At 45.2% G+C, this 60948-nt stretch overlaps 1 protein-coding gene across 1 annotated transcript; it reads left to right on the top strand.

The window, feature by feature from the left end:
* Window positions 1-299: 299 nt before the first annotated feature.
* LOC146173773 (uncharacterized) lies at window positions 300-41882 on the top strand. The gene is made up of 10 exons (XM_084585267.1): window positions 300-329; window positions 7354-7454; window positions 9761-9848; window positions 21244-21402; window positions 23828-23909; window positions 23959-24108; window positions 32508-32722; window positions 35899-36182; window positions 38784-38989; window positions 41812-41882. Exons 1-10 carry the CDS (start codon window positions 300-302, stop codon window positions 41880-41882), a joined length of 1386 nt encoding a protein of 461 aa, XP_084441393.1.
* Window positions 41883-60948: the final 19066 nt, after the last annotated feature.

The raw sequence follows: 60948 nt of genomic DNA, 5'->3' as shown, positions 1-60948 counted from the left end.
ACGTCGCATACGCTCCTTCGTCTGTTCGAAGTTGTCAATTGCACAGAACTGAAATAATTGTAAAAAAAAATGTGTGAAAGTGCTAGCTTAATCAGGATCCGAACCTTCTGCCAACAGATCAGTGTACCGAGCGCCTAAAAACGTTGGCATGGATGCATCATCTGCCGACTGAGTGGTAAAAATAGAAAATGCTTCCTTTATAATTGTCTGCGATTGGGATGCTTCTGGCAAGCCCATTACAAAAATCAAAAGGCTTCTGATTTGTTCGTGCGCTATGGTTTGCTTCATCTATTGGCCTTATGGTTCTCCTAAGCTTACCATGTTCAAAGGTAAGTCACTTAATAAACGCGCTAAGTGGTCAAAAGCCTAACACGGTGCATTTTTCGAACTTTTTCCGCATGCGAAACTATGTGGGGGCACATAAGCTATGCCTATTAGGGCATGACGCGACAGCCCTAGATATAGAGTACCACTCTAACCAAGCCCTATCAACATGCCGGTGTGAACAAGGGATAACGTGAATCAATAGTCTTGCAAGCTGACTGATATCACAGTCCGATATGACTGCAGAAGAACGAGTGGGCAGCTCATACCAAACGTAACGGCAGGCGACCCTAACAATTAAAGTCAATGCGCGGCCATCTCAGCAGCCAGCGGTCCCTGCCAGCTCCATGGTCGGGATATTTCTCTCGCAGTGCCGTCGCCGACGTCGGGTTTTCTCTTCAACGAGGCCTCTATCGGCATTTGTTTAAACGAGTTATTAAGATAAGCCGAATTAGCAAATTTCCCGCAGCTGCACGCGAATCGGGACTCCACTACAGCAATACGCTCGACAAAAGTAAGTTTATCATGCAGTGTATCTCCCGTTGCATTTAAAGTTCGTCGTGTTTCCGTATATGTGTTGCAGTATTTTTTCAGTACTTCTCCATATAGTCTGTTCAGCCGAAAGATGACGGCTGCAGATAGTTTTCCCACTGGGTAATCGTCGTTGCGGCTTTCACACTTTCGCTTCTGCTGCCGTCATCATAGATTCGGACGGTCGCTCAAAAAAGGACGTTGACTAACATGTAGGCGGTTGCAACACAATCTGTGCGCTGTTTTGACAAATCTGTTCAGCATAGTGATTTGAGTCATGGTGTGTTGGTAGCAAGGCCATGCTTTCGTAGGGAGATGTAAGCAATTCTCACGAATTTGGTCAGCAGATTGTTATTCATCAATTATACATCTGTGTGCAATACTATTTTATCTTCCACATCAGTATTGCTAGGTCATTATCCATCTTGTAATTACGCTTTAATATTGGTTGGTTGGTTTGTGGGGTTTAACGTCCCAAAGCAACTCATAGCCTGAGTTGCTTTGGGACGTTAAACCCCACAAACCAACCAACCAATATTAAAGCGTAATTACAAGATGGATAATGACCTAGCAATACTGATGTGGAAGATAAAATAAGTAATGACATAATCGAAATAAAAACTAATAATATGCGATTATCGCCATGTAGCGATGTTTTCAATTTTTCTTCGTGATCTAATTCTATAGCGCAGGACAGTATATTTTGAAAATTTTCACACCATACATAAAATACTTTCATTAAATATTTCGTGGTCAAAAAACGCATGAATACTTTATTTCTATAGTGATGTCGTGTTCCGAAAACATCTCGCATCAAGCTCTTGCATAGTTGCACGACTAAAGGCTAAATTCTCAACTTAGTTTTGTTCTTACACACAAAATAGCGTTAATAATTCCTTAAAGTTTTACGCCTGCATATACTCGCCACAAGTAAAAGTCAAAACATTTTAGGTCATATCCAAAGGTCACTGCATAAAATGCATGGACTGAAAACTTCTTACATTAAGAGACATTAAACTGATTACAGGATATGTGAGACGGAACCCCCGCTGTATCAACTCTTTAATCTAGGGGTCGGTAATGAATGACTGCAGCCTTTTACAATACTAACACAAGTCCTGTCAGCCATAGATCAATGATCATGGCAGATTGCATCTGAAAAATTAGCATTCGCGGACATAACAATTTCTAAATTATCCACCACTTCCCTCTCACTGAAGCAATCAAGGATCACTATCCGCTCTGTGGTTCATCAGAGCTACGAATGTTCAAGCTTGATTTGCAGTTCTAGTCACTAATCGCAACATCGCGTACGACAATGCTGCTTCTGTTCGAACTGCATGTCACATTTAAAGAAATTGTGCCGTAGACTTAAACCTTAAAAATTTTAAAATATATGTACTTTATGCCCGCGTGTACCTGTAATCGTTGCGCTTCTGTATCGTTAACATTGTCCCCATCAACTACATTTCTGACTTCGAATGAGTCTCGTCCTCAATTCGAAATCAGATTAAGAAAGAGTTCAGTTTTCGTGGAAGTTTTGGACAGGGACGTGAATGATGAGTCAGAGAAGTTTAACGCAATAGTACAGACCGCCAACAGCAATCTTGTTAGACTCTAGAAACATGACTGTCGAAGTATATTTTCCTTTCATCTCCACTGTTAACGTAGAAATGATGAGTGACCGCATGCACGACAGGACACTTTGATGCATTCGGCATAATCGATTTTCTTCCATTATGAGAGCAAGACCTTCGTTATTATTGGGCATATCGCGAACAGAAAGGAGGTGTAGCTGTAGAAACGTTAATGACGAAGAATTTATGTTCTAAAAGTTCGAAACACACAAAGCTCTCCTCTATGGTCGTGAAAAAGAACAGAGAAACATGGACTGCCAAAATTTATTTAGGCAAGAATTAAAATTTCGCTGGAGGCCTGCCATCATCTGCATTCAGTTAGACAAGACTTTTCCTTTTTCTACTTTAGACTTATGAGTAAAAAAAGAATTACAGTGCATAAAGAAAATGATAATACCGAAATATAAATCAATAAAGAATAAAAATATATTTCTACATCAAAACTCAAGGAAAAGAGTCATTCACATCAATAGCGAGCATAGGCTATGGCAAACGCGGAGCGACCTATATCTATATACTGCGTCCATACGGACGTTCTATGACAATGTGTCTGAAAGCACCGAATATGTGGCACACTTTGCTCGTCAATAGTTTGCAGATTCTCTGCATGCGTTGCGCATTTTTTCAGACCGCTCCTGACCGCAAACAAATGGGTGTCTATCGCTCGTTAAGGTTCAGAAACTTAGCCTCTGCAGGGCTCATTCATCTTCCTTTTTTCCACGTTTGACATCCGTCTCCCACCTTATAGTACCAGTACAAACACACAGGATATGAAAAAAAAAAGGTTTTGGCGTAGGTATCATAAAAAGTAACGTATCCCACCGACTCAGGCAAGTATAAAGATAGGAAGTGGTACGCTGTACAATACAGTTCAGTCGCATCTTTCTTCATATAGTTTAGACCACATACATTTTTTATAAGCGAGAAAAATGATTTTTTTTTAAAGCGCCCTATCTGTGCTTTGCTGTGCTCTCTCTACACTGCAGTGCTCGCAGCCGCACGAGACAAGGAAACACCAAATCAGTGCCCAACTGCAGTGGCTACAGCGGATTTCCTGGAGTGCTCTCAATACTGTGGCGTCACGCTATCATAGAATCATCCAACACGCACCAGCAAATAATAATCAACCAAACATCAAACACACAACATTCACAAAAAGAAGAGCAGTAATGCTGTAGCTATTGAGGGAGTTCCTTTGTGGTTTTCGCTCACCGAATCAGTTATGAACCTTGGATTCAGACCCTCCTCCCCAGTGAGAGCAATGCCTGCACTTTTTTCTTCTTTTTTTCTCTGTTCTGCAAAACTTCTTTTGACGTGAAAACATTTAGATTAATAGAAGCATCATTATATGTGCTGTATTTCATTTATGATGCTGATTGGGGCAGAACCGGTGTTTTTAACCTGTGTTTGTCTGAATGGAAACTGAAGAAGCTTACAAAAAGGAAGCAAACGGCTACCGGGGGACTCGAGTACACGACCGCCACTTTTCAAGTACAGCTGCAGCACTGACTACATATAAGCCCACGATTCTCCCTTGTTATTGCTTCAAGCAACTTCTGTTTGTTTGAGCAAATGCTTGAGTATTAAGGCGAAAGCCTTTAATGGCTCATGCTGTCATGGACAAAATGTATCCCGCTTTTGCGGCTGCTCTGATTGGCCGAGGCGCGATGACGTCATGGAGGTCTCGACCAATCACAGAGCAGCACCACAATATGCACGTTTGCATGCTTTATATGGCAATATGTCAATCAATGATCAGTTACTAATTGGACGATAATTAATGAATGAAGTAATTAAATACTGATTGATGGCTAAAAAAGACATTATTTATTTACACAGTCAATAATTAATTAAATAAATATTTAGTTAGTTAGATAATTTATATATGTTTATAAAATTGAATAATTAAACAAAATTAATTAATATCAGTTGCGTAGCAGAATGCGGCACTCAGGTTTTCACCTTTCACTACTTTATCGCTAAATTTCCTCATAATTTTTTTCACTCAAGCTACCGCAAAAGTAAAAAAAAAATGGCAGCGAAAACATTACAGAGATGGTCAGAGCGTGGAATGTTCGGGGCTTTTAGCCGCTGACCACAGATGTAACAGTGCCAGAACAAACAATTCCCTTGTAGAGCTATTGACAAACAAGGCATAGGGAAATGAACGGCTGCCTAAGAAATCATAATTAAGGACATGAAATGCGTTCCAACACGAATAAAATATAATTGATTATTTTGTTTTCTATCCTGCTTTTGTCTGTGGTTAACTGTATCAGAATAAATCTACCTGCCTCTTTTAAACTTGTAAATAGTTAAAACGCAAACTACATTCCTTCATCGCGGTTTGTTCCACCTACTACATTTTGTAGAAAAATTTTAGCAAGTTCAATTCAGCTGTTCTATAATCTCCCTTCGACTGCATCTATCAGGCGCGCAATCTTCCTTTGAGAGCGTGTGAAGTTTCTCTGAATTTCTTATTTTTGTTTCACTGTTCTTTATTACATAATTACAAGCTGTTTGTTCATTATAGATTTTGTTCGGTTTAGTGCATTGCGTGCGTTCCTGATTTTAATATCCTTTTCCAAAAGCGAATTTCAAAACACCCCCCCCCCCCCTTAGCTTCCGATGTATATTCTCGTATTCAAAGACTTTCCTTTCTTGGGCAGATTAACAAATTAATTTGAGGGCCGTTGCCTTGTGGCACTGATTCTGTCTGGCACAGCTGTTCAAAAAGTACAACTGTTCATCACTGCAAAATTCTCATTGTGAAGGAGGGGACAGCTGTAGGCGAATTTTTCATTTTTGCGACAGCAGGTTTTCTACCATAAAAAACAACGAGAACATGTTTATTATTGGAAAAATTACCTTGCTTGTGAGCCGATATCAACCTGTGTAGTTTGTGGCCAAATAAAAAGCGTTTCGATTTCCAATAGCCCGAGCGGGAGTCCTGGCAGATCAAGATAAAAATTCCTGTTTGCTCACAAGTACATGGCTCTACTTTGGACCATCTGATCAAGGATCTAAACGACACTGTCATTAAGAGCAGAATTGCGCTTCTGAGCGAAACCAAACGCTTTATATACTCCAAACACTCCATGATGTTCATTCATTCCCTGGCCACGAATCGAGACCTCACCCTATGGTAAAAATGTTTGTGCCGAATAGTAGTGAGCCCTGTATTTTTGAACAAGGCTGCCTGCGCTTCAACGTTGGAAAAGTAAGCGAATCCTAATGCTAACCGCAGTATGTATCGTTCGTTTAGCTTACACATTACGCATAATTTCCTCATATAGTGTGTAATACAGGCATATCACATTCAGTGAGGTGAAGATATGAAATAATCATTTCTCAATGTGGCAAAAGAGGTGGCGAGCAGTAATTTTAGATGAGCTCAGTTCCTTGTAGATATTATTACGGTGGCCCTACCAAATTATGCTAGTTTTTAAGCGTATCTTTGTTGTATCAATGGACAAAAAGGCCAAACAGTTTCAAAAACATTAACTCGGATTACTTTGCAACTAGATCCGCAGCTAAAATACATTTCAAATTTTGCCGAGTCAGAGCCGATATGCTAAGAAATTTCGGTGCAATCTTTTCTGTAGACAAAAATCGCGCCCCCATTCAGAAGAAATGCATCGGTATTTGTTAAAGTCTACGAGAGAGTGCGACGAATTAGAAAAAAAGAAATATGAATAGAAGCAGCGTTTTCACGACAATTCCAATTTAAAAAGAAACTCCACCGAAAAGCGAGATTAGCGCTCGCAATTCAAATGTCACTAAGTTAAGAAACCATGTACATAGCCATTCACGCATTTGTTTTCAACAATTAGACCCCTAAAAGAAGGACTTATACAGAGCCTCATATTTTCTTTGCCTGTAGCAAAAGGTTAACATAATGTTTACAGTGTTGCGTTTATAAAAGCTATGGTAGATGCCTCTGTATGTTAAGTGTTGATCGGCTGTGCAGCGAGGCTGATATTATGGGCATTCTAGAGATTAATAGTTGCATTATTAATTAGGTTAGTCCTTCAACTCTTTAATTTTTTATATTAAGGGGAGTATTATATGTAAACCCTTCCTCTTGTGTTGAGTCTCTTCCTGAAGATCATCTGTACTGCCTTGATCATTTATACTGTAACCAATGCTAAAGCAACGCACGCTGATTTCCGGCTTATGGTTGACCCTAGCTAGTAGGTGTTAGGAAACAATGTATAAGCCTTTTGACACCTTGGCCATTAAGCTAGCAGCCATTTCGTGTTCAATAAAGAGTCAGGACGCAGGTCGGGTATTTAGCCAAGTTCTTGTTAGAAAGCTGAGATAAAATAGTGAATATGCTTTCTGTTCTAAGCACGACCCTCTCAAATTTAAATGCGTCAGCGAAAGCATAGTAGGTTCCTATGGTGCTTTGTCTTCTGAAACGTTTAAAAGCGCAATAAACAGCAGTACAGAGAAGGAACACAACTTTTTGTACTATCACGCTCACTCAGAGGCGCTGCCAGAAGTACTTTCAAATCAGGTGTAAATTATTGCAATGTTCTGCAGACAGTTCCCCCCCCCCCCAAAAAAAAAAGAAGAAAAAACGGACCATGGTAAACTTTTTTATTCAATAGATTCCGCTCCGAACTACAATATTTCCCTCTGACAAGGACTGGTGCCAGCGTACGGTCCTAATCACAATGACGAGTATAACCATTTAATTAGTTTAATCACTATTTCAATAACCTAGAGCATTCAGTGAGAAAATAGAATTATATTATGTTGCTAATGTCTGTCACTCAACGCAATAGTGGTTGTTACTGTAGCCATGAGAGAGAAAGTTCTAATAAATTATTACTGAATTCACTTCTTGCTTACGCAGATTGTTCCGTACGTTCACTACGAGGAATTTCCGAATGGAACCATAATTACAGGACCACTAGGCGCCGTGGTGGATGGCCTGGTGCGACAGTTTGGCATGAAGTACGGTATCTTTTTTTATGATGCACTTGTCTTTTGCAATCGGACAGCCTGTAAAGTGAAGCGCGTTTAAAACAAGGTGTCTCAAAATTTGGCTTAGCAGATTTCTTAAGGTCAGGCGACAATAGATGGGAGAAATCTGCACCTCTGCATGCATCATGCAGCGTTAGCAGCACAGAGTGAAATAATAATTGTCACTACCTGGAACGTGCACTGCTGATATAAATAATAACTTCTTACCTGCTGCCAATAAATTGATTGAATACACTGGAAACGGAGTTGTGGTCGCATTTCTAAATTGTGAATCATTTCTATTCTTGTAGACCATTAGTGTTCTTAAATTCGTGATCTAACGTTCTGAATTCTGTACGTTTGGCATACAATAGCGCGGCTAGCATAAATGAATTCATTAAAAAAATATGGTGTCGGCACTTCGAAATTGGCACAATTATTTTATTGTTTATTTCAGGAAGTGAGTAAAAAAGTAAATTGATCCCCGTTCCTATTCAGGTGGCTACTGTAGGTCACAATGTAATTCTAGCATCTTATGGGAATCCACTTTCCCCCTTGAAACTGTGCGGCTCACCACCACCCTATCAAGCGTCAGAGCATCTCTAGCTGGACGAGGGCGAAAACGCCACCCTAAGGGATAAGTGGAAACAGCGGCGGGAGCACCATCTAACGTGTAAAGGCAATGCCGCCATAAAAGAAGGCCTTTTTGGGTCCTGCCGGGAACGTAACCAGCTATGCGTGTCACGCAGCTGCCAGGGAAAATGACATGTCCACAAAAGTTCTTTGCCAACGGGAAAAGCCGTTACATACGAACGCCCGTCTTTTGTTTCCACGCTGAATATCGTGGGCTATGCTGCCTCCCGCGGCACAGGCCTAGCGATGGATATACCAGAACAATGCGGCGAACACGGGAAATACCTGCCACCATTCTCGACCAGTGGAAACGTTATACCAAAACTCCGTACCCCCCTTTCGAAGCTGTTATTTCGGGTGCTCGTGTTACTTAACCATTAGGTTAGAAAAACCTTGTTGAAGTTTTAGGCGTGGTCGTCCAATCCGCATATAATATTTGCAAGTGTAATAAATTACACCGACTCTACACTAGCATAGTTTGTGTCGTTTCCCTGTATTCCTTCAGGGGCTCGCGGGCTCTCAAGAATGGAGTCGGTGGGGAAGCTGACAGCCTATCCCGTCATATTGTCAAAATAATAAGCATCTCTTGGCTACGTCTTTTTCATAAAATCAAGAAGATAATCTGTGTGCGCTAAGCGTCGCTGGATTGCTAAACATAGAGCGTTGTAGACAAAGCAAGGCTGCTTTCTCTACATGATTGAAGGGTATTGAACGCATTGTGCTGTTATAAAAAAAAAAGAACAAATTACCTACTTCTTATCTTGTATTCTAGGCTTGTATCCACATCAGACCACGTTATCTATTTATAGTCTTGTGCCTTGGAGGTTGCTCCTACCTTTATAATTCAGTGTCGCAAAAAAAAGGTTAATTTCCGCTATCAGTTTAACGCACTCGCGCTGGGAGCTCGTTTCCAGTTGTAGATTATTTTCTTTTCATATGAGCGGCATATCTCAACGTTTTAAGAGGGTTCTCCAGAGAAACCGCTAAGGCGCTAAGGCTAAGCACCCCCATCGCATTCCCCGCCGCCAAACCTTGTGTTCAGGGTATGCACAACTGCATAACCGCTGAACCTTTGTGTTTTCATCTCCAGGCTCGTCTAAAATTATGGGTCAAAACTCTCAAGAGCAAAATCTTAAACTGTGCAGCGAAAACCGCGGGTTTCATTTTGCTTTTATCAATGAGCACAATCGTTCGTGTATGTGCGCGAAGGCACTCAGCTTCCATCAGAGGTTTACACCGCGCATCCCGTGGGGGCGTCCAATAAAATTCGTAGCAGATAAACAGTTGTAGGGCTCGTGGCGCGCCGCGCATTCGAAGGCCGCGCCACTTCCCAATGCTCCCTGCGCGCGTGCCTGTTTCCCTCTCCCCGCTCGCGCGGGGATAACCGGTCCCGCGCGAGGGGGCTATAAAAGAAGGCACGCGCCGCCGTCTCGCTCTCTCTTGGTCTCTGGCTCCTTGGTCCCTGGCTCTTCGTTCCGGCGCGCTCAACGACCCGCAGCCACCCGGACGACGACACCGACTTCGACGATCCCCGATCCCTGTGAGATTAAAGATGTTTATCATACGGCCCACTGTGTGTTTGTCGTGCGCATCCCTCGGGCAGAGGAATCGCCCACACAGTATACGGTTGCGAACATGATTCTGACTCAATGTGCACCGTGCAGGTCAGCTTCCCTGGCCACTGTCATTAACCCATGGCTGCAGCCTGACGTCACCTGTGTTACGTCCCTATCGCGACCATCTGCGGCTTTCGTTTGCGTAGATGTCCGTCCCACATCACGATATCGCAGGCATTTTCATATACAACCCAAAATGTGAACGCGTTGTCGCATTCTCTCTGGCACCTGTGCCATGCTACAGGCACAAACAACTTCTCGGTGTGCTCTACGTTGTTTCTGTGGGAGGTAGAGAACAATAATTGTTGTCTGGGCATACGGCCTAGATCCTGAGCTTTCCACGACTGAACACATTTCGGCAGCAAAATGGCAGTCAACTCAAGCTGATAGCTGCACTGCGCGTTTAGTTTTTGAGCTTAACAATCACCTTTACAGTATTTTATCTGTCTTAATGAATGGATTCATGAAGCAAAAACAGAAAATGTTTAACTTGCGCACAGGCTTCTCGAAAAGATACTGAGCACGGACCTGGATGGGGTTTCCGGCCTCACAATACATGATGAAATTTTTAAATTTTCCTTCTGCTTGATTACAACGCATTACGTTTACGACCAGATGATGGGATTCTTGCTTGAGTGGTTTATGTAGCCTAGTATTCTGGATGCACTCGGCAGTTTCGGTACAGTTTACTTAACAAAATCCGCGTTTGGTAGCGACGAATGCTATGTTTTCTTTTTCACCTTTTTTAATTTAAAATTCGCCGATTTCGATAAAAAAGGTCTGACTGTGCTTAGAATGTGGTGCCACTGATGAAAGACGGTGAAACGTTTTTATGTGGACTATTGTCGGAACACAAAACGTGAACACAATGCAACTTTTAAACTCGCGCGTGTTTGCTCAGGACTCAACTGATTTTAACAGGTGCAGTGCTAACTCTTTTCTTCCTCTTTTCTATTTCGATAAAGGTCGCAAATGCTGTTCCCACCAGAACGCATATGGGGCTCTAAATCGAATGGAACCTTCTCTGGATTTCTCGGCATGGTGCAAAGAGGGGTAAGCCAACTCATTTGTTTATGCGTTTACACCGTTTTGGACGAACTTAATATTTACAGTGCACTTCACCTGTGGAATAATGAGCAATGGTGTTGCAGTCTGTGCATCCACACTGTAAGAGAAAACAGAGCAAAAACAGGGCTAGCAAACAAAAAGGCACTCAAAGTGCTTATTAAGAAATGGGCTCTTTTATTGTGTGCTCGCATCAAAAGAACAGGGAAAAGTCACAAAAGCTTTGGGACAAAATAATGCAAAGTCATGAGCAAACGTGCGCTTTGAGAAAACAGCGCACCAGCATCTCCTAACGTAAAACGCAAATAACGTGATGCAAGACCGCTTGCAGGTCTAAGTGGCCGCCGTTGCAATTGCTCACACCTAACAAGATATCGCTTGTGTACCGAGAGTCCAGTGCCCCTCTTGCAGTCAGCTTTGGTTTCTTTCGAAAAATGCGTCGGATTTTCTCTCAATGCAGGGCTGACGAAAATCAGATTTTCTTTGTTTCAAAAAATTTATATGGCGTCATCTGGTTCATGATATTGAGCTTCTCACTATAAGTAACCACGAAACAACGAACAATATAAGTGATATGCCAGGTTTAATTAACGCATTCCCTGGAATCGTGCGATCCGTTTCACAGCAACTACACAGACGACAGTATTGCACAGCAACGTACCTTCTTAAATATGCAAACACTTGAACAGCGCAGGCGCATTTTTTTACTTCTATATCTCTGCAACCTCTGTCACAACACTTGCACGTTTCGAATTCAACATATTCGCCCTCATTATAAATCTCTGATCGCACTGACCATCCATTAAATGTTTACGTACCGCATAGCAGGACTGACTTGTTCCAATTCCTACTTCTGTTTTTAACTATTAAACTAAAACCAGCTGTCGATTGACATTTGCGTGCACTAACAATTATGATCCATTTTTAGGTCTATTTATTCTGTATAAGCCTGCTGCTTTTGCATACTGTCGTCATGGTGAGCGTGCACTCTTTTACAATACTGCTGTCCGGGACTTTAACAGTATTGTGAATAAAAAAACATGATTAGTGAGCTTCAAAAATTATTCGGGTATTGAATGCATTTTTTCAGCACAATGTGTCCATCGCAGCAGAGAGTTTGTAAAAGTAAACAATTGTTTTTATTGAACCGATGAAATTTTTAGAATAATCTAAATATTCCCTGAAACACCCTGTATACTGGTCAGGCAGGAGTTGTGTGGTTCGTCAGGTTTAATTGCCCTAGAAATCGCCGTCATCGTCCTAGGCAGGATATCTCCTTTTGCAGACAACACATCTTCTTTACCTCTTTCTGAATTCTTGAATTGATCCCTGCGTAGGACAATGATGATTTTTGTTTGTTAGCCGCAAATTGTATCTGCATGCTGTAGAATGGAGACTGGTTTTAGCAAGACAGAGAGAGAGGGAAGAGACGGCTTGTATCTTCAACACCTTGGAAAAAAAAAACCGCATTCATATATTTACAAGTTAACAGAGAATATCACAACGATCTGATGAGTACAATATTCATTGTTTTAGATGTCCCAATGTGGATCTGTGCCCTGCTTAAGATCAAGCATATTCTTTCAATGCAGAAATGTGATAATTGATCAGAAATATAACTGTTTTTGAACATTTTAGTGTCAAAATACTTTTTTGTTTACTTGTGTACACCCTTACTACCACGGCCGTGGCCCAGTGTAACCGAGCACGCCTCTGCTGCGTGAGATGGTAGGCTCGAAAGCCCCCGCCGATAACTTACCGGTGAAAATGGGTACATGAGTCCGGTTGCAGAGAGTCTGGATTTCATCAGGGGTGTCCGTTGAAAGAAATGCTGTGCCCCTGTAGTGCCAAAACTAAGTTTTATATACGGCCTTCGTCGCCTGCAAAGACGCTTCATCATAGTCCATGTATTGGACTTTAGAAGCACGCCTAGCATCAACAACACTGCAGAGTAGTTCGTAAAAAGGATCGGTGAACAGTTTGCGCAAGGTATATAACGCAAGGTATAACACTTATTTTAACTTTGTTGCCATGCATCGCCGTATTTTATTTCTTTTTCTGCAGCCTCAGCCGTGATAGACGGGTACTAAACTAGTTCCCGACTTTTTGAGTAACCTGCGTCGATAAAAAGTCTTTTTTTTTTCTCATATAATATTGCGGGAAATAAATTTTATTCATTTTTTTAATGCGACAGAGCCGCTTCGATACAATTTATTGAATGTATAGCCTATTTTTAAGTGGAATTATCATTTTGTATTTAAATTTTAAATAACTGGCCGAGAAACACGTCTATATTTTTAGAGTGCAAGCATTCAGAATAACAGCGTTGTTAGCTAAGTAACAACTTTATTTTTTAGGGGGCCTAAAATTCATGAATATTGTGAGCCTTCCGTGGATGTTCTTTAATTTGTACATGCCATGATCTTCCTCTTTCATTTGTACATACCATCATCATCGTCCCGCGGCGCCGGCTCCGGCACGCGCCTGGGTTTTGTCATCGGATTAAAACGCTAGACAAGGCATCGCTGGCCTTGCCGTCACGACCTTGCCGTCTCAACATAGCCTTCTTTCACAAGTGGTGGAGGTCGAGTTCGATCCCCTTGCTGCCTCTCACTGGAGCTACGTTCCGGTCGTCGTTTGGCAACTACCACCATAATCATATCCACCGAGAGCAATCCCGACCCGGCCGGACCCTCTACCTGAGCTGCACCGACGCCTCCGACTCTGCCCACACGTCAACGCGACCCACCGCTGTTCGCTGGTCGTCGTGACGAAGACGTGGACGACTGGCTTGACACATATGAACGCTGCAGTGCCTATAACCGGTGGGACGATGCTTTAAAATTTCTCAACGTTTCGTTCTATCGAATTGAGGTCGCCAGAAACTGGTTCATTAATCGCGAACCCCACACTACTAACTGGACCACTTTCAAACAGCAATTCCGACAATACTTCGCCGACCCGGCAGTTCGGTCTGAGATCGCGAGAAACAAGCTCGCTTCCCGCATTCAAGGTCCCGACGAATCATATGCGTCTTACATAGAGGCTGTTCTTGCACTTTGTCGGCGCATTAGTCCCACCATGACGGAACCTGAACGTGTGCACCACGTCTTAAAAGGGATCAATGCTATGGCATATCACACCTTAGTTGCCCAGAATCCTTCAAGTGTCGAATCAATTATTACGACCTGTCAACGCCTCGACCAGCTGCAGTCCTCTCGACTACAGCCCGGCTTCGCAACTGCTCCGACCTCTGCTGACTTTGATCTGCGGGCAATGATTCGAGCAATCATCCGAGAGGAGCTTCAAGCCCTCAATCCTTTCTGCCGACATGGGTGCGATCATTCTTCCGCACCTCCTAATGACGCCGTTCTCCGCAACATGATTAAAGAAGAGTTAGCTACCATCAGCCGCCCTATGACATCCGAACCTTCTGCAATCCGCCCAGCGCCGACCTACGCGCACGTCGCTGCATCCCCCCCTTCTTTGGATCCCCCACCCCGACCGGCACCAACATACAATCACATCAATGCAATGGCGATGGCTCAACCGACACAACCCAATTACGCACCTTGGCGTCCCCCCCGACCAGTCTGCTATTACTGTGGAATTAGAGGACATATATCCCGCTTCTGTCGTCGCCGCCTTCAGAATGACCGCCGTGGTTACGACACCTTCGAATGCGACATGCCTTCAACCTCATATTATCAACGCCGGTCTATTCCAAGCCCACCTCGACGATCCTCCCCACCTCCAGTATCTTCCTCTGAGCCTCGTGGGAACCATGTATCCCGACGCCGGTCCACATCCCCATACCGCCGCTCAGTTTCCCCTCTCCGCCCCGCAACCGGTCTCCCTGTCCGCCATCCGGAAAACTAAGTGTTGCAGTTTCCGGAGGTCAAACTGCACGCTGCGAACTTACTAAAAGTCCTCCTGATCGCCCGTATAACGTTATTGGTGTTATCGCTGAAGGTATACCGGTTGAAGCTTTGATTGATACAGGGGCTGCAATTTCTGTCATTCACGCTGATTTGTGCTACCGTTTGCGAAAAGTGACAACCCCATATGATGGGCCTCAACTCCGTGGAGCCAATAACGTCCCTTTGCGCCCTTCAGCGAAGTGCACCGTACGAGTTGTTATCGACGGCATCCGCCATCATTTGCAGTTTGCTGTGCTCTCACCTTGTGCGCATCTCATGATTTTCGGATGGGATTTTTTGTCAACCGCTTCAGCGTTAATTTCTTGTGGTGACCGAGTTATCCATATGACAGACAGCGATTTTTCATCTGACTTTTCTGAACGACATCATCCCCTCGTTGCCGCCGCCGATACTGTTTTGCCTCCTCAGTGCGAAAAACTACTTACTGTTGTTTCTGAACACATCACTGACGGGGACGTCCTCATAGCACCATCATATAGTCATCTTGCACGCGGCATCGCCTTCCCGTCAAGTCTTGTCCGGTTCCACAACGGCTCAGCGACAGTAGTGGCCACTAACACTTCCCGTGAATCCCTCGTGCTCCCAAAAGGAACTTCTCTGAATTGTATGGTGGATGTTCAACCTTTTTCCCTGATGGTGCTCACCGCCCCTCCGCCTCAGCAACGTGTTTCGTCAGACGTCTCTCTTTCTGTTCTCGCAAAGACTATTAATCCTAAACTCACGCCGAACCAACGCCAAGAACTGCTGACATTGCTTCGACACCACCAAGCCATTTTTGATGCCACTTCCACACCACTGGGACGGACTATTGTTGCGCACCATCGCATCATTACTGAAGGTAACTCTATCGTTCGACGACGGCCTTATCGGGTTTCGCTCTCTGAACGAAAAGTAATTGAAGAAAATGTAAATGACATGCTTCATCGCAATATAATTCGTCCTTCAACAAGCCCATGGTCCTGCCCAGTAGTGCTAGTTAAAAAAAAGGACGGCTCGGTACGCTTTTGTGTTGATTACCGCGCACTCAACAAAATTAACCGCAAAGATGTATATCCGATGCCGCGAATTGATGACGCCCTTGACTCCCTCCAAGGCTCCGAATAATTCTCGACCTTGGACCTTCGCTCAGGGTATTGGCAAATACCTATGCACGAGGACGACAAAGAAAAAACCGCTTTCGCAACACCCGATGGCCTTTACGAATTTAATGTTATGCCTTTCGGACTTTGTAACGCACCAGCCACATTTGAAAGAATGATCGACACTGTACTTCGTGGCCTCAAATGGAGAACCTGTTTGTGTTACTTGGACGACATTGTCATCTTTTCGGCAACCTTTAACGACCATCTCACGCGCCTGAATGAAGTCCTCACCTGTCTCGCTTCGGCAGGCCTTCAGCTCAACACCAAGAAGTGCCACTTTGCACAGAAGGAAATTAGAATATTGGGACATCTGGTCAGCCATGACGGCATTCGCCCAGATCCTGAAAAAATAATCGCGGTCTTGAACTTTGCTCGTCCACAACGGATTACAGATTTGCGCAGTTTCCTCGGCCTCGCGTCCTACTTCCGGCGTTTTATAAGGCATTTTGCAACTATAGCTGCACCACTTCATGAGCTACTTAAAGCACGCAGCCCTTTCGTGTGGACTGAGCAGTGCGAAACTGCTTTTAATGACCTCAAGCACGCCCTCACATCAGATCCTGTTCTTGCCCACTTTAGTGACAGCGCTCCAACTATCCTGCACACCGATGCCAGTGGGCACGGTCTTGGCGCTGTACTTCTGCAGCGTGATGCAACATCGCGTGAGAAAGTGATTGCCTTTGCCAGTCGGACTCTCACTCCAGCTGAGAAAAACTACACCATTACCGAGCAGGAGTGTCTTGCTGTCGTCTGGGCTGTCCAAAAATTTCGCCCTTACCTATACGGTCGGCACTTCACAGTTGTGACCGACCACCATGCTCTTTGCTGGTTGTCTTCACTCAAAAACCTGACAGGCCGACTTGGTCGCTGGATTCTACGCCTGCAAGAATACCATTTCGACATCACTTATAAATCTGGTCGCCAACACCAAGACGCCAACGCTCTCTCTCGCTGTCCCCTTTCGGAATCCGCTTGCTGCTTTTCTTCACAATTCATTTCCACCTCTGACCAGAGCCAACCATCTCTTTGCCCGACGTATATCACAACCGTTTGTTTTGACGACTCTGAGAACAAGCACGCTTTCCGCTCACAGCAATTAGCCGATGCCTACTGCCGTCCTATCATCGACCGCCTTATCGGCGCTTCGGACCCGCCCAATGCTAGGCTTCGCCGACAGCTGAGCCATTTCAAGCTCGAAGATGGCATCCTACTCCGCTACGTGTATTGCCCTGATGGAACTCGCTGGATCCCAGTCGCGCCGCGTGTGCTTCGCCCACGTATACTGGCGGCTCTCCACGATGACGCTACTGCAGGTCACCTTGGTTTTGACAAAACCTACGACCGCGTGAGAAAACGGTTCTTTTGGCCTGGCTTATCTTCCACCGTTGCCAAATACGTCGCATCCTGCCCTCTGTGCCAACGTCGCAAACGGCTGACTTCTTCGCCCGCTGGCCTTCTACAACCTCTTCCTTGTCCCACCACGCCATTCGACATAGTCGGCATCGACTTATATGGTCCCCTACCTCTCTCCTATGGGGGTAATCATTGGATTATAACAGCTGTCGACCACCTCACACGTTACGCTGAGACAGCACCTGTACCGACTGGTTCCGCTGAAGAAGTAGCAAATTTCTTTTTGCGATCAATTGTATTACGACATGGCGCTCCTCGGGTGCTCCTAAGTGACCGCGGTACAGCCTTCTTATCGAAAATCGTTGCCGAAGTTCTTCACGCCTCATCCACCCTTCATAAGACAACCTCAAGCTACCATTCCCAGACTAACGGTCTGACTGAGCGATTTCATCGCACCTTGTCGGACATGATATCAATGTACATCACACCAGATCATCGAAATTGGGACACTATTCTACCATTCGTCACATTCGCCTATAATACAGCAGTACAGCGAACTACCGGTTACTCTCCATTTTTCCTTGTTTATGGCCGTCCTCCCACTACAATTTTCGACGCTTCCTTCTTCTCTACGCCCGACTACTCCACATCAGTACCTACCCAGTTCTTATCTCGTGTGGCCAGATGCCGTCATCTTGCCCGACTCAACACGGCAGCGTGCCAGAAAGTCCGCAAGACTCGCTATGATTCTACACATCGAGTGGTCTCTTTTCGTCCTGGTGACGAAGTACTGCTTTACACACCATTGCGCACCTCTGGCCTTAGTGACAAATTCCACCACCGCTACGTAGGTCCCTATGAGATCATAAGCCAAACTTCCCCAGTGAACTACAAAGTGACGCCTGTTGATCCCTCAGCTGATCGACGCCACCGTGGAACTGAAATTGTTCATGTGTCTCGCCTGAAACCGTTTGTGCGCCGCGATGCATCACTTACTTAGGAGCGGCCAGGCTGGCCGCTTCCGACCCCCCGGGCAGATTGTGTGAGCCTTCCGTGGATGTTCTTTAATTTGTACATGCCATGATCTTCCTCTTTCATTTGTACATACCATCATCATCGTCCCGCGGCGCCGGCTCCGGCACGCGCCTGGGTTTTGTCATCGGATTAAAACGCTAGACAAGGCATCGCTGGCCTTGCCGTCACGACCTTGCCGTCTCAACATAGCCTTCTTTCACAATATACTCATATAAGTTGAAAGTGAGAAAGCACGCATTTTTATTGTTCAATGCAACTCAATTCTGAACGTGAATCCTTCGTATGTCGAAAGATAATAGCTAAAAAATAAAACAACTGAGGAAGAACCCTCCAATCGCGTAGTTTCTCGCTATGTAGTAAGAAAAACTCAGCCATTGGTGCAGTCTTTGCAACTAAGTGCGAGCACAAGAAAATGTTGAATGGAACTTTTTGTTGCGTATATGAAGATTGCACCTATCCCATTACTATGAATATTAGAGTGAGTTGCATTATTTCACTATTGCAAGGTTGTTTAAAAGTAGTTCTTAAACGAAATGGGGGAAACTAGGCAACGGCCCAGTTAAACAGGTTGCTTGAGCCGGCGCATGGTAGGCCGAAGTTGCCTCGTCCTAATCCGTCCTAGGCATTCTTTAGTCTGCCTTCCGCGCAGCCTTCTTATCAACAAGTTTGTCAGAGACGGAAGTTTCAAAGCTTGAAGGTCGGTCCTTTATGCATCGTCGCCAGCGCCGCTATTGCTGCTACCAGGCATTGTGCGCTCCTAATGAGTTTCTTGCTCATAACAAAATCTAGACCGTCTTGCTTAGGCCATCCTAGAGGCTCCCGAGTGCGGTAAATATCCATCGCAAGCAAATAGCACTTCGATATCACTCTGGATCACAAATCTAAAAGTATACGCAAATCTGTTTTTAGGGTTGGGTATATTGTTTCCCCTGCCAATCACTCCGGAATTCTCGGTAACGAGTCATTTGTGGCAGGGTTTATTGTTTCCTAGTTGGAGCCAATTACCTAGGCCAACTTTACTAAGACAAAAAGCTGAAATCGGCATTTTGAGGTCTAAGAGCGAATCCTAGGAGGACGCGTAACTGTCACCTTAAGTATATGCAATTCTGCCTTTAGCACAACTTTTTCATTCCGCATTTTTTTCGTAATGGTGAGACTAGCCCAGCTTTGCAAAGTGTCAAGCGCCTTCAGTTGCTTTGTTTGTGTGTGTGTGTTGGGGAGGGGGAAGAAAGGCGAACTATCTGTCCACCTTCACGGTGGAAAACTGCACCTCTAAAGAACAGCCTACATTTGAAAGCACAGATGTCGGTCCGTTCTGTGTCATACACTAGCCTCCAACATTGCTAGCGAATAAATGATAAGTGGGAATCCGAATCAGTTGTGTGACAATTTTGAGACGAACTTACGTTCATGTTATTACGGCAGGTCATTATCTGATGTGGGTTAAGACCCCGACCTGGAGACACAATTTCGTCTTAACGAGCCGTACAAACTATCGCGTAATAAATGCCTCGTCGCTATCGTGTCCGCGATAACACCTTTCAGAAGCCGTACTCAGCGTCGTTCCGGATGTTCAAAAGCAGTATCAAAGAAAAGCCGTCTCTCTCTCAAGTTTCTAAATTATTTTTTTTTGTATTCTTGCTACGTCCGTGTATCTGCGTTTTTCCAAACGGGTGCTTGGGTGGCCCTCGACCTACTTCTTGAAATCCTTACTTTTGACGCCCATCTTCATTTCTCTTCCTAGACGCTTGAATTGCTAAGATTTAATGGACATCAACAATGTGATGCCTCAAAGTGCGCTCTATATAATGGCTCAAGACGTGAAGTTAATACTATTTTTTATTGAAGGGACAATGTTGAATGGACCTGAACGACACAGATATTTCAGCGGAAGCCTTCTATCAAGCTATACTTGAAAAAGCGTACAGCTTAATTTTCTGGAGGGCAAGAACTACTACTGCGGGTGTGCCTCGCTTCATGTCTGGGACGATGCCCTCGGCACAATTTGAATATTTATATATTCAAGTATTGCCCTCATAAGGGCGGTAATTTATTTTGCGCACTTTTTTCAGTGTATTATTTAAAAATTATTCATGGGTATTCTTTTATCAGAAGGAACCCCACACAAAATCCTCATTAGTATTACATAACAGTTGTCGTGGTTACCACCCAAAACAATCGATATTAAAAAATGCTGGGTGTGACATCAGATGAATGTGTCTTGATCAAGAGTGACAGCCCATAATGGGGCGTTTTTAGGGTAAGCAGCGGCTGCAATAATGATGCGTTCGTCTGTTTTCTTATACCTTCCTGGCGCCTAAATCATGGTGCTTAACAGCCATTCTAACTTTTTTTACCTCCGTAGTCAGGCATGTCCTGTGCTGCTCCCTCCTGGCATTCCCCGACGACGCCCGACCCCATTCCACACTTCCAGGTTATGATGATTGTATTAACACGATTGCGGGCATTTCGTATCACTCAGAGTGCGGACTCTCAACACGACAGTCCACTTCAGTCTTTCCTGTTCTCTTCCTTTCTTCCCTGCGTCCACCGTGCTCTCTCCGACTTCTCTCTCTCTTCGAGAGTGATCTGAGGAGGCCGGGTCCATTGCTGCTTTGCGTAGTTCCAAGCTTCCGAGATTCAAATAGTTCCTAGAAATCGGCAATCGTTGCTGGTACCCGTTCCAGCTCCAGCTCGGATGACACGGGCAGTGCGCCTTGCGGGGGCCCATATATCTTTCCTCATTGCCGTCCTCCTGGCGCCAGTTCTCCGGTCGCCACCCTAGCTTCACTGCCCTGAGTTGGGGAATGTGTTTAGTCTGTCAAAGCCTGGCGGGATGCACAGCATACACAAAAGCCGAACGTTCGTTCTGCCGGTGCACGGGGCAACACACAGCGTGCACTACACCCGTGATGCGCCGAAATTATTACTAAGTCTGCAAAAAAGGAAACGTTTGCTTTTATGAAGTGTAACGACTGTTGATGGCTCTTTCAAGGGAATCGACATCATGCTGGGGCCAATGGCGCCAACCACAGTTCGAGCCGAAGCCGCAGACTTCTCCGCGCCGTATGATGTGAACTACGTGAGCCTCATGTCTTGGAAGCCTGTCAAATACGTCGACCCTTTCAATTTCGTCTTATCCTTCGACCTTAACGTAAGTTGAATTTGTTTTATGCTTTTTAATTTTCTATTTAAATGTTTTGCTTTTTTCACGCGCTGATGGAATAAGCAAACATGAGGTAGACGGTGTGATCTTGTCTACTTTAAAACTAAGAAGCAGAGACGTCATCGAGTGCGATTCCTTCTCAAGTATTTCTAGAAATATAGTGTCGTGTTTAACATGTAAATATTGACGGCAATAAGCAAACACGATTCAGCAATATGGACATATGATAGTAATAGATCACTCTAGAAAGTCTCATTGTACCATTTATTGTGGCTGCCGGACTCAGTATCTCTAATACATTGCACAGTCTGCTAAAACCACTGATTGAAACATGGGCGATCAGCACTTGACGCATATATTATTTTTATAAATGCAGCCCGATTTTAGGCCGGATTTAAAAACAAAATGGTGTCAATGGGCAATGTTAATCGCTTACTTTGAGTTCGCAACAGGATGTACTCTCGAAACAAGTTTTCCTGACATGACCTCAGCTGTAGTAGGGAGGTTGGCGAAAAATGTACATCTCGTGATGTATTGTATGCCGCAACGAAATTATCGAAATGTTGTCCGCTTGGCGGCGTTCCTGGTACTAAGCCGCTCTGTGTATCACCCTATGGACATGCTCATGGCTAGCACGTTATAGAAACGCCCTTCTCGACGTCATGAGTAAACCGCTTATGGTTTGTAGAAGCAGCTAAGAAAAGCGTGATGTTCTCTGCGGCTGACTGAGGTCGCCTTTTACTTGTGAATTAGTCTTTAAGAGGCTGCTTGGTAAATAAATAAGGAGGTAGAAGGCCAACGCCGAATCCTCACAGACGAAAACATGCTTGTTTCTAGCGGGCTGAAGACAGGGCTGTGGGGTAGCCCCGATCGCAAACACGAGCCTATGCTGGTCTCCCCGGTGATAGGGAATCTTTTAAACTTTGGAATGAAGGTATTTTTTCATTACTGTGACGCCCGTCCCCTCTCCTTTTCACTGGTCTGCTGGTCACACAGAGTGAGAATTTACTGTGAGAAATCCTCCCATGTAGGAGCTGAGCGGATACTTTATATCGAGCTGGCCTCCCGTTCAAGTAGTTCGTGGTAAAACGAAAAGAGAAATAGAAATAAATCCTGCAGGTGGGTTTGCTATGCAGTAGTGTCCGAATAATCGTTTTGACTATTTGCCCTAGGAGGCAAAACAAAGGTTGGTTCAGAAAACTAAGTGTAGATCCGGTGGATTCCCGCTGGAGATCTTAGTAGCTACAATATTCATTTACCTTTGGAATGTTATATTTGTTATAGAAATAGGGCGTATTTTACTGTCCAGTTCAATCCGAGAGTGGCCTCTATAACCGCAATATCCTATTGGTGAGGTGATTGACGTAGCGACTTGCGGAAGGTGGCACAAACCCTCCATCAAGAATAACGCGTCGTTATAATTTTTTACCATTGTAATTAACATCCGAGGCATTATATGCAACAAGAGGGCACAAATTACTAGTCGGACTTCTAGAGTTGGGCTAATAAATGGCAGTCGTTCTTTTTAGCTTGTGTCTTCCTTACTCGCAGACAAGTAAATATAAGTATTTATATAAAATCATAGTTTGGTACGAGTTACCGTATGCCTAATTAAAAAAAAAAGATCCTGTCCTAGGCTGGAACGACGACAAAATTTTTATTTAAACGGCAGAAAGCGGAGTAAAGCTAGGAAACTTTACCATATCTTTTCTCTGCAAACTCTACAACTGTAATGCTCATGTAATGCCCCATAACAAGGGCCTTTGAGGTACAATAAATAAATAAATAAATAAATAAATAAATAAATAAATAAATAAATAAATAAATAAATAAATAAATAAATAAATAAATAAATAAATAAATAAATAAATAAATAAACTGTGCTTGCAATAGCTCCTGCTGCTGCTGAAAGATGACGCTACGCATTTGTGCAGCGGTGCTGCGGTGGTCGGCGCAACGCAACTCTTTTTTTCCGCTATGTGCTGGCTGAGCGCAAAGAAGAGGAGCAATTCAAACCCTACATATCTGCCTAGGGCCGGACACATAATATAAGGCCTTCGTGTGTAAGCATTCTGAAACAAGCTTGACCTGAACCAAAAGCGGTACTTAGGCAATGATACATATTAAGGGTCCCATTTTATTCATGCGACTGCATTATGTTCGCGACGCGTTCATTTTAATATCTGCAAACTCTTCGCAGGACAGAGAAAAAAAACAAAATGAGATTGCAGTTTAGAAAAAATGTGATAATTAAGCGTAATGAATGAATAATTTAGAACATTTTATTGTTTTTGATATACTACAATTTTATCTTCTTCGAAGACCAGTGTTATTGCCACACTTTCTAGATAGTTTCCACTATATGAAATAGTATACTTGAACTCAAGGCTCTATTTACTGCGAGCCCCTGCAGACAAAAGAACAAAAGGGTTTGCTCGAGACTGTCCTCTATGAAACAGTACGCGCAATAAGTTGTGAGGAAGAGCTCACAACAGGTAAGATAATCTTGACAATATTCGTTTGAATTTACTTCTATTGTTTCAGAGCAGGTGTGGCTGGGCATTTTTGTTTCCTGGCTGCTTCTCGCTTTTGTTACGTCAAAGTTGGACTCTATATCTGGCCACGTGTTGCAACACAAAAGGCAATCCTTTGCTGAGTTCATCTGGATTTATTACAAGCTTCTGTTTCCTAACGGTAGGTACTGCATTCGGGCATAACCTTCCCTCACAGTCACACATCGCTCGGGCAGTGTATCTGTAACACTAGCACCTCAATCACAGCCTCTTCCAATAAGACGGAACAAAATGTTCCGTGCACTGTGCACAATAAGCGTATTAAGTTTGTCGATATTTTCAGCATCATTCAAAAAACCCTTCTTAGTAGTTAGAATTGGTTTGCGACAATATATGTCATAAATTAAACACATTCCTACATCGCTAGTGTGATATACACCGTTAAAATGAAGTTGGTGTTTCCTAAATCTCCTGAATTTCAAATTTGGATAATTCACAATTTCTGATTTTGTTTCTCATCTTATTCTGCTTTTGTTTTGTTTCTCGGCAGAAAAACAATAACGTTAGACATTGCAACGAAGGTCGTAGACTACCATTGTCATTATATGCGACATTAGTTAACAATTCTGTCTCAGCATTGTGAAGGTCAGTGCGGTATTGTCACGTAGTGGTGACGAGGTCGACGACACAAATGAAGGGGTCGATGATTGCCCTAAAGAAACCTTTATTTGGCCTCACTTGCGCCACAAAAGAACTAAGCAACTCGGCGGCGGGGATAGCAACAATCACGCTCGTCGGTCGTCGAACAAAGAATGCCCGTCACACTCGGCAACGTTCAATTTAAAGGCTGCACAGAACAATCTAGATAACGTCACAAACAGCTACCAGCACGGCCTGGAACATTGTGGAAAGACACCCGAGTGTCGGGAACCTTCGAGACAGATCTCAGTGCATCTTGCGCTACAAGAAAACTGATAAAGGTGTGACTCACGACATCGAGCATTAAAAAACAAAGATTACGGAACTGATACGCGGTCCAGAATCAGAGTGATAAGCCTGTATGCCAGCGGTTGTCAAAAAAAAGAACAAATACTGTTTTGAAGGTTTCGCGGCATTACTCCCCCCTTAAAAAAACATCGCCTCGATGTTCCAAAACAAAGAAACGTAAACATAAACACTGCAAAGTTTAAACACCACAGATTCTTTAACGCGCGTAATATGGCTTCAGTTGTACATGTAAAATTTCTGGGCGTGCGCGTCGCTGTTGTGATGCTGACGTTCCGTCGGGAATAACTTCATAGTCCAGTGGTCCGACGCGGCAAAGGATTTTGTATGGCCCAAAGTATCGACGCAACAACTTTTCACTTAATCGGCGACGGCGAATTGGTGTCCAAACCCACACTTGGTCTCCTGGATTGTACTCTGAGTGGCGTCGTCGTAAATTGTATCGTCGGCTGTCGGTGCGCTGTTGGTCTTTAATACGCAGCCGTGCGAGTCGTCGGGCTTCCTCTGCACGCTGCAGGCAGGCGGCGACGTCAAGGTTGTCTTCGCTGGTTACGTGCGGCAGCATTGCGTCGAGCGTCGTCGTGGGCTCCCTGCCGTACACAAGCTTAAACGGGGTCGCTCTGGTCGTCTCCAGGACTGCCGTGTTATACGCGAAGATCACGGACGGCAAGATGGCGTCCCAGGTCTTGCGTTCAGCGTCGACGTACATAGTGATCATGTCCGCGATCGTTTTGTTCAGGCGCTCCGTAAGGTCATTGGTCTGGGGATGGTACGCAGTTGTTCGTCGATAGCTTGTGTGACTGTATTCCAGGATGGCTTGCGCCAACTCTGCCGTAAACGCCGTTCCCCTGTCCGTGATGAGTACTTCTGGGGCGCCGTGTCGCAGGAGAATTTGTTCGACAAAAAATTTGGCGACTTCTGCCGCGGTACCATTTGGTAGTGCTCTTGCTTCGGCGTAACGGGTAAGGTAGTCAGTGGCCACGATGATCCACTTGTTACCCATAGACGAAGATGGAAAGGGGCCAAGGAGATCCATCCCAATTTGTTGAAAGGGCAGGATTGGGGCGGAATCGGGTTTAGCAGTCCTGCTGGTCTGATCGGTGGCGTCTTGCGTCGTTGGCACTCACGACACGTCTTCGCGTAGTGGGCAACTTCGGCAGGCAGTCGCGGTCTGTAATACTTCTCCTGGATTCGACGCAACGTGCGCGTAAATCCGAGGTGGCCTGCTGTGGGCTCATCGTGCAACGCCTGCAGAATTTCTTGCCGAAGGGTTCTAGGCACTACGAGTAGCTGCGCGGTCTTGTTGGGTGCGAAGTTCTTCTTCACGAGGAGGCCATTGCTTAACGTGAAGGATGATAAATGTCGCCTGAAGACACCAGGAGAGGAAGCGGTCTTTCCTTCCAAATAATCGGCTAGCGCTTTCAGCTCAGGATCTGATCGCTGTTGTTCTGCGAAACTGCTGTCGCTTACTGGTCCCAAAAAAGCGTCGTCGTCATCGTCCTTCGGGGGAGCATCGACGGGAGCGCGGGATAAGCAGTCTGCGTCGGAATGCTTCCGGCCCGACTTATAGACTACAGTCATGTCAAATTCTTGAAGTCGTAGGCTCCATCTGGCAAGGCGGCCGGAAGGATCTTTCAAATTAGCCAGCCAGCAGAGCGCGTGATGGTCGCTTACCACCTTGAATGGTCGTCCGTATAGGTATGGACGAAACTTAGAAGTGGTCCAGACGATTGCAAGGATCTCCTTCTCGGTCGTCGAGTAATTGACTTCGGCTTTTGTGAGGGGCCTGCTAGCGTAGGCGATTACTTTCTCCTGTCCGGCACTCTTCTGGACGAGAACGGCTCCTAGGTCCACACTGCTCGCGTCGGTGTGAATTTCGGTCTCGGCGTTTTCATCAAAGTGGCCAAGTACAGGAGGGCATTGCAGGCGGCGCTTAAGTTCGTCGAAGGCTTCTCCTTGGGGTGCTTCCCATTTAAAAGGTACGTCAGCCTTTGTAAGCTGCGTCAACGGTTCGGCGATCCGCGAAAAGTTTCTGACAAATCGTCGATAAAAAGCGCACAGCCCAAGGAATCGGAGCACAGCTTTCTTGTTGGCAGGCGGTGGGAATTGCGCGATTGCAGCTGTTTTCTCGGGGTCTGGGCGAATACCGTCCTTGCTAACTATGTGACCTAGGAACCGGAGTTCTTCGCAGGCGAAGTGACACTTCTCTGCTTTTAGCGTTAGTCCCGATGACTTGATGGCTTCCAGCACTGTCTGTAGTCGTTTTAGGTGGTCTTCAAAGTTTGACGAGAAGACAACAACGTCGTCCAAATATACCAAACAAATTTGCCACTTCAAGCCTGCCAGGACTGTGTCCATTACTCGTTGAAACGTGGCTGGTGCGGAGCAGAGGCCAAATGGCGTCACCTTGAACTCGTAAAGGCCGTCCGGTGTGATGAATGCGGTCTTCTCGCGATCTCTTTCGTCGACCTCAATTTGCCAATATCTGCTCTTCAGGTCCATCGATGAGAAGTACCTTGCATTGCAGAGCCGGTCGAGAGTGTAGTCGATGCGGGGTAGCGGGTAGACATCCTTCTTCGTTATGCTATTCAAGCGGCAGTAATCAATGCAGAAGCGAAGTGTGCTGTCTTTCTTCTTGACCAAAACGACTGGTGCCGCCCAGGGGCTGTTCGATGGCAGGAATACGTCATCACCCAGCATTTCCTCAACTTGATCTCGAATGGCCTGCCATTCCCGCGGCGATACGCGATAAGGGCTTTGGCGCAGAGGTCGGTCGTGTTCGTCCGTTATAATGCGGTGCTTGGCCAGTGTTGTTTATTGTACCTTCGATGATGACGAGAAGCACTCCCTGTAGTTTCGAAGAAGACAGCGAATCTGGTTTTTCCTGCTGTGGGTCAATACTGGGTTGATGTCAAATGTAGGCTGACGGAATTGGTCCGTTGCGGTGCGTCTTCGAGTGGTTGGTCATGGAGGGCGAATACGTCTTTAAGGCCCGCTAATTCGTCGAGAAAAGCGATGGTCGTGCCCTTGTTGAGATGCCGGTATTCTTCAGTGAAGTTTGTTACCAGCACCTGAGCTTGTCCTCTCCGGAATTTCGCAATGCCCCTTGCGATGCCGATACCTCGTTCCAAGAGCAATTGGATATTTCCTTCGACGATGCCTTCACCGGTTTCGATGTCCGTGCTACCTACGCTGACGGCGACGCTTGATCGGGGCGGCGCGGTCAATTCTCCGTCGAGGACGTTTAAAGCGACGTGTTGCGTCGAAGTCGTCGTAGCAGGTATGGCTTTGCCTGCAGAGAGCTTGATGAGCTTGGATCGGAGGTCGATGATAGCCCTATTTTCATTTAGGAAGTCCATGCCTAAAATCACGTCGCGGGAGCACTGCAGCAAGACCACAAAGCTGGTGGGGTAAGTACGCCCATTTACGGTTATTCTCGCAGTTCAGTGTCCCGATGGAGTAATCAGGTTGCCACCTGCGGTGCGAATCAGCGGGCCATCCCAAGCGGTGGTACCTTTTCTGAGCTGAGAGGCTAACGGTCCACTAACCACTGAATAGTCAGCTCCAGTGTCTACAAGGGCAGTGACTCTGCGACCGTCGATATCAACTTCAAGGTCACTTGTTCGCGTTCTCGCATTGCACGTGGGCCTTAGTGTCCGATATCGACTCCGTCATTTCTTCAGGTCATGGCCGGGGCATACCGTTGTTACTTCGCTGGGCGGCGGTATCTGCTTGCACTCTGGTCGTGTTGTAGTCGATGTCGTCGTGTGGTGCGGCGATGAAATGGTTGCGTCGTCGTTAGTGGTCGTCGGCGGCGGAGGACCTTCGTCTTTTCGCCGTTGAGCAACCTCACCTCCGAAGGGTGCTGCCTTTAGTTTCCCCTACGGGGGCTAGGAGACCGTCCTTGCATGTAACCGCGGCCCGGCGACGCAAATCGGGCATTGTACGGCGATGGGGAGCGGATAGACGCCTCGGCGACGTGTGCTCTCCGCTGCGCAGGAAGTCGTTGATTTCCTGTTGTCGCTCGCCAGGACGGGGACGTGGGGCGTCGACAGCGAAACCACGGAGGCCGATCCGCCTGTACGGGCAGTGACGGAGGATGTGTCCTGCCTCACCACAATGGAAGCAGAGCGGTCGGTTGTTTGCTGTCCTCCAGGCGTCGCACTTTCTGGGGCTTGGGGGTCGTTGGTAGGCTTGGCGGGCGGGGACCAAGGGGCGGCTTTCAGAAGCAGGATGGTAGCGACGAGGGCTTGGAAGGTCGCGTCGGGGGGCAGGACGACATAATGCAACTGCATAGTCCATCGCTGCTGATTCATGCACTGGAGCCGTCGGAGTCGTCGATTTAGGAACGCCCAGCGCCTGCTGAACTTCTTCACGGACGACGTCCGCGAGCGTCGCCACCGGGGTTGTTGCGATGATGGCAGCATTCGGCGGAGCTCCTCTAGCACGATCTCCCGGATGAGGTCCCGAAGGTTCTCTCCGCTTTCATATGCGCTGGGTTAGGGGATTGAGCAGTACGACTGAAGTGGTCGCTCGTAGTGGCGCACCCGGTTGTCCAACGTCTTCTCGATGGTCGATGCTTCACTTTCAAATTTTTCCACAGTTTTCGGCGGGTTCCGGACAAGCCCCGCAAAAAGCGACTCTTTAACTCCTCGCATTAGGAATTTCACTCTCTCACCTTCAGTCATGTTCGGGTTGGCGCGGCGAAGCAGGCGTTTCGTCTCCTCTACGTAGACCAGGACGGGCTCGTTTGGTTGTTGAATTCTTGATTGGAGTAGGCCCTGAGCTCTTTCTTTTCGGACAGAACTTGTAAAGGCCATCAAGAACTGTGCTTTGAATATCTCCCAATCCTTGAAAGAAGTCTCGTGATTTTCAAACCAAATTCGGGCATGTCCTTGAAGAACAAATTAGACCTGCCTGAGTTTCGCAGCGTCGTTCCAGCCGTTGAATTCTGCCACACGGTCGAAAAGGTCCATCCAGTCTCCAGCATCTTCATGCGGTCGCCCATGGAAGCAGGGGGGCTCACGGGGTTGGACAAAAACAACCGGTGCTGTAGTAGGCTGGGCCATTGTCAGCGTCGATGCCTTCCGAGATCGAATGGGGTCAGGCAGCAGACCGTGTTCGGGTTGTAGGCCTTGAAGTCGGCGGCTGGCTCGGTGACCTGTAGGCTGGTCTTCCAGGGCGACAGGAACACGGCTTGGGTCTTCGCTTGAAGGATGAAAGGCAGCACCTCCACCAGATGTCACGTAGTGGTGACGAGATCGACGACACAAATGAAGGGGTCGATGATTGCCCTAAAGAAACCTTTATTTGGCCTCACTTGCGCCCGCAAAAGAACTAAGCAACTCGGCGGCGGCGATAGCAACAATCACGCTCGTCGGTCGTCGAACAAAGAATGCCTGTCACACTCGGCAACGTTCAATTTAAAGGCTGCACAGAACAATCTAGATAACGTCGCAAACAGCTACCAGCACGGCCTGGAACATTGTGGAAAGACACCCGAGTGGCCGGAACCTTCGAGACAGATCTCGGTGCATCTTGCGCTACAACAAAACTGATAAAGGTGTGACTCGAGGCATCGAACATTAAAAAACAGATTAAGGAACTGATACGCGGTCCAGAATCAGAGTGATAAGCCTGTATGCCGGCGGCTGTTAAAAAACAACAAATACTGTTTTGAAGGTTTCGCGGCAATATTACGACTACCACCATAGCAAGGACAGCATAAAACTCTACGTCAATGCAATATACAGAGCCTCGTGCGCCAAAAAAATAGTTCAAAAAAAGCTGAACGTGTGCGCGTGATGCACTTCAGCTATTACGACTACCACCATAGCAAGGACAGTAAAAAACTCTACGTCAATGCAATATACAGAGCCTCGTGCGCCAAAAAAATAGCTTAAAAAAAGCTGAACGTGTGCGCGTGATGCACTTGAGCTAGGTATATTTTAAAGCAGCTTCTGCACACTTATCAAAGACAGATTACGAAGAAAAATAATGGCATTTCCAAATTCGATTTCATTTTTCTAGTTAGAAGAGAACATGTAATGTTCAAACAAATAGCTGCCCCATTTATCTAGGTGCATTCGTTCAAAGGGAACATTTTGTAACGTTTATGCGGGTGACCGGTAGCACTTAATTTCATTTCGCTATCTTGTTTCTATCAGGACTGCTTTTACATGCTGTCTTGATCCCACTTCCCAAAATATCTGTTCTTCTAGGCTTTTAAAGATGTATACTTTGGTAATCATAACCATTAACAGATTGGGCCAGGAACTACATTTACTACTACATATTGCACTCATATTTATCTAGTATGTTGCACACGAAGTATTAGCGCCGCCTATTCAATGCTTTTATATTTATTCATATGACTGGAGATGTGTAACGCAAGACAGCCAGGGTATATTGGCACACGTTCGCAAAGCCACGTCAAACAAATATGCCACAAAGATTCTTATAAGCGAACGTGAAATGCACAGCTCATGCAAGATACACCCACGCGGACATAAGATGACTAAATGAGCAAGCGTCTATCTAACTGAAATGTACTGCTACGCTTCTTAGCTATTGTTGCGTGCGTGAAAATGTATGCTAGAAACATGAAATCATTACTATACTATTGAATATGATGAAATTATGCAAAGAATACGTATCCCAGAATATTTGCCTCCAAGATTTCCACAGACACTTTTGTAATAACACATGCAAGGCATTCTCTGTCGGAACCTCCTTGCTAGAGTGACCTTGCGCTTGCGTTGGGCGTTTCTTTTTTATTACAGCCGAAAGTTAAATAGAAGCAGACACTAAGCTCAGTGGCCGCACTACGCCTTCTCATATGAAAGCTGCGTCAACGTGGTTGGAATTCTGAGTCGATCATGACTCCCTGACGTACGCAGTTGTATTGCTCAAGCAGAAATCTCGAAAGCGAATTGTGGGAAATTGAGTTCTGCAGGACGGATTCTACGGTAGAAATATTCTACCGCTTAGAATTATGTAATATTTATACGACCTCTAAGTGTTCTGTACAAACATGGCCGTTAACGGCAGTCACTTAAAGGTGATTACCCCCGCTGTACTGGCTCAATGGTTAGGGTGCTATCCAATCTCGGCAGTGGAGGCCGGATTTCGATGGAGGTGAAACGCATGTCACCCGTGTATGTTGTGATGGCGGTGCCCGGTAAAAAGCACATGAGGGAAGAAATTTCTACAAGCTACCACTACAGCTTCCGGCCTAGCATAAATCGTTGTGGGACGGTAAACACCAAGAACTTATCCGAAATGAACTAGTTAACATATTTATTATTTGGCATTAATTACGTTTTAGCACCTACACGAAAAATATGTCGAGTGGTAGCAGCTTTCACCTCAATTAGTATCTCACTGGCCACAAATCTAATGAACAGAGCTCTATGTTGTACATATTTCCTTGGCTAAATTCAATAAATCTCCATTGCTAATTTAAGGCGGGATGTATGTTGCTTTTTTAGTTTTAAAAATGTGCAAGAGAAATATGGCAATGGGCTCTCTAGTCGTATTTGTTGTTCTTGAAACAAGACAAATATTCCTTTGCAGTTTACCCGAACAACAAGGCATCGTGGTTTCGGCTTCTCCTCGCTGTTTGGCTACTTGCTATGGTAGTAGTCATGGGACTCTTGAACTGCACCCTGACTTCTACGATGCTGGTCAGGAAGACAACCGACTATGTGGACAGCTTCGAAGATCTCCTGCGTTTTCCGAAAGTCAAGATTGCTACAGAAAAGTCGACGTATTTTTCTAGAATTCTCAAGGTATGTATGGGCATGACTTAAGACTGAGAGCGGGAATAAATTGTGCAAAATGCTGTGAAGAGAAAATGAGAAGAGAAATGAGAAAGAAAGAGAGAGAGAGCAACCAATCCTGCCTCATATGTCACTTGGACGTAGGGACCGTATCATCGCTCACGTCTGGACTTCATAAAATGAGCCAACCTTTTTATTTATTTATTTATTTATTTATTTATTTATTTATTTATTTATTTATTTATTTATTTATTTATTTACAGCATACTTCAGGCCTACAGTAGGCCCAAGCATTTAATCATTTATTCATCCTTCATTTCATACCTTACTGATGCCCTGAGGCAATAAATATCGATTAAAAATTTATGGCATTGCAGCTTTTGCCAGACCGCTATCTATTGTCACGTGAGTCTTTTTGTTAGGGTCGTAATTATATTGAGGCTAGAGCAGTCGTGCGTACTGTGAAGGACTGGGCCTATGTCGAATTCTGGTGTTGCAGTGAAACTTTTGCACGGTGGTCATAAGGATGGGACACATGGCCAGGGATCTTTGCAAGGATGATTACGTAAAGGGTTGGGTCCAGGACCTGAATGTTTTAGCTGCGTGAGAGATTATAAAGCCAATTTGATACTTTATATAGGATTCTTTTGATTCTGCGATGACTTCTGCTGCGATAACCGGAGGGCTGAAATATACAGTGAGTATGGATGCTATGTCTGCATCAGTGTTGGTGGTAAAAGAGATGCATACTCTTGCGAGTAGTGCTAAGTCCATTACTTTTATGCTTTTGCTTTCGATGAGTGTGTAGCAGAAATCATTCTAAGAACACACACACATACTCGCCCACACACGCACATGTTTTTTCCACGACGGGAGTGGAAGGGAGCCGAGAGAAACGACGGGTACCTGCGACCTCGGCCCCCTTAAGGCGTACACAGTAGAAGTGTGGCACTTAAAAAAAAATGTGTTACTTTTTTTTGACAAAACACTATATGGTGGGCATCAGGCAATACAATCGTTGTAAAAGCAAATTAAAAAAGTTTTTGAACACGTTTAGAGAAGAGTTCTTTTATACATCACGATACTATTTACAACATAACTAAATGAAAAACAAAGGTTATGTATATTCACTGAAAGAAAAATGAGCAGCAATACTTTTGAACATCATTGAGACAGAGGTTTTGAATATGTCCATTTACTGTATTTGCAACCCACGTGCTTTTGTTCGAGCCTTCTTTTGTCTAGGGTTGTACAAAGTTTCATGTTTCCGGGAATGGGGACTATTTTCACACTATATTATACGACTTTTGACAGCGCTGCAGAACTATAATGTCGCCTGTTACATAGGCGACGGCCGATGCTCTGCAGGCGGTGACGTCGGTTGGTAGCCAAAGTGCCGATGATGTCGTTTGGTAGCCAAAGTCTGGATTTCATAAATATTGATAGGTGGCTCCTAATAATTATCTGAATTTTTATGAAGTGCTAGGCCGAAACGTGTCTCAATAAATAGAGATGCCATTAGATTTAGTGGTTTCATATATGCTCGATGAGCGCGAATGTTTGTCTTGCAAATCTCCCTTTAAAGGAGGGGGAAAATGCTCACTTTGTATGAAACAAAGCCGATTCTTCACAGGATTACTTGGCGGCTTGCTTTCTTTTAAATGTAACGTGTGCTGATATAAGAAGGCACGTTATATCTATAACTCTGGCTAGGCCCCATGAGGATTCCATCATTTCGTTTGTGACTAAAATTTCTAAGACGAAATCCAAGGATTGAGCATGGATCACTATATATATATTTTTTTGTGACCGCCGCCCCAAGTCGGCTTCAGCTGATATTTTGAATTTCGCCCTATAGAGTCCTGAATGGTAAAACCGTTGTATACCCTTCTATGAAACCGCAGTAACAAAACGATTACGACGGATAGTAGAATATGGTAGTGTAAAGCGTAGTTACTTGTTGCAGAGATGGCTGAAGTAGGCTTTAATAATTATTGAACAGTGATCGTGGAGCCCCCGTTGTTACAGTAATATGAATTGAGCAAATAAACATGCTCACGGGGGTACTGCGACCGCTCTGCAAAGCAAGGAGTGGGACACTAAGAGCAAAATTATTTCTTTAATTTGATAGTCTGCTTTTGAGGACGAATTGCTCTATTACAATTTGCTTGTCTTGTTGTACAACTTGGCAAGAATATGAAAATGAAAACCGCCTAGCTCAAAAATTTACCAACGTACCGGTGATAGGCTTGTGACTATTTTAGTGCTTATGTTCTAAATATTTTCAGTCAATGTGGAAGTTATACTTCATCCTCGCCGCGACAAAGCTGGATTACTTACGCTCGAATATAGCTAAAAACGCAGTGTTTCTAATGGCAAAAATATAGTTAGGTTAATATGCCTTTTCTTATGCTTATATTACTGACTGTATAAAAGCACACAGACTGACTGAAACTAATTCAAAATTAAAACGCTGGTACCTTCCTCCGAAACTGAAATCCGGCTTCACGCGACTAAAAAAGAGGAGTATGAAATAAACAAGGCAACTTATGACAAACTTGCATTATAAATTGTACGATAATAGCACCGCGTCGAGGTGACAGTAGCATCCAGTACAATTTATAGTAGTATTTGAAGAAAAAAGTCTCGAAAAGAGGTACAATGCGTGACCCATTCGTATCAATTAAAATCATAAAAGGTTCACAAGCAATGAAGATTTTGAGGAAATGATTCGGTATCATTTGGATGGGATGTGATACAAGAGCAATTATTAAGACATATTCTAACAACAACGCTCATAAAGTATTGGTTGTGCTGGCGATTATACGTTTATAGTGCCATATATTCCAGCACTTTAACACCTTTTCACTACACTTTTCTTTAAGAATAAACAGATAATTATGCAGTGACGTATTGCTTTCGTATTAAAATACATCTGGTGATGAAGAACAGATACGCTGAATCTGTTCAGCAGCTGCTATAGTTTCTACGCTCCGCGTATGACAAAGGATGTCAGAATGAATAATCCCGTATTTTAATCTGTTTGTTGAAACAACATAATGATCTCGGCGTTTATTAATTTGGTCGAAAGTAACTGGTTATATTGATTACCTTTTACCGGGGAGAAATTTGAAGTTTCCTGTTAGATCTTTGAAACCGTAGTTCTTCTCTTGTGATTATTACAGGATCCTGTGGGGGAGACATTTACAAAGCTAAGCAGCCGTCACGAGGAGGTGTTCAGCATCTACCGGGCCGGCCCAGTATTAGAATCAGTCATGGACCAAGTGCTCAAAAAAAGGAGGGTAATGATTGGGACTGACGTCATGATGAAGTCGCATATAGCTGACTACTTTGTCAAGACTGGAACCTGTCGGCATCATGTCATCAGGGGTGTCGGAGGTATCATGCACATAGTGATGCTCCTTCGAAAGGACTTGCCCAAGGGCTTTAAAAGGAAGCTTGACAGATTGTAAGTAGTTTTTTTTTTAATTACTAAATGGTAGTTGATAACACTGGCAAACATATACAACATTTTTATTGAGGAATAGTCGTGATGTCGTCGAAAATATTATTTTCATTATGCTCATTTCTTCTCAGTTAAAGTAGAATAAATTTACTCAAATACGAATTCATTATTTCAAAGTATTCATGTCATGTCAAAGAATCACTTACAAAGCTACTTTTAACTTATTTAGAGGTTAAAGTACTATTTTATTCTTTGATAAATAAACGAATCTTGAATTTTCGCCATTCGTTCCTTACGTGCTGGACTGTGGTGATATTTCTTGCTTCAGCTAAAACTCGGACATTGGGACTCCGCAGAAGTGTACCGATGCTTTGGGCTATCTTTATGCAATGCTGCGGTGGAGATCGCACGCTTCTGCCGGGAGGATTATGTGAGTTGCACACGAGTGTACAAAAGAAAAATGCTGTGATTTGGTAGTGATGCTCACAGAAAACTAAGCGATAACGAAAATGTGTTTTGGAGGCTCTTCGGGCGAGAATATAAGAAAAAGAAACAATATCTACTAAGAAAAACCGTCATACTGCTGTTTGAAAGAAGCAACGCTGAATACTAGCCGTAAGGGTCAGTACAAAATTACGATTATTCCAGCAAGCACCTTGCGTCGGTTGAGACGTTTCTAGTTCTTCGCTTGCAAAAAACTTGTTGCGGAAAGGGGGCATAAAAAACGGCTTTTTATTTCTGCTCTACACTATTTACTGAACAAAATAAGTGTGCATGCTTGTCGATGTTATATTTCAAAAACACTTTGTTTTCTAATGAAACTCCAAAATACGAAAATTTTCACGTAAACCAGTGATAATTAACTTGAAGAATGTTATGAATCCTTGATTATTTATCTGTCCAGAAGATATATTTTGTGTTGTCATAAATATATTTTGCCAGTTTCCTGTTTTTTTATGCCACATTTTCAAAATTCTTGTTCACAAAGGAAAGAATGGTCCTTTTCGAGGAATCAATCGATTTGTTTTGCAATTGGAGTCTGAGCAATGAATTTAGCTCAAAATTTCATGTCTCTTGACATTTTCCCCAGCTTGTCTTGATTGTTTGCGCAAGTAAAGGAATGAGAAATTAGGTTTGATATTTATATTTTGCGTCTAATATGCCTTCAAGGTGCATGTCTCTATGATGTGAGGAGAGGAGGAATAAAAACAGCGCAAACAAATACAAAACAAAACGGAAAACTAAATGTATAGAACAGATTTAACGAAATCAGTATAAAATAACATCAAAGACAAACTGACAACAATGCACGCGAAAAAAAAACTTTTCTCGGCAGTCTAACGCCCTAAGGCTGGCATACCTAATTATGGAAAATGCCAATTGGGCTGAAAACTGTCTTATGCCTCTTCAACTGCTTTAAAGTTATCAGTATCAGTTTGCAATTGCAGGTGGGAAATTGCTAATTGTAGGTGGAAAGAATGTGAAACACCTACAAATTTCACTATACGATATTGTTTATTCTGCGCTGCTGTGCTTAAGGTGAAATTAAATGTACCTCGGCTGTGAAAACCAACGGGAACCCAAAATTAGCGTTCTGAGAAAATATTTTCTGAAGAAAGAGAGACGAAGCTTTTTACTTTGGATAACAAATCAAGTACGAGTGCTTCAACGTACGTTGCTCTCGTTGTTCTCTGGTTGTTCAATAAAATCAGATCGGTTCAACGATTATAATTGTTTTTAAGGTGAAAAATTAGTTAAGGCGGCAATTACTTAAGATCTTAATGTGAATAGTCATTTCTTTCGAATCGACTTTACCTTCTTAGTTGTTCGCACGTGCGTACACATCATTCATTATATTTGGCATACTGCGGAGGTTGATATCTTATAGTTTTTTCTAGAGAGAAGTCGAATATTGCTCGATGTTAACCACGAAACGTGGCGGGGGCCATTATCAAGTCGATACACCAGGTCTCATAGTTTTCTATGGATACAGAGCGAGGAAATGTGAAGTAGCAATGGTTGCTGTGTAAAATTTCGGTGCCAACTGTACTCGTAGAATACCTGTAAGAAATATTTCTAAATATTTCTAGAGCAATTGGAACAAACATAACATCATACGTTTATACATACTTCCGGTATATGCCAGGTGCATCTTGCAAATGCTGATTATATTTTTCTGTGGAAAACCGCCATAAATAACCCACAATTCTTCTAGAATCTCAAGCCTGTTTTAAAGCCTTATATAATACCTTTTACAGCTGTATTTTATAATCTCTTCTGTTCTTCAGTGCCAAGCATGGATGCCGCCCATGTAACCTTTCCTATTGGTTAATTTGTTTCATTCTTGGTGGCTTTCAATATTCATGATAATTATTTGACTGCTAATGACGCTCTAGCTTTAGTTTAGAAATTTCCATTCGTTGTCAATGCTGCCAAGTCCTGCAAAAGGTAATGAATTGAGCCCTGCGTTTACTTTGTGTGCGTTCAGCTGCTAAAGTAAGCAAATACGGTGTCTTATCGGACGCAAAGTACAACGCTTGTCACGTTTGGTAGCATGCTCGTGAAAAATATATTTGTACTCCATTTAATCTCCTTGTTCCGCAGCATCACCCACATCAACGAGTGCCACGTGTACCACAAAGAAATGGAATGGCGGCTCCGAAATTACACGATGTGCAAGAACGACAGGGACGACGGCATCAAACCCTTGGCCATGGTCGACTTGCAAGGAGGATTCGTCGTGCTCCTGGTTGGAGTGGCCGCCAGCCTTGTGGTGTTTCTCGTCGAATGGACATATGCAATGCGAACAAGTACAAGTGTTCTGCCGGAAGGTCGATTTGCGAGAAGGCTTCGTTGTGCTCATCGTCTGCGTAGCCGTCAGCCTTATGCTGCTCCACATTCAACGAATATTTACCATTAGCACAAGCACAAGGGATCAGCCGCAACAGCGCAAACAAGTGAAGGAGCCCTACCACATTAGTCGCAAAATGAGTAGGCACTTCGTTAACCGGAAATCTAAATTGTGAAGGTTCAGTTTGCACTAAATTACACCTATATAGAGTATTTATGGGCAATAATTTGACCTGTTTACAAGATTTAACCTGACCGATGTCCGCCAGAAATGACTGAACACTTCTTAACCGGACAATTTGTATTTCTATAGAGTAGTGAAAAAATGGGTAGACAATGTTTACTTCACCTCGCAAATGCAGGTGTTGGATGGTACTCTGAAACATCAGTGCCAGGAAAGTTAGTGTTATTGATGTGGAATGAAGAATAGGAAGGTACGCATGCGTCGAGGAGGAGAAAACAACAATAGAAACTCAGTATTAGGTTTCTTCTTAGTAGTAGGCAATTAGTCTTTGTCATGATGGTTCGCTATTTGAGATCGCACTCAGAATATTCATTCTGACCACGAGAGATTTTGGCCTTAAACATACTGTTTTTCATTTTCTGTACCCACCAACGAGTAGATGAAAAAGAAGCGCGTGCTAGCCTTCTACAGAAATTACTGATTTATGACAGTTGTCTAGCTATACTAAGATTACGTAACTATACGGTAATTTTCTAGCCACAAAAACTCCAGTCATGTAAATCATTAGCGCCATAACAAATGCACATGATGAACATAAGCCTTCTTACGTACAGTACGTGTTGTTGGTGCATTTTTCAAAACGGCTCGGTGCGCATTACGAAAAAGAAATACCGAATTCCATTTGGCGTCATAAGAGCAATAATGGCTCGCGGTCCCACCTTAATAGCAGTGGTGCATTCCAGCACAAAAAAAAAAACAAAAAAAAAACAAATTACAAATATCGAATTTTCTTCAAATGAGTAAGTTAATAGTGAGGTGGCAAACTTGCAAATGCTGCGATTATTCTAATAGAACACATGTCTGTTGAAAGTTTGCAGTAGCAATCATAATACTAAATATGTATAAACAGCCTCCGCTCTTTTGGAATGCACCAGGAATATATTAGGGAAAACCTAATGGCTCTATTTAAGGCAATGCCTCTACTGCAAGGCGTTTCCTGACCGCTGACAGTTCGCCTAATAAACCTATTCTACGTAGGGAAAAAGACATCTGTCATTTGGAAACTGGCGCCAAATTAAAAAAAAAATGATCGGGCCTCTGCCATTTGAACAAAGCCAAATCGCGCGCACAGCAGTGCCAAAACTCCCCAAGGAGGATGCAAAAGATGAAATGAGAGCACCTGGCCTGCGCTAGCACTTGCATACCTAGGTAGCACAGAATGTGGGGCCCCAGTAGGTTCGATGTAGGCAATTGGGGCTGGGGCAACTATCATAGAACCTTCATCGGTCCCCTATGGGGCAAAACAAGGCAAGCCCCATTTGGGCTTTCCCCTGTTCCTTCTGCATGGGTCCCATAGCGGCATTGCTCGGGCTAATGCAGAGCACATTCCTGCATCCAGACGACAAGGGTCCCTTGTCGGATATTTGAGGCCAATCCAACCTAAATGTGGGCCTTTTATGGGAAAGCCCTCATAGATCCGAAATAAGGTCGCCCCCATTAAATCTTTGTGGGACAAACATCGGCCGTAGTGGGGCAAGAAAACGGACATACCCGTATGCTGCCCCAATCGGCCCCTTGTAGGTTACTTGAGGGCAGATGAAATATATAAAAAAGCTCAATTTGGGCACGTCCTCGTGAAGCCCAAATGAGGGAGCCTTAGTTAAACCGCTTTAGGTCCCACATAGGCTGTAATGGGGCTGGAAGGCGGGCGTGCCCGCATGGTACCAAAATCTGTCCCTTGTGGGGAATTTGAAGGCTGTGCAACAGTAAGAGGGCTTTAGGTTCAAAACCATCACCCAGCCCAATTGGGGCTGCCCTCACAAAACCGCTGTAGGTCCCACATCGGCCGTAATGGGGATAGAAGGCGTGTATGCAATTGCGTAATCATTGTTTCCAACCTTTATTTGCATTAGTTGTTGTCCTAAATTACTATTATAGATGATTTGTATAACAGTTGTTGCCATGTTTAGTCGGTTAGAAATTTACATGGCTTTTGTTCTCGCGCTCATGCAAATTGTGCTAAAAATACTAAAACAAACTGATTGCTAACGGTTTCCCCTTATGTGGTTGCTGTCGACAGCCTGCAACTGTCGGCACAATACTACTGTTCAAATCACACATCTCCATAGCCTGAACAAGATGTGCATAAAGTCATTTAGGCTAGATGAATGTTATGAATTATTGTAAAATTTAATATTGTGGCTGATTAGAAAGTGCAGACATTTATAAAATAATTACTTTATTATGTGCATAAATATTGATTGGCAAAAATTGGACTAGGGCTTTGCATCAATTTCCTGCGTGGGACCTCTATGGGAATAATGTGGGCAAGCCCAAGTGCGGCTTGCGCTGTAGAACCCGCATCGGTCCTATGTCATTATCTTAGGGGCTATCCGAAATAAAAAAAAATGTTCATCCAGAGCGGCTGCCCAAATCTGTCTAAAGTAGGACCATCGGGGGGAGTTGGCGGGATGTACCCTTTTGGCAATGCCGGAAAAATGTGGGCAGCCCCGCTAGGGTTGCCTGCATCGGTCCCTAGTGGGGCCCATCGGGGCTTTGCGACAGCCCCCATCAGGCCTACTTCGGCCCCTCTTGCAGAACCCACATTGAGCCCACCGGGGCTGTCCTGCATTGCCCACATCGGACCCGCCGGGGTCAACCCTTCATAGCCCACTTTGTGCTACCTAGGTAAGAACAATCCCAAGTAATTAGGAAACACCAAAGTCTGAAAGCTTCCAGCCCAACAGACAGGATTTAACTGGTAGAGATATCAAATATAATCTATAAGCTTAAATTGGCCGACAATAAGTAACTATAACATAGATAAAATTGAACATGCTGTAAAGAACGGGGCTGCCTTAAATCGGTGAAAGGGAAATTGGGCATTACAAAAACAGAATGTACGTGCTAAGGGACAAGGCGGGCAGTATCATCACGAATATGGACAAGGTAGTCAAACAAGCCTAGGAGACTTTTATTCATCTGTACAGTAGCCGAACTAGTCAGGATAAAATTGACATTGGTAGTACTGAAGAGCTGCCAGACGTTCCAACAGTAACGAAGGACGAGGTTAAGAAAGATTTAGAAACTATGAAAAAGGGAATAAGACCGGGGTGAAACTTATAAAACAGACCAAAACGAAACGCAGCCCTGCTACCTCCCAACAAAGGACATTATATGCCATTCTTTCGTGCTATTTGACATCAATATTAGGTTTTACATAATAATTACAGGAGAATCAAATGAACGCGATAAACATATCTGGTCACATCGTTCCCTACAAGGTGGTTTTGCCAAGAACACCATTTATTTTGGTTTGTACCTCACGGTAAGAACTTGTGTGGACATCAGCGAAAGAATTGAAAATAAGCAATGAAACGCCTATAGTGCTTTAACAATTCCAGTAATTCAGGAACAGTAAAAGCTGGCACATATCGCGCATTAAAAAGTTTGAATAAATGAATGAATTTTGCAATAAATTTTCTATAGTATTTAAAAGGAAATATGCCGTGATGTTGTTTGTCCGTAACAAGGTTTTAATAAAGTATTAGTGCAAAAGCTTCGATCAACTTTGAAGAAAACTGGCGACAAATGTTAAGCAGCTGACAAGTTAGTGCACAAAGGAACATTACCGGAGCAGCGAGTTTTCTGCAGGAGGAGAAAGTGGGGCAGGAAGGGGAGAGTAAGAAGATACTGGTGCAGTGAGGGGGGTTAGTATAGGATTGCGACAGTTCCATTGAATTATATAGAGGTCCTCCAAGTTGACATCTACTATTACTGCGCTGTGACAAGTCACCACGTTTATTGGGTGGAGGGGGAAGAGAATTCGTGATGGGTTGCAGGGAAGTCTGAAAGGTGGAGATCAAATTAATGATGTATTCAAATTGAACATTGGCGTGAGTATTCAGATGACTGAATTTGGCATCAATTTGGGTGATAGCCTCCTCATGCTGTTGGAGGTAGCAGTCAAGGTCAAAGTGGTGTTTAAGACAGTGTACAACGCCATTCTCTGTGTGAGAATCTGGAACCCATTGTAGTGAGAAGGTGATATATGCGAGCCTCAACTGCATCCAGGCGTCGATCGATGCCGTTGAGGTGTTGTATGAGGGGCAAATGGCCACTTCCAAACTAGCCACATAGAACTCGAGGGTATGAAAGCGTTGTTCGATAAAGGACGTGGGAGTGGATGCGGGAGAAACGAGTGATTGTTTAGATAATTGGAGAGAGGGACGATGCTTGGAAATCGGATGCGTCGGAGATTGACGAGATGGAGAGCACATGGCTGTGTGCTCAAGCTGGGAAGGTGCCTGTGCTACTGCTGCGTACGAGCCTGGAGGGGAATAGAACGCGGTCTCTGCAAGAGGAGGGTAGCCATAGTTCACAGGGGGCTGCGGAGGAGCCGGCGGAGTGGCCTGGTGAAGATTGACAAGCTGTTAGTAGGCATTCCTGGCACACTACGTATGTTTGTGCTTACAGTAGGGGCAAATAGGGGCGAAATTATCATGCTAATTTATCCGCCAGTGCCAATTCAGGGGTTGCGTTCTCTCGTAAGTAGAGGGCGGCTGGGAGATAGGTGAAGTGCAATTGGGGCAGTTAACAGTGGCACTCGAGCACCCATATGCGCGGTAACCAATCTCGAGACAGCGCGTGCACGCTCTTACGAGGGGTTTGTGATGGCGGCATCGAAATGCTACTCGATGAAAATAAGCAATGCGGGAGATAGACTGTTTCGGTGGGCCGTTATGATATCGGCTATGTAGGTCTCTAGATCCTTCAGAAGATCGGCGGTGGAAAGCTGGCGTTCGGCACCATGAATGACACTGAGGCAGGAAAGAGGAGGTTTAACAGGGTAGGGACGGACTTTCGCGAACTTACCAGGGAGGTTGAGGTAGGTGATATGCAATAGAAGGTTGGCGGTGAGGCCTGAGTGGGTTCTCAGAACTGCCATGTTCAGCTTTGGCTTGGTCTCGATGGTGAGGTCCTTGCTGGGTGTTCCAAGAAATTGGAAGTTTCGATTACAGTTTTAGGCATTTATTAGGGCCAGGTGGTTGGGGAAAGGGTGCCAGGCAGGAGCTGGAGACTAACAGATATTACGTCCAGGCGAGTTCTGGAAGGTTTCGTGGCCTTGCGAGTGGCACCAACCGTTTGCCAGCCGTCATTCGGAGATGGGGTGAATTCCATTGTTGAGTGGAGTCCAGCAGTCATGAGATCGAGTGAATCAGGAGAAGCGCCTGTCACCGCCTTATAGAGAGGAGTCCAATCTTGGGAGACGATGCAGCTAATGGGCCGTAGGGCGGCAGCGGAGGCACTAGAGACGCGGTCTCGGGGGGGGGGGGGGGGCATCTAAGATGTATGGGCGAGGGTCGACGGCGATGCGTCGGGTGCATCAGCCCCCTGCGGCTGTTGCAGGGTACGGTCAGGCATGCCGGCAGTCTATGTTCCTATAGGCTTAGCTCGGCGGGGCGCCGCTTGTCCTTTTAGACATCCGGGCAAGAATATCGAAGGCCAGACCTTGGTAATGATGACATCGCCAGGTTCCTTGTAACGTTAGGGATCGCTTGGAGTGAGTCTTGAAGCAGACGGAGTGTGTCAGGAAGTGTTAGCAGCTAAAACAACGGAGCCCATGAAAAACCGTGGCTTGTGGATAGAACGTGTGAATAGGTAATCTCACAGCGTCAGCGTATTACACCACTCAACAAAAAGTTTGAATACACACTTAGACGATATGAGTGAAAAGAAAGGCGTGCGTGTGCTGTGCGATGCCAGTGCACGCTAAAGCACCCCATGTAGTCGAAATTTCATGAGTCCTCTATTACGGCCTCTCATCGACTTAGTCGCTTTGAGATGTTAAACCCCACAAACCGCACCAACACTTGGACGATTTCAGCCAACTGCGGAAGCCTGCGCTTTGAGGCCTACTTTTTGTATGTAAGAGGCAGTAGTGTCCACCTTTGTTTTCGCGTTGATGTGGGTGAGCAAGAGAAAAAAAGTTTGCAATGAATGCGTTTTGATGACGACTTCGGAAGTTTCACGGCACCATGTTCACGCTTCTGTTCCGCCTATTCATGCAGTCTTAGGAATTAATGTCCGAGGTATCCGAAATTGTTACTTGCCGGCAGCAGTTTCAGCCATGTTTAGCCGTTGGTGCACCTCGCAGAGTGTAGTACATGCCGGGGCACCGAACGATACCGCTATAGGGCCGCCGCAGCTCGATGACCGGTATAGACTCTCGGGAGTGTCGCCATCTGTCAACATTCAAGGGAAGTGTATGGAGCGGAGAACAAGATGTGATCACGCCGCCGGGCGCAGTGTCAGCATGAAATATATTCTTACACCGTGGGTTTCACAAAGTAACACAGAGCATATGACGTAAATCGCTCCTATCAGAGATTTCTTCACTCGGAGGGAATCACCTTTGAACCAGACATGATCGCGGCAGCTCTTTATCAGTTTTTTTTTCATCGATATTTACTGCCTCAGGGCATCAATCAGTTTCTTCGCTTAGAACGTGGCTTTGCTGGTCTGCGTGGCTTCGGTACCAAGTGCGCGCAGTTATGGCGGTTGCAGCCCGGCTTCAAGGTGCGCATTCGCCGAGCGAGCTAGGGAAGGCGTGCCCGCTGGCTCTGTTAGAATGTCAACCCACCTATCAGGCTTACGTTTTTGGGCCTTGTAGCGTGCACTCTAATTTATCAATGAAATGTTTTGGCTATATGACTTGGAGGATGATCTACATTCTAGAAATGTAAGACTTCTAATGAAAAGTACAAAGTAAGCAATGCATTCCGTTAAATACAGAACTAACTGAAACAGTCTTCCTCAACTAATAGCGCCGACATGGCCCCATATATCCCAAGAGTTAATATAAATTTAAATACTCTTACGCATTTTTAACCAATAAATTGGGCCTTTAAAAAAACACTCGTTATGCGAAAGTATTATTGACATCAATGTCTATTAGCACATGGACGTGACTATCTTGTATTTTGGATTTCCTCTTCACCGATTGTATGCTTGCCCGTACCTTAGAACATTCTAAAATTTTGCAACGTTATGCTTCTTTATTTTGAATAAATAATGTTAGTGATTAACTCTGACAGATCTGAGAGTTCATTTTCAGGACCAGCGCAAAACAGAGGACCGGCATTCTACCCTGCTTCTTAAGTACAAGGCTTTAATGTTCGAGAGTTTTGTTAATCTGATGTTTGATTTGCTGAATTCAGTTCGTCGGCATCCTGCCTAACTTCCTAATCATCTAAATTTACTGCTACTGAAAAAAAAAATAATTATAAAAGTTTCGTTGAAAGGTTCCAGAGGATTCCATGGATAAATGAGCATATTTGTTCAGCCACAAAAGCTTGAGTTCCGGCATTTACCTCCTTACAGACACTTTTTTTGTAGGCCTAGTTGCTAGCGTCTTTTATTCCTTCTATGAATCTGCACCGCACCCGCCTTTCAATCTTCGTAGTCGGATGTATTTAGCCTGATAAAGGAAAGAAACATTTTTGATAACCGGACTTCCAATTGTATTTGCATTTTTCAAAGCCAATAAACATTCGATTACATTTTTTGTGAATGCACGATCTAAAAATCACTTTCTGCGGAAAATATACATATCGCCCGCTGCTAGTGCATTGTGCAAAAACGCATTTCGAAATTCTGACAGGACTTCTTGGTATCAATTATGCAGAGGTCTTTTTTATATTGCGAGTGCTTTTCTAGGTTGCTGCTCATAAAAGCAGCGCGGCTACCATATACTCCTTGACATCACAGAACAATAGGAACTTTGGTATCACGGCAAAAATGTTGCTTTAGGATTACATCTACACTGTGTTATTGTTCGAGTCGTCAGCAACAACCTTTCACAGATGCTGTTCACATGCGAGCCGCATGCTAGAGCACAAGCAGATGTCAACAAACGTTTTTGATGTCACTTGAGTGCATGGAATTTTAGTCTGCAAGACAGGCTGATTAATAAGAACATTAGTCTTATTTGCTTCTTCAAATTGAGTGCATTAGCTTACAGTGCGGCAACATGTCCGCATTGTTTTTGCGCGGGTCATTCATCATAGCGGTATCTACTGGGAGGACCGTGGCCACAGGCAGTCAGCTGTATCGTATATCCCGAAGCAGCGCTTGCACGCTGCTTCACACTCGACCTTGTCGTGGCGGATCACGTCTTAGTAGACACGGCGCATAGAAAGTGGCTGCCTTGACTGCAACAAACGCGAACGTTGCGTACGTCGCAGTAGTTATAAAATGCGTCAACAGTAGGGGCATGCAGATAAAAAAGCAAGCTAAATTCATATTTCAACTTCACCCCGATCTATGTTTCAAGCAATTTTTGCTTCGTAATCATCCTTTTCCTTTCATAAGAAAATATCCCATACTCAAACGCTTGCAGCCTCTAATGTGCCTCTTCTTATCGGCACACAGCTCCTGAATCTCTGAGATGTTCGACACAGCCCCATACATTGTTAGCGGCGAAACAAGCTGATACATAAACTGCGGTACCGCGTAGACGCGCTCACTGCAAGGCCCGCTGCATAATCTACGAAGCTTTCATTTTCCATTCGATCGACACAGCTCAAAGGCGGCAGACCAGATGAGCTCCGAGAGAACCTGGTAACTAATTCGGAGCATTCCGTACCCGCTACATGCTGTCAACTCTACACAGCGTCAACTACATCGCGCTTTGCACGCCATTCACTGCACGGCGGATCAACTCAAAATCATATCGGTGATCATGCATCTTTCGTACGGTGCACCCAGTTTTCACCGATCCACTCAACAGCAGCCCCGGCGCTCCCTATATACTCGTCGACGCGCTAAACGCGCTGGTGACAATGCGCAGAGGGATGTCATTGGCCGAAATGGCATCACTGTGTCCCTCCCGTATAATGACCCCGGGCAGGTTCTCCTATCGCTTCTCTAATTATCAGTTTATTTGGGGCAGCTACTGCTCCCATCGGAGGGGGTCATTTATCTTGTCCATCAATAATCAAGCGGGTATGCCTGTTAGCACTGTGGTCCTCAGACTAATCTCTCTCACATCTTGTGGGAAAGAGTATGGACACTACGATCTGCAGCCATGTTCAACGTATCTGGAAGCAAAATGTACCTTTGGGACACGACTGGCTTACATGCTGATCTATCGGCAGAGGCCGTCTTGCTCTAGCTCCACCATAATATTGTTACGACGGGGGTTTGACGTCGGAGCGCTGAACAACAGGACGATAGGACAGGGAGCTCAGCTAGTCAATGGCAGCGTGTCCGGCACGAGAGTCTTTCCGAACTTCTTTCTCCTTCTTTTGTGCTGTCATAGTGCTGTCATATATATAGTGGCTGCACAGCAACCATAGTTCTGCATAAAGAAAGGTGTTAGGCAAGGAGACACAATCTCCCCAGTACTATTCACAGCTTGCTTAGAGGAAGTATTCAGAGACTTGGAGTGGGAGCAGTTAGAGATAAGGGTAGATGGAAAATACCTCAGTAAAATGCGATTTGCTGATGACATTGCCTTGCTAAGCAAGTCGGGGGATGAACTGCAAATAATGATTGATGACCTAGACAGGAAACGTAGAAAGGTAGGCTTGAGCATCAATATGCAGAAGACTGAGGTAATGTTCAAAAGCCTCGGGAAGGAACAGCAGCAGTTTACATTAGGTGGCGAAGTACTCGAAGTAGTAGGCGAATATGTCTACTTAGGACAGGTAGTGACCGCAGACCCGGACCATGAAAAGGAAATAACAAGAAGAATAAGATTGGGATGGAGCGCATCTGCCAAGCAATCGCAGATTATGACCAACAGCTTACCGGTATCGCTCAAGAGGAAAGTCTACAAAAGTTGCATCTCACCTGTACTCACCAATGGGGCGGAAACGTGGAGGCTAGCCAAGAGAGTTCTACTTAAATTGAAGACAACGCAGAGGGCTATTGAACGAAAAATGGTAGGGGTAACATTAAGAGATAGGAAGCGTGCAGAGTGGACGAGAGAAATAACTCAAGTTACAGACATTCTAGTGGAAATTAAGAAGAAGAAATGGGCATGGGCAGGACATGTAGTGCGAAGAGAGGATAACCGATGGTTGCTCAGGGTAACAAACTGGATTCCAAGGGAAGGAAAGCGTAGCAGGTGGCGGCAGAAAGTTAGGTGGGTGGATGAGGTAAAGAAGTTCGCTGGGGTCAAGTGGATGCAGCTAGCACAGAATCGGGTTATTCGGAGAAATATGGGATAGGCCTTCGCCCTGCAGTGGGTATAGTCAGACTCATGATGATGATGATGATGATGATGATGATGATGATGATGATGTGATGTTAGCTACGTCTTCTTCAGGACTGTTACATTTTTCACCTGGGCAGACGACGCCCCCTGGGCGAGGTAGTTATTCGTTCCTACGAGAGTGACGTACACGGCTTCATCCGGGCGACATGGGCAATTTCGGTTGTGACTGAGTGACGCCCACTGGCTGTCATATTTGATATTCGGTAGTTCACTTCTCTGACAAGCACGAGCACAACGTAATGGTCAGCGTTATACGCCAGCATTTTCTGTGCTAAATCACGCTTTCGGAGAAGTCGCCAAAGCCACACTAAGCGTCCAGGGGCGTTAGACACATGGTTATGCAGGCTGTCATACCGAGCTTTTGAACGCTCCCGCGAAGCGAGAATTGGCAAACGAGCGAGACTGCAAGCTTCTCGCTCCGTCTCGCAAGCTCCGAGAGATTTATTCGCTCCGGCTGCCAGAAACATTTATGACTGGTCGCTTCCTATATACATCAACCTAGCTTCGCCTGCGTTGTCACAAGGTAACACATCTAGATATTCTCCGCTCTGTTACAATCGTGTGCTGGACCTTACCATTGGTATACCCTTTCTTGTGCCCCTGGAGGTTCACATCTTAAAGGAGCTGCGGGAAGCCGATTCTGTCAGCCAAATGAATCATTGGGCGGCAAAAGCTCTCCGAGCTTTGCCTGATACACAGCATCGGCCTAAACCAATCTATGACCCGGTCCCTTCATCCATAGTACTTCAAGTCACTACACCGAGAGCCTCTCCTTTAAAGTCGACAGTGTAGTTCATTGCTGAGGAGTTTGCCATCGTTTCGGTCACCTCCCACGCCCCCACTCAAGCTATGTATAGATCCTCGTGCTAAATTGAAAATGAAATAAAATGAAAATGAAATGATTCGGGCCCGTGCTATAGATTTCAAGAATGAAGTGTCCGGCGACGGCCGGACTGAATAAAATGTTAGTCTGAAGGTGGTGCAGTTGTCAGTCATCCGCTTTCGTATTGTGGTCTGTGTGGCTGTGCCAGAATATTTTAATGAAGTGAGAATCGATGCGCCAGCCAACTGTCTGAAAGGAAAGATGCGGCCACGAAGCAATGGAGCTCTAGATTTATGGAGACATTTAGCACGAGGATCTATACATAGCTTGAGTGGGGGCGTGGGAGGTGACCGAAACGATGGCAAACTCCTCAGCAATGAACTACACTGTCGACTTTAAAGGAGAGGCTCTCGGTGTAGTGACTTGAAGTACTATGGATGAAGGGACCGGGTCATAGATTGGTTTAGGCCGATGCTGTGTATCAGGCAAAGCTCGGAGAGCTTTTGCCGCCCAATGATTCATTTGGCTGACAGAATCGGCTTCCCGCAGCTCCTTTAAGATGTGAACCTCCAGGGGCACAAGAAAGGGTATACCAATGGTAAGGTCCAGCACACGATTGTAACAGAGCGGAGAATATCTAGATGTGTTACCTTGTGACAACGCAGGCGAAGATAGGTTGATGTATATAGGAAGCGACCAGTCATAAATGTTTCTGGCAGCCGGAGCGAATAAATCTCTCGGAGCTTGCGAGACGGAGCGAGAAGCTTGCAGTCTTGCTCGTTTGCCAATTCTCGCTTCGCGGGAGCGTTCAAAAGCTCGGTATGACAGCCTGCATAACCATGTGTCTAACGCCCCTGGACGCTTAGTGTGGCTTTGGCGACTTCTCCGAAAGCGTGATTTAGCACAGAAAATGCTGGCGCATAACGCTGACCATTACGTTGTGCTCGAGCTTGTCAGAGAAGTGAACTACCGAATATCAAGTATGACAGCCAGTGGGCGTCACTCAGTCACAACCGAAATTGCCCATGTCGCCCGGATGAAGCCGTGTACGTCACTCTCGTAGGAACGAATAACTACCTCGCCCAGGGGGCGTCGTCTGCCCAGGTGAAAAATGTAACAGTCCTGAAGAAGACGTAGCTAACATCACATCATCATCATCATCATCATCATCATCATCATCATCATCATCATCATCATCATCATCATCATCATCATCATCATCATCATCATCATCAGTCTGACTATACCCACTGCAGGGCGAAGGCCTCTCCCATATTTCTCCGAATAACCCGATTCTGTGCTAGCTGCATCCACTTGACCCCAGCGAACTTCTTTACCTCATCCACCCACCTAACTTTCTGCCGCCACCTGATACGCTTTCCTTCCCTTGGAATCCAGTTTGTTACCCTGAGCGACCATCGGTTATCCTCTCTTCGCACTACATGTCCTGCCCATGCCCATTTCTTCTTCTTAATTTCCACTAGAATGTCTGTAACTTGAGTTATTTCTCTCGTCCACTCTGCACGCTTCCTATCTCTTAATGTTACCCCTACCATTTTTCGTTCCATAGCCCTCTGCGTTGTCTTCAACTTAAATAGAACTCTCTTGGTTAACCTCCACGTTTCCGCCCCATAGGTGAGTACAGGTGAGATGCAACTTTTGTAGACTTTCCTCTTGAGCGATACCGGTAAGCTGTTGGTCATAATCTGCGAGTGCTTGGCAAATGCGCTCCATCCCAATCTTATTCTTCTTGTTATTTCCTTTTCATGGTCCGGGTCTGCGGTCACTACCTGTCCTAAGTAGACATATTCGCCTAGTACTTCGAGTACTTCGCCACCTAATGTAAACTGCTGCTGTTCCTTCCCGAGGCTTTTGAACATTACCTCAGTCTTCTGCATATTGATGCTGAAGCCTACCTTTCTACGTTTCCTGTCTAGGTCATAAATCATTATTTGCAGTTCATCCCCCGACTTGCTTAGCAAGGCAATGTCATCAGCAAATCGCATTTTACTGAGGTATTTTCCATCTACCCTTATCTCTAACTGCTCCCACTCCAAGTCTCTGAATACTTCCTCTAAGCAAGCTGTGAATAGTACTGGGGAGATTGTGTCTCCTTGCCTAACACCTTTCTTTATGCAGAACTATGGTTGCTGTGCAGCCACTATATATATGACAGCACTATGACAGCACAAAAGAAGGAGAAAGAAGTTCGGAAAGACTCTCGTGCCGGACACGCTGCCATTGACTAGCTGAGCTCCCTGTCCTATCGTCCTGTTGTTCAGCGCTCCGACGTCAAACCCCCGTCGTAACAATATTATGGTGGAGCTAGAGCAAGACGGCCTCTGCCGATAGATCAGCATGTAAGCCAGTCGTGTCCCAAAGGTACATTTTGCTTCCAGATACGTTGAACATGGCTGCAGATCGTAGTGTCCATACTCTTTCCCACAAGATGTGAGAGAGATTAGTCTGAGGACCACAGTGCTAACAGGCATACCCGCTTGATTATTGATGGACAAGATAAATGACCCCCTCCGATGGGAGCAGTAGCTGCCCCAAATAAACTGATAATTAGAGAAGCGATAGGAGAACCTGCCCGGGGTCATTATACGGGAGGGACACAGTGATGCCATTTCGGCCAATGACATCCCTCTGCGCATTGTCACCAGCTCGTTTAGCGCGTCGACGAGTATATAGGGAGCGCCGGGGCTGCTGTTGAGTGGATCGGTGAAAACTGGGTGCACCGTACGAAAGATGCATGATCACCGATATGATTTTGAGTTGATCCGCCGTGCAGTGAATGGCGTGCAAAGCGCGATGTAGTTGACGCTGTGTAGAGTTGACAGCATGTAGCGGGTACGGAATGCTCCGAATTAGTTACCAGGTTCTCTCGGAGCTCATCTGGTCTGCCGCCTTTGAGCTGTGTCGATCGAATGGAAAATGAAAGCTTCGTAGATTATGCAGCGGGCCTTGCAGTGAGCGCGTCTACGCGGTACCGCAGTTTATGTATCAGCTTGTTTCGCCGCTAACAATGTATGGGGCTGTGTCGAACATCTCAGAGATTCAGGAGCTGTGTGCCGATAAGAAGAGGCACATTAGAGGCTGCAAGCGTTTGAGTATGGAATATTTTCTTATGAAAGGAAAATGATGATTACGAAGCAAAAATTGCTTGAAACATAGATCGGGGTGAAGTTGAAATATGAATTTAGCTTGCTTTTTTATCTGCATGGCCCAACTGTTGACGCATTTTATAACTTATGCGACGTACGCAACGTTCGCGTTTGTTGCAGTCAAGGCAGCCACTTTCTATGCGCCGTGTCTACTAAGACGTGATCCGCCACGACAAGGTCGAGTGTGAAGCAGCGTGCAAGCGCTGCTTCGGGATATACGATACAGCTGACTGCCTGTGGCCACGGTCCTCCCAGTAGATACCGCTATGATGAATGACCCGCGCAAAAACAATGCGGACATGTTGCCGCACTGTAAGCAAGCTGTTCAAGAACCAATGCCAATGAAGATTAATCTGAAGGAAGCAGACGGGTTTTTGCGGAGGCCGTGTCCCCCTTCCCCGCCATAAACTCCTCCGGCAACTCAAGCAGAGCAGAGGATGCGGGTGTAAAAACGGACGACCTGGAGATGGTGTCTGGATTCGCTTACCAGGCGACTGAACGCACGAGCGTCATCCACACCACAGCGACAGTAGCGTGCCCACCGCTAGGCACGCTAGAGTCGATTGGGCCGATGACGACTATGGGAATGTCCTCTCTTATGCATTCTTTCTCTATGCGCTAGCTTTGCTAAAAATGTGCGACATGGAACGTCACACAGACTACCCAAAGTGGACATTGCTCTTGTATTTCCTGGGCATGTCGCGAATTGTTTTCACAGGAAATGTTTGTCCGGCAGCTGGGCTGCTGCCGGCATTTCAAGTTTACGTGCTTGCCACACGACGTCGTTGGATGCATGCTTACCAGATCTCAACGTCGACATAATTCAACCGGCCGCGGTTTGTGAAGAGCTAGTCATCGCTTAAATATCGCACGAAAAACTACAGAAAACCACACCGGCACGCTGCTGCCAGCTGGCTTCAATTATGCATCAGGCTGATATTAGGGAATTCGGCCAGCTCTGGGGCTGTCGGATTCTTCCACAAGAGGTCTTATCACGAAGAGGGTCGAGGAGCCTGACTCCCAATATTCGCAGTGCGGTCTTGTTGAAACATTTTGACATCTTTTGCTCGAGTGTGTGGTTCAGCGTAAGTTTTCACTACTCGTGCTGCAAATGCTTATAACACGCCTACAAACCTGCACCAGTTTGTGCAAGGTGATTTTGAATACTTTGTTGTAAGACAGGAGGCACAGGATACGAAATAATAAGAAAATGCCACAAGCTACCTTTTTTCCAGCCCTGTCTTCACAGGGTATTTCAAGTTACTTTACTATATTTTTAACCACAACAAAAGGTGCAATTGATATGAAGAAAATTTATTAAGTAACTGCATATTTAGTGCCCGAAATATTCAACGAAAATGTACAATAGGTATAGCCTGACAAAAAAACAATAATAAGCTTCTTTATTCATTCTGCCGTATAATATCTTGTATCATTATTTTCTTCCACAGTGTCCTTAAAAGTGCTTGTCTGGAATACATTGACGACTATGAGTAAATATGCCTCACAGATCATAATATAAGGAGGCTGACTGTTTCTTTATGGCCTCTGAATCATTTGCAAGAAAGAGAAATAAAGATTGCACAATGCATGCGTTACGTGTTCTTGTAATGGTGTAAAGCTGTGGATTTTTACCCTTGCCCAAAAACATACCCATTTCATAGTACACATCGCATCACAAATAAATTGAAAATGCACATCCTTTCTACCTAACCCAGGTAGCACAAAGTGGGCTACGAAGGGTGGGCCCCGGTGGGCTCGATGTAGGCAATGCAGGACAGCCCCGGTGAGCTTAATGTGGGTGCTGCAAGAGGGGCCGACGTAGGCCCGAAGCGGGCTGTCGACAAAGCCCCAATGGGCCCCACTAGGGGCTGATGCAGGCAGCCCTTTCGGGGCTGCCCACATTTTTCCGGCATTGTTAAAAGGGCACATCCCGCCAACTCCCCGCGATGGTCCTACTTTGGACCGATTTGGGCAGCCGCTTTGAAGGAACATTTTTTTTTTCCGTTAGCCCCTCAGATAATGACATAGGACCAATGCGGGTTCTATAGCGCTAGCCGCACTTGGGCTTGCCCACATTATTCTCATAGTGGTCCGACGCAGGAAATTGATGGAAAGCCCTAGTCCAAGTTTTCCCAAAAAATATTTATGCACATAATTAAGTAACTATTTTATACATGTCTGCACTTTCTAAACATCCACAATATTACATTTTACAATAATTCATAACATTCATCTAGCCGAAATGACTTCATGTACATCTTGTTCAGGCTATGGAGATGTGTGTTCTTGACAGCAATATTGTGCTGGGATTTGCAGGCTGTCCAAAGCAACCACATAGGAGGCAACAGTTAGCAATCTGTTTGTTTTAGTATCTGTAGCGCAATTAGCATGAGCGCGAGAACTAAAGCGATGTAAATTTCTAATCGACTAAACATGGCAACAACTGTTATACAAATCATCTATAATAGTAATTTAGGACAACATTAATGCAAATAGAGGTTGTAAACAATGATTGCCCAATTGCACGCACGCCTTCTAGCCCCATTACGGCCGATGTGAGACCTACAGCGGTTTTGTGTGGGCGGCCCCAATTGGGCTGGGTGTTGGTTTTGAACCTAAAGCCCACTTGCTGTTGCACGTTCCTTCAAATTCCCCACGAGGGACCAATTCTGGTATCATGCGGGCCCTCCCGCCTTCCAGCCCCATTACGGCCCATGTGGGATATAAAGCAGTTTTATGTGGGCAGCCCCAATCGGGCTGGACGTTGTTTTTTAACCTAGAGCCCACCTGCGGTTGCACGGGTCTTCAAAGTCCCCACAAAGGACCGATTTCGGTACCATGCCGAACCCCATTAAAGCCCTATGTGGGACCTAAAGCGGTTTAGCTAAGGCTGCCTCATTTGGGCTTCACGAGGGCTTGCCCTAATTGAGCCCGTATTCATATTTCACCTGACCTCAAATAACCTACAAGGGGCCGATGGGGGCAGCATGTGGGTATATCCGTTTTCTTGCCCCACTACGGCCGATGTTGGTCCCACAAAGATTTAATGGGGGCGGCCTCATTTGGGATCTATGAGGGCTTTCCGATAAAAAGTCCACATTTAGGTTGGATTGCCCTCAAATATCCGGCGAGGGACCCTTGTGGTCTGGATGCAGGGATGTGCTCTGCATTAGCCCTAGAAACGTCGCTATGGGACCCATGCAGGAGGAGCAGGGGCAAGCCCAAATGGGGCTTGCCCACTTTTGCCCCATTGGGGACCGATGCAGCTTTTATGATGGTTGCCCCAGCCCCACTTGCCTACATCGGACCTACCGGGGCCCCGCATTCTGTGCTACCTGGGAACCTACTATGTAGAATAATTAAACTTTGAGATATTCTCAGTTTTCATTAGGGGGTTTAACATCTCAATCATTTCAGGCTATGAGAGACGCCAGTTGTAATATTTTCTACATTTAATATTTTCTAATTTTTTTAAAGAAGACTGCTGAGAAAAAAACAAAACTCTAATGACCAATGCAAAGCAGCAATTAAAACCAGTTTACTTATATATAAGAATGCGATAGGAGCAATATTTCAAGTGGTCGATCTGCTACTCCTAGTCCGTCTCTGCCGCTCTACCAGCAAGCGCTTAGCATAGGCAGAATCCGATAATATTTCGCTGAAGATATTCTTCCATGCTAAAGTATGGAAATAAATGACAGTTCGTACATGAGGAAGAACAGAACCAATAAAAAATCTTGGACGATAGGAGTAACACACGCCATGACCGCTGGACTAACAAATGTGTTTTAATGAGAAGGGCCACCTTCCAGCGAGGCTAACTTGAGAGGCGCAGCGCAACCAGCGCCACAATCCGGAAATAACTAATGAACGATAACCAGCGTATCTACCGCAGGCGATATATGAAAGCAAATTCTTTATTAAGAGAATTATTGGGTTAGTGATGCATGAATATAGAACTTTTGATCTGGAATTTTGTACTTTTATTTGCCCCTAGCTCTTCTAAACTTGATACGATTACGGAACAGAAGGTAGCACCCAGTCGGAAAAAACTACAGAACATTTTCTGATGTTACAATAGAATTTCTGTGCGGTTTTTGACGGGAAACCTGTTGTGACAACAGAACATTCTGTAGTAACATCAGAAATTTGTGTAGTTACAACAGAAAGTGCTACAAAACTACAGACAACAGAAATATACTACAGTAAAACTACACAACTACAGAAAAGTACTACAAAACTACAGAAAAATCTGATGGTTACGACAGAACTACAGGATATTTCGTCGGATTTTTGACACAGTTATGTAGTCATTTTCGACTGGGCACAGTCTTGGCTATGACGAGACAAAATTCCTGATGCACAACAGAACCCACAAATTTATTTTCTTGCCTCCAATTATTCAAATATTGGGCTGCTTGGCCGATGCAAACCTTTTCGCGGGTAAGTGCGAACTTTAAAACCAGGTGCATCGCAGCTGGTGCGTGAATAGTGGAACACGTTGCAGCACGCATTTCTCTACAGGATTTTGTTCTTTCTTGAATAGTTCTCAACTTTTTTCCTTGGGAGGTCTCCCGGGAATTAAAATATGGGGCATTTATTCGACCTCTTTTAGAGCCTAATGCGTGGGATCCCTAGACACAACGCACAATCAACAGCAGCTGCCAGCAGCCAACAGGCAAGCAAGCATTCAATTCCATGGCACATCATTGGCATGATCTTCAAATGGCAGATGGAAGGCCTTCCTGAGAACCATCATTGAGGCAGCCCTGCTCCTTCTTAGTATGTGAAGTAACTATTGCTTGTTAAAGTCACACACCTCGCCCATCGAAAATTCGATTACCGAAAGAAACTGAACCGGAAGTTGGTTCTTATTAAAGATTACATCGTGATTATTATCGTCATTAGCAGCAGCAATAGCAGGACTAAACCCCCTGCAAAGCGAAAGGCTAGCACTCATATTCCTCTAATTAACCCGGTTATATGCTACTTGCATTTCCTTCACCTCTGAAAACTTCCTAAACTCATCCTCCAGCCGCAATTCCTGAAGCAACCTCCTAAGATTTGTTTCCTCGGAATCCAATTCGTTACCCTTAGCCTCCATCAGTTCTCCTCTCTTCCCATACCCAGTTTGTTTTTTTTAACTGGAAGGTAATAATGAAAGTTATATTTAAGAGAGCCTAAACGTTTTCTATCTGTTAGCGTTGCATCTAACATTTTATTGTGATGGCAATACTGCGCCAAGTTTTGAGCCGTCGCGTGGCCCCGCGAAGTCCACGCTTGACATTGGACAGCCGAGGAGGAGGAGGAGGAGCAGCAGCAGAAGAAGAAGACTGGCAACTTACGCTCTCGTGTCATAGTTTTAAAGGATGAGCTAACATGACCCTAAGAATGTTAGCACCTTACACTGATAGAGCATGATAAATGATAGAGCATGATAATGTTCGGCCGCACCACGGCGGCCGAACATTATCGACCGACGTTCGCCAGTGGGCCCGCTCGTACCTTGCTTGCCAGTCCGCCAAAGTGACATGCAATACCCCCCTCAGTCGTTCCTGCACCTGGATCGCAATTTGACCATATTCATCTTGACGTGGTTGGACCGCTTCCCCCCTCTCAGGGCTACAAGTATATTCTGACGATGGTTGACCGCTTCACCCATTGGCCCGAAGCCGTGCCGAATCTGGGCATTACTGCTCAAACAGTTGCCAGAGCTTTCGTTTCAGCGTGGGTTTCCCTCTTCGGCTGCTCCGGCATTGTTACCACGGATCGCGGCCGCCAGTTCGAATGTGCCCTCTTCACTTCGCTCACACGGCTACTCGGCAATAAACACTGCCGCACCACATCATACCATCCCTGTGCCAACGGCATGGTCGAGCGGCTCCAACGCCAGCTCAAGGCTGCCCTCACTGCTCGCCTGGATCACGAGCACTGGGTCGACCTTTGGTGCTCCTAGGCCTACGTGTCGTCCTGCGTCGTGACCTTGGCTGTTCGGCGGCCGAACTCGTCTTCGGTACATCCCTGCGGCTTCCCGGAGGTTTGTTCGCACCTTCGGCTCCCTCGTCCCAGGCCCTACAATACCTTCATTGCCTACAAGACTGCCTTTAGCATCTGCGCCCAGTGCCGCCTTGCTCATCTGCCCATCAAGTCTTTGTGCACCCAGACCTTGCTCCTCGACGCATGTGTTTCTCAGGCGAGACGCTGTAAGGGCTCCTCTTACCCCCTCATATGAGGGCCCGTACCCAATCCTCAACACGACGACAAAGTCAGCGACAATCATGCTGGATGGTCGTAAAGGGGTCGTCTCTCTTGATCACCTCAAACCCGCGTACCTCACGACACCTCCCCAGGAGCTCCCCACAGATGCTGCCGGCTTATCTGCAGACCTGCTTACAGCCGTGGCACCCCCATCTCTGCCCCCTCGGTGCGTACATTTCACCGTTCCGTCTAGGCGGAGGGCCCTATAGCTCCCGCCGACGCTATAAAGTGCAGGCGCCGAGATCAGCGTTATCAGCCCGTGTTAGAGGAAGTAAAGATGTGCAGCACTAGCTCGGAGCGCAAGCACGGCACGGGCTGTTCAGAATGAGAGGTCAGCCACGCTGGTCATCTTGCTCTTGTGCTCCGCTGAAACCCTGCAAATTCGCAACAAAATCATACCTCGCACCTACAATCCACGGCAACAATGTTACGATCTGGATAGATAGATATGCCTACTATTTCGTAACCAGCAGGAAATTCGTTGCTAAGGCGAAAAAGTGACAAATGTGTGTTTGTAAATTTGTGCCGATGTAGAACACCTGATCATGTCTTCGTCCTCTGCTTGAATATCGAGCGGAAGTACATTTAGTAACAGACCAGTGTACAGCTCAGTTGATCTTGTGCAGGAACATACTTGTGCATCAACCTTCTCGCAGAGCCCCGATAATCAAAATTCGATCACAATGTAGTGCACCTAACCTGGAAGTAGACCTGCGCCCGAAGAAAGCATTATTGCATTGCAAGGCTGTGAGCACTATTTAGAAACAAGTAAGCAAGGAGGAAGTAATGGACGCGCAAGTAACTAGTTACTGAGTATTCAATCGGGATGGCGATGCTCAGTTGAACATCGCCATCGAAACGCCATGCGAACACGCAGGCAAAAACGAAGGCATTATACAGAAAACGTCGCGTTCGCTCCTGGGAGAAGGGCACGACATCACAAGAGGAATCACTCCCTTTTATGATGGAAAAGCAGAACCACCAGCATCAGCGAAGGTTATGGACACCTCAAGAATGGCAGATCAATCGCATATTTCGGGCAACTCCCCAGGTGAGCAATCCTTTGTTTCAGCCATGCTGTCGAAGGCCGCAATAAATGTCATCGAAGAGCATTAATCAGCCCAGCTTTGCCCTATTACCAAACAATAAAAACCCGGAGTCCCCTATTGAGTTAATGCGCGTTCTTTACTCTGTCTACATGA

Source organism: Amblyomma maculatum, chromosome 11 (genome assembly GCF_055883805.1).
Source record: "Amblyomma maculatum isolate TAMU_Amacu chromosome 11, ASM5588380v1, whole genome shotgun sequence".
Taxonomy (NCBI): Eukaryota; Metazoa; Arthropoda; class Arachnida; order Ixodida; family Ixodidae; genus Amblyomma; species Amblyomma maculatum.
The sequence above is the reverse complement of the archived record's forward strand: the minus strand, read 5'-3'. Positions and strand labels throughout refer to the sequence as shown.

What these genes read in the sequence shown, in the direction of transcription:
- LOC146173773 (XM_084585267.1), top strand. Translation starts at nt 300, where the DNA reads ATGGTTCTCCTAAGCTTACCATGTTCAAAG. An exon ending in TAAGCTTACCATGTTCAAAG is followed by an intron (nt 330 to 7,353) that starts GTAAGTCACTTA and finishes TTGCTTACGCAG; the next exon opens with ATTGTTCCGTACGTTCACTA. An exon ending in GTGCGACAGTTTGGCATGAA is followed by an intron (nt 7,455 to 9,760) that starts GTACGGTATCTT and finishes TGCACCGTGCAG; the next exon opens with GTCAGCTTCCCTGGCCACTG.